General features: G+C 38.6%; 2 protein-coding genes across 7 annotated transcripts; one reads left to right on the top strand and one right to left on the bottom strand.

Moving 5' to 3' along the window:
* Positions 1 to 18,705: 18,705 nt before the first annotated feature.
* RCHY1 (ring finger and CHY zinc finger domain containing 1) lies at positions 18,706 to 46,528 on the bottom strand. 2 transcript variants are annotated; one of them, XM_003414150.4, is made up of 9 exons: positions 46,323 to 46,528; positions 37,431 to 37,550; positions 37,070 to 37,185; positions 25,808 to 25,886; positions 23,367 to 23,411; positions 23,156 to 23,214; positions 23,041 to 23,067; positions 22,008 to 22,128; positions 18,706 to 19,375 (listed from the first exon to the last, which is right to left on the bottom strand). In XM_003414150.4, exons 1-9 carry the CDS (start codon positions 46,410 to 46,412, stop codon positions 19,247 to 19,249), a joined length of 786 nt encoding a protein of 261 aa, XP_003414198.2. In that variant the 5' UTR covers positions 46,413 to 46,528; the 3' UTR covers positions 18,706 to 19,246. The 2 variants fall into 2 exon arrangements, with proteins under 2 accessions (XP_003414198.2, XP_064141767.1); XM_064285697.1 differs by lacking the exons at positions 37,070 to 37,185; positions 37,431 to 37,550; positions 46,323 to 46,528 and adding an exon at positions 30,710 to 30,953.
* Positions 46,529 to 46,541: 13 nt separating this feature from the next.
* Positions 46,542 to 67,452, top strand: THAP6 (THAP domain containing 6). 5 transcript variants are annotated; one of them, XM_064285693.1, is made up of 7 exons: positions 46,542 to 46,651; positions 47,615 to 47,717; positions 49,030 to 49,237; positions 50,171 to 50,280; positions 50,709 to 50,781; positions 53,092 to 53,217; positions 62,575 to 67,452. In XM_064285693.1, the coding sequence occupies exons 2-7, from the start codon at positions 47,638 to 47,640 to the stop codon at positions 62,827 to 62,829; spliced, it is 852 nt and encodes a 283-aa protein (XP_064141763.1). In that variant the 5' UTR covers positions 46,542 to 46,651; positions 47,615 to 47,637; the 3' UTR covers positions 62,830 to 67,452. The 5 variants fall into 5 exon arrangements, with proteins under 5 accessions (XP_064141763.1, XP_064141765.1, XP_064141764.1 ...); XM_064285695.1 differs by lacking the exon at positions 46,542 to 46,651 and adding an exon at positions 46,658 to 47,054; XM_064285694.1 differs by lacking the exon at positions 46,542 to 46,651 and adding an exon at positions 46,658 to 47,188.
* Positions 67,453 to 72,089: the final 4,637 nt, after the last annotated feature.

Below are 72,089 nucleotides of genomic sequence, written 5' to 3'. Positions count from 1 at the left end.
GGAACAACTAGTGCAGAGGCTGTCTGGCACGTTCTAGGACCCATGAGGAGGCCAACGTGGTTATATGAACTGCCTTGTAAGCAAGGGGGAGAGACATGGGTAAGAGAGGTAATGGGCCAGTTCATATACGGCCTTGTGCGGGGGTACTAAGGTCTTTGGCTTTTACTCTCAGGCCTGACCCAGTCCACAGAGTTTCCCAGTTGTGTTAGCTTCTTGGAGAAGTTTCTTAGAGTCCCTCTCTTTTGACTTGAGTTGAAGAGGCAAGTGTCGTAATCACCCACCTTTGGGAGAAGTTGGGCCTCAAAACACAGCTCTCTCGAAACAAATCCTCTTCTCAAAAAATCCTCCACTCTGGGCCCTTTCAACTCTCACTGTGGGTGAGGGATTTATAAGTCACCTAATCTGTAAATCCTGGCCTAACGACTCACTTTGAAGTTTAGTATCTATATTGTTTCCTCCTAAACGGCACTGGGTGTTTTTTAAACTACCGTTTTAATACACTATTACAAAAGCAAGCAAGCTGTAGTCTGAAAAATGCCATTGAACACAAGCTACTTTGTACCTGAATTAATCTACATAAATAACAAGTTGCAATGCCTTATTATCGTAATAATAATATCTTCAAATAAATGAGTGCTTACTACGTACTCTGTAAGTGCTTCATATAAGTTATTTTACTTGATTCCTAGAGCAACCTCGGCAAAAAAGTAGTATAATTCTCTTACTGGGTGGCACAAATGGTTAAGCACTCGACTACTAGCCAAAAGGCCGGTGGTTCTAACCCATCCATAGGTGCCTCTGAAGACAGGCCTGGTGATCTGCTTCCAAAATGTCACAACCTTGAAAACTCTATAGAGCAGTTCTACTCTGCACCCATGGAGTCTCCATGACTCAGAATCTACTCGACAATAATTACTCACAACAATGGTTGTGGAAAATAAGACTTGAAAGAGGCATAGTTTTCTCATCATCTCTGAGCTAGTAAGTGGCAGAACAAGTGCTCTCAACTGTTACATTCTACTATTAAGATGAAAAAGATTACTGCCAACTTGGCTAGTAAGCCACCATGGCCACAGTGATTTGTTTATACATAGCTGGCTTTGTTATAAAAGCAATTCCCTTTCCAGGATACCCTAAATCAAAGTATTGCTGGTCTGATAAACCTAAAAAGTGTAATCCTGGGTATCCTTTCCCCAAACAAAATGCCAGGAAGGAATGGAGGACAGAAGGAAGGGAAAGAGGAAGGAAGGAAGGAAGAAAGGCCAACACTTTCTGGGAATAGGTTTATGCTAGAAACAGAATATTGGCCATTTTCTCTGCTTATTGACATATCCAATAACACTTCCAAAGAGTCTGATATTTTCATTTGATATCTCAGAAAAGATTTACAGCGAAGCGCTTACCAAAATCTCCTATTACTCAAGCTTTGTTCCTTCCATCACAAGGGCTAGAATGAGATGCAGAGCCCTGATTGATTGTGAATCTAAACAGAGAAATCAAAGAGAAGGCAGCCTGAGAGACTTGGAGGCTTCACTCTCAGTTGTTAAAGTTATTCTTCTTCAAGATCAGGTCTGCCATTCCTGCATGGCCATAGGTTGCAGCTCCAGGTTGGTCAGGGGAATGGATCAGACATAAGTGGATTTCTATCTACCACCTTACTGGCCGTGTGACCCTAGGCAAATTACTTAGCTTCTCTGAGACTCAATTTCCACATCTATAAAATAAGAAAGATAACACCTGCTTTACAGAGTTATTATAAGAATGGTGAATAACATATATATCCACTCCTCACTTACCCACTATCTTCCTATCTGATGTTTTGCTGTTACAACAGCAAAAATCTACTACCCAGCTATTTTGTGCATTAATGATGTACTTCTGGCAATAACAAACACCAAGGTGTGAGGCAAGAGTAATGCTAGCTGAGACGGTTAAGGTTATATATCAACTTGGCTAGGCCATGATTCTCGGTGGTTTGGCAGTTATGTAATAATTGGCAGTTATGTAGTGATGTAGTCTTCCTCCATTTTGTGATCTAATGCAGCCATCCTCCATTTTTGCATAATGTTGATTTTCACATAATGACCTGCTCTTTGGAACCTTACTATGCCAATAAGTGAGGAGTGGGTGTATGCAGTATTTGACACAACATAAGCCCTCTATATATGATGACTATTATTATTATTAGATTATTTTTATCCCCCTTCATTGAACCCAGGAGACTTAAGTTGAAGGGACAACAAAAGATCATCTGCTCCCTTATCTAAAGTTTAAGAGGACTGAAAGCCAACACTGAGCCAAGCGCTGTATGTATATTATTTCATTACCTATATTATAATTTAATTTAGGAAAAATGTACTTTTTGTGCCTCAATTCCAAATTTCCTTATATTCTCTTCTCCTATATTTTTGTCTCCCCTTGGCTACTTTCTAACAATTTCTGGCTCTCTTTCCTCTCTCCCTTATCTAAAGTGCACTTTTTATATTCATTTTGTACTTTGGTTAAATACACAATTTCTCAGTAAAAAAAAAATACATATATACCATATTTTAATAGCACATCTGTCAGCTACAAAGCACGGCAAACATGATTTTCTCATGGTTCTGCTTTAGTATGGGTTACTATTAATTCCACCTTTTAGGGACCCAGACAAGGAACCAATTAAAGGAGTAACCCAATTCACATAAAAAGGCAGAAGCAGAGCTGAGCACTAATCCCAGACCTCTCTGGATTTTCATGAGAATTCTGTGGGTGAAGAGAAGGTAAAGTAAATCCTAGTCCTTCCCCAAATCACTTCAATTCCAAGGAGTATACAAATAAGCTACATACTGCTTCCTTCTTGCCAGCCAACTTGTTTCTCCTTGAACTGAATTTCTCTCACCATTAGAGCCTAAATTTGGGTCTACCCTGAGAGGGAAGGGATTTAGCTTTCTCCAGTTCTAAGCCCCAGGCTAGGCAAACAGGAGTCATGGGAGCCAGTCCAATCTTGTAACTGGGGTTCCTCATTGAAGAGCTAACATCCAAGCTATCCAAGTCCAGTAAATGTTATTTTGTATGACCTCGCCCTCTGTGCATATATTTCCCTTGGGGTTCTCATGGGAGAGGGGCTTCAAGGGAGAAGTTTGAGTGTTTGATATTCTGGTTTCTGACCGAGAGGTACATACATAGATGAAGTAGGTAGAAAGGTAGCTCTGCATACAAAGAGAGTTTAGCTGAAAGAAAGAATATATCCATTAGAATAACAATTTACCACCTTTTTTCCTCTAATAAATGACATGGATCATACTCAACACAGTTTCATGCACCCACCCCTTGTGGCAGATATAACCCCAACCCTTTCTCTTCAAGTTAAAAAATGCTAGTAAGTAGGAGAGAAATATAGGCTTACCAGTCCAGGTTCTTTAGAGAAAAAGAACCAGTAAGATATAATGTAACATAATATAATATGTTGTTGGGCATTGAGTCAATTCTGACTCATAGCAACCCCGTATAACAGAGTAGAACTGCCCCATAGAGTTTCCTAGGCAGAAATCTATATGGGAGCAGATAACCAGGTCTAGCTAGGTTCTTCTTCTGGAGAGCTGCTGGGTGGGCTTGAACCACCAAAGATTTTGTTAGCAGCTGAGCACTGAACTGTTGTGTCACCAGGGCTTCAAATAATAGAATAGGATAATATATTGTTGTTGTTGTTCATGTTAGGTGCCATTGAACAACAGAACAAAACACTGCCTGGTCCTACACTATCTTCACAACTGTTGCTATGTTTGAACCCATTGTTGCAGACATTATGTCAACCCATCTCATTGAGTGTCTTCTTCTTTTTTGCTGACCCTCTACCTTACCAAGGATGATGCTCCTCTGCAGGGACTGGACCCACCTGATAACATGTCTAAAGTATGTGAGACATGGTCTCACCATCCTTGTTCTAAGGAGCACGCTGGCTGTACTTCTAAGACAGATTTGTTTGCTCTTCTGGCAGTCCATGGTATATTCACTGTTCTCCACCAATACCATAATTCAAATGCATCAATTCTTCTTTGGTCTTGTTATTGACTGTCCAGCTTTTGCATGCATAAGAGGTGATGGGAAATATCATGGCTTGGGTCAGGCGCACCCTAGAAATATGTCATTTGATTTCTTGACTGCTGCTTCCGTGGGTATTGATTGTGGATTCAAGTTAAATGAAATCTTTAACAACTCCAATATTTTCTCCATTTGTCATGATGTTGCTTATTGGCCGACTTGTGAGGATCTTTGTTTTCTTTATGTTATATGAGATGTGTGTGTGTGTGTGTAGGTATATGTCCCCCATGGGTCCATCAGTTTGTCATACTCTGGGGGCTTGTGTGTTGCTGTGATGCTGGGAGCTATGCCACTGGTATTCAAATGCCAGCAGGATCAAATATAGTGGACAGGTATCAGCTGAGCTTCCAGGCTAAGAAAGGCTAGAAAGAAGGATCTAGTGGTCTACTTCTGAAGAGAATTAGCCAGTGAAAACCTTATGAATAGAAGTGGAACACTGTCTGATACAGTGTCGGAGGATGAGCCCCTCAGGATGGAAGGCACTCAAAATGCGACTGGGGAAGAGCTGCCTCCTTTGAGTCAGCCTTAATGACATGAATGGAGTCAAGTTTTCAGGACCTTCATTTGCTGATGTGGCACAACTCACAATGAGATGAAACAGCTGCATTCGTTAATAATCAGAACATGGAATGTACAAGTATGAATCTAGGAAAATAGAAAATCATCAAAAATGAAATGAAACACATACAGATCAGTATCCTAGGCATTAGTAAGCTGAAATGGACTGGTATTGGTCATTTTTAATCAGATGAGAATATGATCTACTACTCCAGGAATGACAACTTGAAGAGGAATGGTGTTGCTTTCATCATCAAAAAGAACATTTCAAGATCTATCCTGAAGTACTGAACTGTCAATGATAGGATAATATCCATATACCTACAAGGAATACCAGTTACTGTGTCTATTATTTAAATTTACACACCAACCACTGAGGTCAAAGATGAAGAAATTGAAGATTTTTACCAACATCTGCACTCTGAAATTGATTGAATATGAAATCAGGATGCACTAATTACTGGAGACTGGAATGCAAAAGCTGGAAACAAAGAAAAAGGATCAGTGGTTGGAAAATATAGCCTTGGTGATAGAAATAATGCCAGAGACGACATGATAGAATTTTGTAAGACCAACGATTTCTTCATTGCAAATACATTTTTTCGCCAACATAAATGGCGACTATACACATGGCCCTCACCAGATGAAATACACGGGAATCAAATTGACTACATCTGTGGGAAGACACAAGGGAAAAGTTCCTCATCAGTCAGAACAAGGCCAGGGGCCTACTGCAGATCAGACCATCACTTATATGCAAGGTCAAGTTGAAACTGAAGAAAATGAGAACAAGTCCACAAGAGCCAATGTGCGATCTTGAGTATATCCCACCTGAATTTAAAGACCATCTCAAGAATAAATTTGACATGTTGAACACTAATGACCAAAGACTAGATGAACTGTGGAATAAAATCAAGGACAGCATACATGAAGAAAGCAAGAGGTCATTAAAAAGACAGGAGAGAAAAAAAAAACCTAAATGTGTGTCAGAAGAGGCTCTGAAACTTGCTCTTGAACATCAAGTAGCTAAAGCAAAAGGAAAAAACGATGGAGTAAAAGAGCTGAACAGAAGATTTCAAAGGGCAGCTCGAGAATACAAAGTACAGTATTATGATGACATGTGCAGAGACCTGGAGATAGAAAACCAAAAGGGAAGAACACATTCAGCATTTCTCAAGCTGAAAGAACTGAAGAAAAAATTCAAGCCTCGGGTTGTAATACTGAAGGATTCTACTGGGAAAATATGAAACGACACAGGAAGCATCAAAATAAGATGGAAAAAATACACAGAGTCACTATACCAAAAAGAATTGGTGGTTGTTCAACCATTTCAAGAGGTAACATATAATCAAGAACTGATGGTACTGAAGGAAGAAGTCCAAGCTGCTCTGAAGGCATTGGCAAAAAACAAGGCTCTGGCAATTGATGGAATACCAATTGAGATGTTTCAACAAACGGATGCAGCTCTGGAAATGTTCACTCGTCTATGCCAAGAAATTTGGAAGACAGCTGCCTGCCCAACCAAGTGGAAGAGATCCATATTTATGCCTATTCCCAAGAAAGGTGATCCAACCAAATGCAGAAGTTATCAAACAATATCATTACTATCACACGCAAGCAAAATTTTGCTGAAGAGCATTCAAAAACAGCTGCAACAGTATATCTACAGGGAACTGCCAGAAATTCAAGCTGGATTTAGAAGAGGATGTGGAACCAGGGTTATCATTGCTGATGTCAGAGAGATCCTGGCTGAAAGCAGAAAGTACCATAAAGATGTTTACCTATGTTTTACTGACTATGTAAAGGCATTTGACTGTGTGGATCATACCAAGCTACGGATAACATTGTGGAGAACAGGAATTCCAGCACACTTGATTGTGCTCATGAGAAACCTGTACATGGATCAAGAACAAGGGGATACTGCATGGTTTAAAGCCAGGAAAGGAGTGCGTCAGGATTGTATCCTTTCATGATACCTATTCAACCAGTATGCTGAGCAAATAATCTAAGAAGCTGGACTATATGAAGAATGGGCCATCAGGATTGGAGGAAGACTCATTAACAACCTGCATTATGCACATGACACAGCCTTGCTTGCTGCAAGTGAAGAGGACTTGAAGCACTTACTGATGAAGATCAAAGACCACAGCCTTCAGTATGGATTACACCTCAACATAAAGAAAACAGAAGTCCTCACAACTGGACCAATAAGCAACATTATAATAAAGAGAGAAAAGATTGAGATTGTCAAGGATTTCATTTTACTTGGATCCACAATCAACACCCATGGAAGCAGCAATCAAGAAATCAAAAGATGAATTGCATTGGGTAAATCAGCTTCAAAAGACCTCTTTGAAGTGTTGAAAAGCAAAGATGTCACCTTACGGAATAAGGTGCACCTGACCCAAGCCATGGTGTTTTCAATCACCTCATATGCATGCAAAAGCTAGACAATGAAGAAGGAAGACCAAAGAAGAATTGACGCCTTTGAATTGTGGTATTGGAAAAGAATATTTAATATACCATGGACTGCCAAAAGAACCAACAAATCTGTCTTAGAAAAAGTGCAGCCAGAATGCTCCTTAGAAGCAAGGATGATGAGAATACCTCTCACATACTTTGGACCCATTATCAGGAGGGATTAGTCCCTGGAGAAGGACATCATACTTGGTAAAGCAAAGGTCAGCGAAAGAGAGGAAGACCCGCAACAAGATGGATTGACACAGTGGCTGAAGCATAGCAACAATTGTGAAGCCGGCACAGGACAGGGTAGTGTTTTGTTCTCTTGTGCATGGGTTCGCTATGAGTTGGAACCAATTCGGAGCCACCTAACAACATGTGTATGTACATGTATATATTTTATGTATATGTATATATTTACATAAAATAGAGAGCGAGCTTTATTTTAGGTAATTGGCTCATGCAATTGTGGAGTTTTGGGGGCTGACAGGTTTGAAATTTATAGGGCAGGCTGGCAGGCTAAAAATTCATGGCCAGTGGTCTTGGAATAGACTACTCTGCCTACCTCTCAGACTGCTCTTCACCCATGGTAAAAATGTCTTCCATAATTCTTCTGTTCACTCACTGAGGATTCATACATAATACAAAGACCCTCTAAGATTAGATTAAATGATCCTAGGTCTCACTCATACCCTGGATGTGCTTCACTGCTTATTATGTGTGGATTCTGTCCTCATGTCTTATTAATTGTAAGTACTCACTGGACTCTGTGCCAGTCAAACATTGAGTCACCGTTATGTAATCACTCCTTAGAATTCCTTGTGCTGTGGGAGTATGTATAGAAATGAGGTTAAGTTCCCTTCTGGGAAACCTGATGGACAGGGGTTGTCTCAGTGGCCCATTAATGTCATCAGGGACCCAGGGCCTTTGCGTTTTTTCACACCACCATCTTGACTTTGCTGCTTTTCATTCTCTACTTACTGTTTCCTGATTGCAAAATGGCTACTACAGTTTCAAGTATCACACCTCACATGGTAGCATTCAAAGCAGAAAAGAGGAGGCAACTAAGTTTTCTTCTCAACTTTCTCTCTCTTATCATGAAAGTCAGCCTTTGCTTTACAGTTCATTGGCTAAAACCAAGAGAAAACCAAACTCATTGCCATTAAGTCAGTTTCCACTCATAGCAACTCTAGCTCACTGACTAGAATGAAAGTAAAATGCTAAGGCCAGACCAATCATTTGCAAAGGGGTGAAAGGTTGTTATGATTGGTTTAGATAAATTATGGGGCTGGGTACACTGTAGCTTAAAAAAAATGGGGTTCCATTAGCAAAAAAGACGTATGGAATGGCTTCTGAGTAGGCAACCAACACTGTCTTCCAAGCCCAATCAGAATCTATTCTTCAACTTGTAAAGAAATGGAAAATTAAAAGCACAAAAATCTCCATTCCAAGCTAGTCAAGTAGAGCAAGTGGTGCCCTATTTCTTGACTGTTGGGTAAATATCACTGAGACCAACTCTACTCTCTGCCTTCCCTGAACAAGAAATTCTATTGCTCATAGAATCTGCCCTTGTTCCACTACCACGTTGTGTCTCTAACCCCTGAGTCTCAAATACTGTTCTAGCTACCACCCCATTTCCCAGTTCCTTTTTACAGCAAATCTGTTTGAATCTTACGACCTCCGTTTCTTCATTTCCCATTCTCTCCCCAAACCATTCAGGATTTTGCCCTCAGAATTAGCACTTAAGACAATGCATAATGTATCTTTTCAAAGCCAATAATCAATATTTCTTCCTGCTCTTCCTCAATCTCTCAGCAGCTTTTACATGGTTGGCCATTGCCTGCTCCACAAACATTTTCTTCTCTAACCTCCCATGACACTTTCTTCCCCTTTCTCCATGAGACCTGGTCTCTGTCCTTAGTCCTCTTCTCTGTGTGACTACACTCTTCCCCTAGGTTATTCAGTCCCAGCCCAAGTACAGTCTATAAGCAAGTAACATAAGTTTCATCCCCAACTGAGAACTCGAGACCTTTATAACCAACTTCCTAATTGATGTTTCTACTTAGAATAAAATGTTGCTGTCATTAGTTGCCACTGATTCAGCTTCAACTCATGGCAACCTTACATAAAGCAGAAAGAAACATTGCCCATTCCTGCATCACCTTCATAATTGTTGGTATGCTCATGTTCATTGTTGTGGTCACTGTGCATTTTGAGTGCCTTCCAACTGAGGGCACTCATCTTTCAGCACTATATTGAACAATATTCCTTTGTGATCCATTAGGTTTTCACTGGCTAATTTTCAGAAGTAGACTGCCAGGCTTTTTTTCTAGCCTGTCTTAGTCTGGAAGCTCCTCTGAAACCTGTTCACCCTGGGTGACCCTGCCGGTATTTGAAATACTGAGGGCATAGCTTCCAGCATCCTAGCAACATGCAAGTCCCCACAGTACAACAAACTGATAGATAGGTGGTGGAGATGTGTAATAGGCACCCCTTCGTTAATCTGGACGTTAATTCCAAACCCCCACCCCCAATTCCTCCTTATGCTGTTCAATTCCAATCTCAGTAATGGTATCACCAGCCATTTAGTTGCCCAAACCAAGGCCTAGAAACCATCTTTGATTGCTATTTTTCCATAAAACTCCATATCAAATCCCTCAGTAAGTCCTGTCACCTCTACTGCTTAAATAAATCTTGTATACAGCCTGAATAACCATCTCCACAGTTACTCTAATCTCTCCCCTGGACTGCAACATCCTCTTACTGATCCCCCTGTTTCTATTCTTGTGCCACGGTACTCTATCCTCCAGGCGACTATTGGAATATCCTTTGAAAATGTAAATTAGATTTGCTATCTTGCTTAAAATGTTCCAAAGTTTCCTACTAAATCAACAGAAATATCCACAATTCTTACCATGCCTTTCAAAGCCCTAAAAGAACTGGACACCATCTAAACTTTCCAAATGTATCTTCTCTACTTCTGTTCCCAGCCACCACGCTTCAACCCTCTGCCCTCTTTTTTCTCCCTGAAAAAGCCAAACTTGTTTCCATCTCAGGTTCTTTTGTATTTGCTGTTCCTTGTGCTTGGAATGCTCTGCATTGCCCCACCCTGCCCCCATCCCTCCCCACCCCTTATCAGTGCATGGCTTCTTTCTTCCAATTTGTTATTTCTCAACTCAAATGTCACCACCAGCTGTTATTGATTAAATTGTGTCCTTCAGAAAGATGTATTGTAAATCCTAACCTCTGCACCTGTGGTTATAATTCCATTTGTGAATGAGCTGTCTTTGTTAATTAGGCAAGATTAGTATAGGGGGTATCTTGAGTCAGTCTCTTTTGAGATATAAAAGAGATTAAACAAGCAAACAGAAGTGGAGGAAGACACAGGCCAAGCCACATAAAGATCGCCCAGGAGCAGAAAATCAGAAGACACAAAGATCTTCCTCAAGAGCCGACAGAGAGAGAAAATTTTCCCCTGGAGCCAGTGCCCTGATTTTGGACTTGTGGCCTCCTAAATTGTCAGAAAATAAATTTCTGTTTGTTAAAGCCACCCACTTGTGGTGTTTCTGTTGCAATAGCACTAGATAACTAAGACAGAAAGAGTGGGGTGCTGCTCTAACAAATACCTACAATGTGGAAGTGGTTTTAGAATTGGTTAAGGGTTAGAGGCTGGAAGAGTTTTAAGGTACCTAACAGTAAAAGCCTAGATTACCTTGAAGAGACTGTTGGTAGAATTATGATGTCAAAGGCAATTTGGATGAGGGCTAAGAAGGAAGTTAGGAGAGTTATAGAGAAAATCTCTGTCACCTTAGAGAATACATATGGCACCAGCAACAGAAGTTTCTAGAAATGTGGCCATTAAATGTGCTTCTGGTGAGGCTTTAAAAGGAAATGGTGAACATGTGATTCAACAGTGTAGGAAGGGTGATGCTTTTTTTTCAGGGGCAAAGAAGTTGTCTGAATTATGTTCAAATGTTTGGTGGAAGGTAGAACTTGTAAGTGATGAGGTTGAATATTTGGCTGAAGAGATTTCTAAGCAAGATCTTAAAAGAGCCACACAGTTTCTCCTCACTGCTCATGACAAAATGTGAGAGGAAAGAGATGGGCTTAAAAATGAGCTGTGCAAAATAAAAATAAAACTTGAAGATTTGGAAAATTCTGTTGTACAAACTAAAGACACATGTCCTAGAATTTTCAACAAGGATGTGGCTACACAACCTTGTTAAAGAAATTAAGCCTATAACTGGTGGATCTAACCAACTACCACAACAGAAAATCCATCAGCTTAGACTGAAGGGGACAGAAAAAAAAAGAAAGAACGCTGTCTGTTGCTTGGAATTCTACAGGCAGGAAACAGGACAAAGGAGCTACATCTGCTGTGCTCCAGGGAAAGAAAAAGACCATCCCTGGAGCAGCTCAGAGATCAGCAGAACTGTTAAAAGGAGCATGGGAAGCAGGGCTGCATCAGTTCCAAAGGGTGGAGTCACAGCCTCCTAGGTTTAAAAGAGTCTGATCACCAATTCAGTTCCAGAGTGTGGGGCCAATGCCCAAAGCTGTAGGGATGGGGCTACCATGACCAAGGGGCAGAAGACTGGGGCTTGCTGGGGCTGAGGGGATGGGGCCGTCCCTCGGATGGACTAGAAGAACGGGGCTTTCTAAAGCCAAGGTAGCAGAGTTGCCATCCTAGTGAGCCTGGAATGCAGAGCTGAAGCCCAAAGCGGAGGAGCCTCTACCCAGAATCCAGAGGATGTGGCCAACACCCATAGTCTGGAAGAAGGGACACAGGTGCTCAGGTGGGCCCAAAGAACAGAGGATTATTTTTAAGCCTTGAGAGCTAATATAAATTGTTCTGCTGGGTTTTGGACTTGCTTGGTGCCCATTATCCCTTCTTTCCCTCCGATTTCTCTCATTTGTTATGGATATGTCTACCATGTGCCTATTCCACCATTGTACTTTGGAAACAGATAACTTGTAGCCTTGATTTCACAGGTTCACAGATGAAGAGGAATTTTGTCCTAGGATGGAATGCAACTGAAGTCTCACCCATATTTGATTTAGATGGTTCAGAAGATGAGATTTTGGACATGAAGCAGATTTAAGACTTCCAGGGTGATGTGATAGGGTGAATGTATTTTGCATATGGGAAGAACATGAACTTTGGGGGCCAAAGGGTGGAATGTCCCCCCGCAATATGTCTTGTAAATCCTAACTTCCATGCCTGGGGTTATAATTCCATTTGGGGATTAGCTGTCATTGTTATGTTAGTGAAGCAAGATTATTGTAGGACATGTCTCGAGTCAATCTCTTTTGAGATATTAAACAGATTAAACAAGCAAGCAGGAAAAGGGAAGACACATGCCAAGCTACATGAAAATCACCCAGGAGTAGAAGCTCAAAGAGGCATGGACATTCCTCCAAAGCCAACAGAGAGAGAAAGCCTTCCCCTAGAGCAGCTGCCCTTATTTCAGACTTCTAGCCTCCTAAATTGTGAGAAATTAATTTCTGTTTGTTAAAGCCACCCTCTTGTGGTACTTTTTGTTATAGCAGCACTAGATAACTAAGACATCACCTCAGAAAGGCCTGATCTTACGACCCTAGCTAAAGCAACCATTTCCACCTAAGGTATTCTCCTTTAAAATACTCCCTTTTATATTCTTCATAATACATCATCGCCTGACTTCTATGTTTATTATCTGTCTTCCTCCACCGGAATATAAGCCCCTTAAAAGTAAGGACCCCATCTGACTTAATCGCTGCTGTATCCTCTGTGCCTAGAACAGGGACTGCCCATAGTAAGTATTCAGTAAATATGTGTGGCTAATTATCTGTTGCTTTCTGGATAAAATCTAAACTTCTTATCATGACAATCAAGTACTACATAATCTGGCCTTGGCTCATGTCTTCTGCTACTCTATCCCCTGCCAGGATGCAACTGGGAGACAGCGTGATTAAAAATACACCTGCCATGTGCTGAGCATAGATCAGGTTCTATTAGTGACACAACGGCTTCAAAATAAATAGCTTTCTTCTCATAGAGGAGAATTCGAATAAAGGGAAGAATTCAAACAAAGGAAATGGGGATTTTTCTATTGCACATAGAAAATTACAATGCAGGAACTGTTTACATATACATTTTAATTCTCCAACTAGAAATGGGTTTCCACCAAAGACAGACCCCACCTTCTCTTGCCTTCCTTCTTCCTTTTTTTCTTCCTTTCTTCCTTCTTCCTTCCCCTCTTTCCTTCCTTCATCTGTTTTTTTATTTTTGTGGAGTTTCCAAAGCCACAAGCAGTGCAAAATCAGTAAATTCTTACTGAGAAAAAAACGTGAATGGAGGTATGCTCAGTGTTTATGGATCTGTGAGGCAGTGAGAGATGAGTAGTGGGTGATAAGGAAAAATTGATGTCTCCTACAAAGTCAAGAATATCTCCATGGTGGTATCTGAAAGACCCATAGTAAGGCCACGGTCAGGACTAGGAATCGTGCTTCAGACACAGAGGAAAAAGTACTGGAAAATCTGACGACAGCAAATGTACCCATGATGTAGAGAAAAGGAAACCTGCATCCAAGCTTGCTAACTGGAGCTACTGTTTGCTTCAAAGCAGAGAGACAATTTTCAAGCACAAGAGCAGAAAATGCTTCACATAATGACGGGCTGAGCAGCACAATTATCTCCTCTACCCTCCCACACTCCACTGCAAGCCGGAAAATGGCCACCAGGGTCAGCTCTAAGTGGGAGGTTGAACTGAACATCAGTCGGAGGGAACATGCCTTTGTTAACATATTCTATGGAAATGCATTCCCTGGGCTTCTGACAAAGGATGCTAAGTGTCTGGGAATAGCAGGCCTACTAGGGCAGGCCTCCTAACAGCTCCTGTTCTGCCTTACTGTCTGAGCAGTGCTTTTCTTCGGGCATGTCAACAGCACTTGTCTCCCCGTAGATGAGCAGCAAGTGTGGATGTTTAAAATGCAATAGCATGTTTTCAATTTGAAAGTGAGGGGAGGAGTAAGAAGATAAAATTCCTTAAAAATTAGAGAAGGAATCATTTTCTTTGGGAGTAACTACATGTGTTAAACCAAAAGGGTTTCACTTGAATGAGATGGTCCTGGACACAAACTTCCAACATATTTCCCTGAGGTCGCCCAAACTTTGGGGAGTGAAGGGATAAGCATGGGGGACAGTACGTTGTTGTTGTTGTTAGGTGCCTTCAAGTGGGTTCCTACTCATAGTGACCCTAGGTACAACAGAACAAAATGCTGACCAGTTCTGTGCCATCCTCACAATCATTGCTGTGTTTGAGACCATTGTTGCGGATGGTATGATACTATGCTTAGAAAATCCAAAAGACTCCAACAGAAAACTACTGGAACTAATTAGAAAGATTCAGCAGAGTAGCGGGATACCAGATCAACATACAAAAATCAGTTGGATTCCTATACACCAATAAAAAGAACCAATAGACTGACTTGATTTGTAAACTTTCACTTAAACACAATAAAAATTATTTTAAAAAAAAAGGCTGTGAGCAGCCATCTGGGATACTCCATTGGTCTCGCCCTTTCAGGAGCAAGGAAGAATGAAGAAAACTAAAGACACAAGGGAAAGATTAGTCCAAAGGGCCAATGGACCGCATCTAACCACCGCCTCCACCAGACTGAGTCCAATACAACGAGATGGTGCCGGCTACCACCACTGACTGCTCTGACAGGTGATCACAATAGAGTCCCAGGCAGAGCTGGAGAAAAATGTAGAACAAAATTCTAACTCGAAAAGAAAAACCAGACTTGCTGGCCTGACGGAGACTAGAGAAACCCTGAAAGTATGGACCCTGGACACCCTTTCAGCTCAGTAATGAGGCCACTCCTGAGGTTCACCTTTCAGCCAAGGATTGAACAGTCCCATTAAACAAAACAAGACTAAAGGGGTGCACTAGCCCTGGGGTGGGGATTGGCAAGTCAGAAGGAACAGGAAAGCTGGTAATAGGGAACCCAGGGTTGAGAAGGGAGTGTTGACATGTCATGGGGTTGCTAGCCAACGTCATACAATGTGTGTACTATTTGATGAGAAACTAGATTGTTCTGTAATCCTTAATCTAAAGTTCAATAAAAAATATATATATATTTGAAAAAGACACTGGAAGCTGTAAGATATAAAATGAACAACTCAAAACAGTTCTTTATGATAAAAAGCACCAATAAGCTGCTATGCACCAAGAAATCTGTGAACATATTGAGTTGCTGGTTTTTAAAATTATACAAGTACACTATAAATATAAATTCTGTGGCAGGGTAACCTGACTTATTTTAGGGATGAACAATTCTACTGTACCTATGATCAGACTAAGTGTTTAACATTCCTATTTTTTTTTTTTGTCTCTATGAATAGAAGGAAAAAGTAATCCATTAAAATATTAACAGTAGATATCTTTCCAAGATGGGATCGTGAGTTTTTTTACCTTTTTTCCTTACCTCTTCTACAATAAATATATTTTGAAACCAAGAAAAGACAAAAAAAAAAAAAAATGGGGTTAAGATTATACATTTTAAGGATCACACACTGAGTACTAAGGAACTTATTAGACTTTATTCTGATTGTGAATGAGAATTATTGAAGGATTTTAAGCACTGGATTGACATGTCATGACAAATCTTTTAAGCAACCTGGGTACTATAGCTTGGACACTGCTTCAAGCACATGACTGGATAATATAAATATGCAAATATATACTTCCTCTACGTTATTTTGGACAGATTTGGATCCTGAGTTGAAGATATAAGTAATCACACTTTGAAGTAAAATAAAACATTCTAACAATAGAGCTATCTGAAATGGGAGATCTATAAAATCATGAGTTCCCCACTGCTAGATGACTATCAGGAGTATTGCTGTTGTTGGGTGCTGTGGAGTCAGTTCTGACTCATAGCGACCCTATGTATAGGAAGGAAACATTGCTCAGCCCTGTGCCAGCCTCACAATAGTAGGTATGTTTGAGCCCATAGTTGCTGCCGCTGTGTCAACCTATCTCACCAAAGGTCTTCCTCTTCTTCACTGAACCTCTATTTCACCAAGCAGGCTGTCCTTCTCCAGAGATTGGTCCCTCCTGACAACATGTTCCAAAGTGAGACAAAGTCTTACCATCCTTGCTTCTAAGAAGTATTCTGTCTCTACTTCTTCCAAGACAGATGTATTCATTCTTTTGCCAGTCCATAGTATATTCAATATTCTTTGCCAACATCATAATTCAAAGGTATCAGTTCTTCTTTTTTTTTTTTTTTTGGTATATGAAAAAAAGGCAACACAAAATACCATGGCTTGGGTCAGGTGTACCTTAGTCCTCAAAGCGATATTTTTGCTTTTAAGATTTTAAAGAGGTCTTTTGCAGATTTGCCCAATGTATCATTTAATTTCTCGACTGCTGCTTCCATGGGTGTTGATTGTTGACCCAAGTAAAATGTGAGTTTGAGTCAAAGGCAGTGTGGCATACTCGGTTTGGAGTCATAGACCTGGCTCTGATTCCCAGACGCAATATTTAGTAGCTCTCACTTACTCAAGCATGTCATTTAATCTCTGAAGGTTAGACAAATACCTACCTTGCAGAGTTAGCGTTATTAACACTAATACAAGAATCTGTATTAACACTAATACAAGAAGATGCTCAAACCTAAGAGTCTTGTTCTTATTTACTCACTCCTATTCTAAGGTCCAATGATTCTGTGACTAAAAGATAAATAACATAAAAATCATTACATCTAGAAAACTAGTCTTTCCTTATCTGTATAAAAAAACTGACTGGTAATACCTGGCAACATAGCCCATTCCTCCCCCAAATCAAGATCAGCACTGCTGCTCTGCCCAGGCCAGGCAAACAAAGAAAACACAAGAGCAGAACCAGGAAAACAGGTGGGCAATACAGAATGAAGAAGATCTGGGCCCAAAAAGAAATTAATACTGCTGCCTTTATTCAGGTAAGGAGATTTTAACAAAAGGAGAATATACCACAAATGTTAAGGTTTCTAGTTATAAGGCTATATTCCTCATTCACCGGCAATTAAACCTGCTCAAAATTGGAAATATAATTGGTGCTTAATACATGTTGATTGATATGTAAGCATTTACCTCCTAACCTAAAGCTTTTTATAAATAGGCTAAGCTGGAAATAAGGATACTACTGTAAAAGTTGGCCAGGTCATGTTTGTATACTTTGTTCCTGAATTAAGAAGTGTATATAACTCCACTAATTACGTGAGCCCAGAAAAGTATTATATAATCAGAGAACTTGCCAGGATTGTCCCATGCCTCTCCCATCCATTCATCCCTACTGTCATGAATTATGTCCCCACAAAAAATGTGTGTATCAATTTGGCTGGGCCATGATTCCCAGTATTGTCTGGTTGTCCTCCATTTTGTGATTGTAATTTTATGTTCAAGAGAATTAGTGTGGGATTTTAACACCCTTACTGAGGTCACCTCCCTGATCCAAAGTAAAGAGAGTTTCCCTGGGTTGTGGCCTGCACCACCTTTTATCTTGCCAAAGATAAAAGGAAAAGGAGGCAAGCAGAGAGTTGGGAACCTCAGACCACCAAGAAAGTAGTGCAGGGAGCAGAGCGTGTCCTTTGGACCTGAGGTGCCTGTGCAGAGAAGCTCCTAGACCAAGGGAAGATTGATGACATGGACCTGCTCCAGAGTCAACAGAGAAAGCCTTCCACTGGAGATGATGCCCTGATTTTGGACTTGTAGCCTACTAGACTGTGACAGAATAAATTCCTCTTTGTTAAAGCCACCCACTTGTGGTATTCCTATCACAGCAGCACTACATGACTAAGACACCTACTTTCATGCATTAGGGAAGAAAGAATCCATTCATTTACAAAAAAGACATTCATTGCTTACAAAGAGAAAAACAAGGTATAAGCTGGTCAGGCATAAGGAACACTAGAATATATATCCCCATAAAGGCAAAGACTTTTGTCTGTATTGTTCACTCTTGTCTCACAATACTGGGTACATAGTAGTTGCTCAATAAATACTTCCTGAATGAACGAATGCAGTACTCTTAGACAAAATAATTCTGGGCAACCTAAATCATTTTCAATGTTGCCGTTATTCTTAAGGAAGGCCTTGGGACAGTTGGACACAAACTGAAAGAATGGAAAAAAATAACCCATGCAAATAGTAACCAAAAGAGAGCAGGGGTGGTCATACTGGTATCAGACAAAATAGATTTTAAGTCAAAATCTTGTTATAAAAGACAAAGAAGGATAATGATAAGAGAGTCGATACATCAAAAACATACAGCAATATAAACGTATGCACCTAACATTAGCGCCCCAAAAACATGCGAAGCAAATGCTGACCGAACTTAAAGGAGTAATAGACAACTTCACAATAATATTTCAGAACTTCAATATACCACTTTAAATACCGAATTTGAACAACAGTATAAACCAGTTAAGGTCTTAGAAGAGTTCTATTATTTTATAAAACATTTTTCCCAACTACTCTTATGGAAGGATACCTCAAAAAGAAAAGATGATTTCTTTTACATTATAAAACTCATTATACTGCCCTAATGGAACGAAAATTAGACAACCGTAGAAAAAATGTTCTATGAAACATTGTTTCAATATAATTTTATTAGCAGTCATTACATTAAAATTCACATTTACAGGACTGTTTTAGGAAATTCTAAAGCATATGTAATTAGATTTTAACCGTAAGATAGAACCTGTTCTCATTATAGCACAGCCCTTAAAAAGTACAGAATACTGAGGATTAGGTGCAGTTCTCTCAAGAACTAAACTCTGCGTGCACAGTGTCACTTAAAGCAAAGTTCCACAGAAGTATGACATACTTCTATGGATGTGAATTTCAATGGCAAACATCATTGGCTTCCAAACAACTCATACTAAAGGGATCTCCAATCGAAACACAAGCGCAGTGGCTTGCATCCAATATAGAGCTATGATAATTCTATAAATAGACCCTGAATCCTTAAGTAATTGTAATATGATTTTATGCTGTGACACTAGTACAAAACACACCAACTCTACTGCATAGATTGTGACACATTATGACAACAGGACACTAAGGAAAGCCTTTTTCTATATCAGAAAATGCTGAGTTTTCCAGTGTAGTACGGGCTGGTCATTGCTGGTCTAGTGAGAGTCTACGTCCTCCAGCTTGAGCAGTATTGTAGGATTCACAAATCTTACATTTCATGCCTAATATATGGAACTGGACTGTGGATCGTCCATTGCAATCATTGCAGAGAATCTGAAAAGTGAAGAGATTAATTGAAATTAGATATATAGATCTTATATATACTAGGTGGCACTGTCTGCTCAAAACAATCCCTTGAAAATCACACTGAATGTGTCAAAACATACAAATACAAGCCTGAACATTTCCATAAGTAGAAACACCTTTTATTTTTTCACTGAAAATTCTAAGAGGCCATTAAGGTAGCTTTGAATTTAGAAAATGAAAACGTAGGTTTCGGCAAAGGAGACTTACTTTAAAATAGTTCCAAATAACGTAAACAGTACTAGCAAGAAAATTATCCTTAGGCATCATCAGATCAATACCTAATGCTTACAATTCAAAATAACATACATAATTTCTATTATTTTTCATTGACACTTTGAAATGTACCTTTCTCAACTTTTAAAACTGAGATTTGTATACAGTTATTACAATGTTTTTGCTTATTCTTTAGGTTTAATATACTAAATTACTAATCTATGACTCAGGAGTGAATTAAGGTCCAAAAATAATAGTTCCTAAAATTGAGTAAAGAGAGGCTATTGGCTCAGCCCTAAAATACAATACCATTTAGGAATTAATCTGTTCTAAGATCCTGAAAAATAAGAGGTTTTAACCTAAAAATAGATCAACACATTACTGTGAGAGAAAAGTATTAGCTTTAGAATAGTAAGGAAACCCTGGTGGCGTAGTGGCTAAGTGACATGGCTGCTAACCGAAGGGTCGGCGGTTCGAATCCGCCAGACGCTCTTTGGAAACTCTGGGGGACAGTTCTACTCTGTCTATAGGGTTGCTATGAGTTGGAATCGACTCAACGGCACTGGGTTTGGTGGTTTTTGGTTAGAATAGTAAAACCGTAATAAGCAGAAAATTTCTAAATGTGCTCCAAAGTATAATTTGGAAAAAAAAAGTCTTTTAAAATATGATCTACATGCAGAAACTAAATGAGTGGTTGCCTAGGGCTGGGGTGGTGTAGGGGAAATGGGGAGTGAATGCTCATGGATATGGGGTTTCTTTTTGGGCTGACAATGTTCTAAAATTGATTGTGGTAATGTTTGTACAAAACTATGAATGTACTTAAAAACCACAGAATTGCACACACTAAATACAGGAATTTCATGGTATGTAAATATATCTTAATAGAACTGTTATAAAAAAAATTATCTACATGAAACACAGCACACTTTAGCCTCTCGTAAAACATCACATGATTATCAGTATTCCAAAAGCGATCTTTCTTTGTCCTTACTTACAATTCAATTATCCCCATGAGTTATGAAATGTTCCAGTTTAGATAAAACAAAAAATAATTTTTATTTGGCTTTGATATATAGTTCTTAAGGAGTCCTGGTGGCATAACAGTAAGTGCTCAGCAGTTCAAACCCACCCAGCAGCTCCATGGGAGAAAGACCTGGTTATGCTCCCATTAAGATTCCAACCAAACCAAACCCACTGCCATCAAGTCGATTCTGACTCACAGCGACCCTATAGGATAGAATAGAACTTTACCTTGGGGTTTCCTACTAGGCTATAAATCTTTATGGAAACAGACTGCTACACCTTTCTTCCACAGAGCGAGCAGGTAGGTTCAAACTGCTGGCCTTTCAGTTAGCAGGAGAGTGCTTAACCACTGCACCACCAGGGCTCCTCCGTAAAGATTACAGCTTAGGAAACACTATGGGGCAGTTCTACTCCGTCACATGGGGTCACTATGAGTTGTAATCAACTCAATGGCACCTAACGACATCATGTGGCTTTTATCCTTGCATGCAGAAGTACTATGTGCAAAAATATTCAAATTACACTGAGGTTGTTCAGAAAATTCACAGTATGTCCAAAATTGTTAAAGCACCAGAAGGCTATCTAGCTTTCCAATTCTGATCTATAATGCAATGTTATGCTGAGAATAGACAGCAGCACCTCTTAAGTAATGGAAAAAAGAACAAAAGGCACAGAAATACTTTTTGTACTTTAGGTTGCAGGCTGTTGTTGTTTTTGTTGTTGCGTGCCATTGAGTTGATTCTGACTCATAGAGACCCTATAGGACAGAGTAGAACTGCCCCACAGTGTTCCCAGGGATGTAATCTTTACAAAAGCATATCGTCAGGTCTTTTCTCCCACAGAGCAACTGGTGAGTTCAAACCTTGGGCCTTTCAGTTAGCAGCTGAGTGCTTAACCACTGCACCAGCAGGGCTCCTTAGGTTACAGGCTAATAAAGACCAAATAAGGTCTAAGTTATAATAAAAAGGGTAATAAATACTAAAAACCAAAATGTAATCTTCTTTAAAAATCAATAAACATATTATTCCTGAAATAAAGTTTAAAATTAAAATAAGACATCAGACCAGTGATCCACCTCTATCAGTTACATTACTGACTCTGGCAAGTATGTGTAAACCGTTCAGGAGAAAGTTGTTGCCTGCCACCTAGTGTTGGGAAGAACTATACAAAACTACCAGGATTTTTTTTCCAGTCAGAGCTCAAAGCAACTGAACTTTAAAGATTATTTTGTCCTCCCCGTTAATCATCACACTGACATCTGTGTCAAAGCACTGGTTTTTAGACAAAATTTGGGCAAAAGGGCAAAAATGTACAAGAACATTGACAAGAAACCTGAGAACTTTTAAATATCGGTTCTACTCACATCCACAGTCATGTTCTGATACTCTGATGGCATAGGAGTCTGTGCTACCTCATCATCCAGCTGTCTCCAGTACCTCGTCATGTCTAAAGCCGAGTGCATACATAATGGGCATCTGTAGCCTCTAGAAGAGATTGAAAAGTTATTTTCCAAACATTAACTGCTATCAACTCAGGGATATAAGGAAATGCAAACTACCTGGCATATAAACCACCCAAGGCAGGGCATTATTGTATATTCCAAAACAGTCTATTAGGAACTTGGAAACCTTTACAATGTAAAGGTTTTAAATAAAATCCTGTATCTTATGGTATATTTTAAACCAATTCCTTTTTCCTTAGTTCTCTAAAATGGAGAGGAATTAATTCACTTTCTTTGTAGAATATAGTTACATGTATTTTTTTTTAAAAGCTGCTTCTTAGCTACACAACTTCAATTTCTTAATACATTCATGCAAAAGACTGCATTCCCTAAAAATTATTCAGGTGATAGTTCTCCTTTCTAAAAATTCTGAAAAAGTTCCTCTCTTTTCTGGCTCTTAAACTAAAATTTCTACTCATCAATTTGCAGAACCAATTTACATTTACAGAGTCTCCACTTTTCTAACTATTCGAATTTTAACATTCTTCTCCCACAGTAAATTACTAGCTTTAGACAATCTCTTTACTAGTTTTCTTTGCAGGTCATGATACTGGGCCAGTATGATGTCTTAAAAGAATTTTGAGCAACATTCCTCACCAGTATTACAATACTATGACTGTCTTTGAAAGTGGCTATACTCCCTGGTAAGTACAGCCAGAAAACAAGAGGTTCCTGTCTCAAACTGAGAGATGAAATAAGGCGTAACAGATGCATGGGGACACAGGTGTAGTTACGTCCCCCAAGACGCTTTGCCCAGTTTCATACTACCCATCTACCCTTCCCGTCTCAATATTAAGTATCTGTCATGCCCAACGCAGTATTAAGTAACATCTCCCCAACCCACAAAAAGGCATTTTAAAATTATAATTTTTTAAAAATCCCACCAAGCACTCACTCTTTCAACATTTCTTCATAGCATGTTCTGAAAGAAAATACAACATCATTTTAGTAGAGCAAAAACTATCTTCACCATCTTCAAACATCACTGAGGAAAAAAAAAAAGTATTTACCTGTGTAAAAGATGTCCACATGGCAAGACATGAGCAACAACACGAGATGTGTGAATATCCTATAAAGGAAATACATGTTAGTGCTCATATAAAAGCTATATAAATATCCAAATATTTTAAATTCAAGAGGGAAGACTTTCAAAGCAAAAACCAACGAAGTTTCAAAGCAAAAACCAACAAACTTAAAAACAAAGTTGGTTTTTAAGCTTACCTCCAGACATATTGGACAATTCTGCCGGGAGACATTTTCAATACACTGTTTAAAAGAGAAATTCACATAACCAAAAGCTTAATAAGCAAGTGAAGATGTCAGATGTAACAACAGTATTAACAATAAAAGCTAACAATAAAGGAAACACTAATACCAGCTCACTAAAAATAGTAACATTAACACATGCTTCCAACATGTCAGACAGATAAGAAAATTTTAATAATTACTCTTTTAATTCTCATAACAACCATTTCAAGCTTGGCACATTATCTGAAACAATGAAAATGCTCAATAAATTTTAAGTATTGAAATTAATTATTTCCATTTTACAGATGAGGAAACTGACTCAAGACACTTACTCAAGATCCAGAGGTAATAAGGTTTGGAATCTTTCAATCTTACATGTGTTTTACTCCAAAGCCACTGCCCAAAATTAGTAGGCCAAACTACTTAATAATACAATAATAAAGACAGTAAATATAGATTAAGATTTACTACATACCATATGATAGCCCATTAACCTGAATTTAGCTCAATTCTCAGAACCCTAAATGAAATAGGTACAATTACTATCCTATTTTATAAATGAGGTATTTTGGGGCCAAGAGAAGCTAAATAACTTATAAAATTATACACTAATAAGAGATGGAGCTAAATTTGAGCTCCAAGAGATAGACTCAAGTCCAAGTTCTGAATGAGACCTGGTGTCTGATTAGCTATGGGGAGGTAAGGGGCAGCAAAGTGTCATGAATGACTTCCAGGTTTTTAATGTAAGCACATGAGTAGATGGCAGGACCATTCATAAAAAAAATTAAAAGATAAACAACTGGGAAAAGAAAAAAGAGAAAAATATATATAGTTTTTTAAAGACAACAGAACACAATGGAGGAAAAACCTTCAAAGTAATAAGTTTAAAAATCTGGATTGTAACCCCATCTGTGCCACTTACTAACCCTTAACATCTTGGGCAAGCTGTTATTTCTTCAACCTTGTTTTCCTTATTTATAAAACAAAATTAATGCATACTTTGTTGATTCTAAGGGACACTTTCCACGCACACATTTTAACATCTCTGGAATCACAATGCATCTGATAATCAATGGCATATTCAAGATGATAAAAGGCAATGTTGTGGTAAGGTCAAAATGCGTTGGTTTTGTGTGTGCGTGCGTGCACGTGCTTTGGTAACCATAAAGAACCACAGAAACGTAATCTCTAAGAAGCTATTGGCTCAGGGCTATTTCCATTAGCGTATCTTGCTATCATCCCAAACTCAAGTTTATAAAACCAAACTCAATCTTTTATCTCCAACAAATTCACAATCTATTAATCAAATACCTTAAGTCAGGGCTAAAAACCTTGGGAGTCATTGTTAGTCAGCCAATTCTTCTTCCATAATACCTTGCTACCATATCCTTTATATTCATTACTCATATCAATCAATTTCCCTCACAACTACCATATTTTCATACAAACCTTCCATGTTTATTTGCCACCCGCTCCCTCCCCATGCAAGGTATTTTAGTAAGCATGCTTTTGTAATTTCTTTATACAGCAATATATTAAAAAAAAAAAATTGGCATAGCAGCACCTAAAAAAATACCTCATGGGGGGAGGAAGCAGTTAGCAAACATCTAAAGCATACATTATTTGTGTAAAAATATTGTATACTACTTAGGCCAGTTACTACCTAATATCTATATTTCTGCAATAGCTTATCTCCTATTGAGCCTGCTTTAGTGCTAAGCAAATGATTTCAAATGCTTCTCTTTCCAATCAACATTTGTGTTTCTACGTCTCTCTCTCAACACCCACACTCAATACTACTACTTATACTATTCTCTCTTCCCAAATATTTTCACTTCAGTCTGACTAACCCCCACTGGTCTCTCCGTTCTCTAAATTTCTATAGTAGGTAAAATCAGTACTACATAGTTGATATTTTATTCTTTTTTTTTTTTTAATGAAAAAGGATTGTAAAGGACCTGGGATATTCATACAGTTCCTACACTTAGGTTTAAAATGTGTCTTAATTATAAAAGGAAATATAAAGTACTTTAAATCTTCTTAGAATGTTGTGCTAACTGGCTACACTGCTCAGTACTTCTTCTGTACTATGTATTTTTAAAGTTATTCTTAAAAGCAGTACCAACAATAAGAATCCATAAACCAACTTAGAAGTTGCCAACATTATGCTAGTAACTGATGTAAGTATTCTTCCATGATAGTGAAGGAATAGTCATAGATCAGACATTCTGAGGCATAAATTTTAGAATATCTGATGGCAGTAGGTTTTTTTTTTAATACTACCTTTAAAAAAGGTGACATAGTTGTACTTGTTAATATTTGAAAATTAGCATGCTTCCAAAACATTTTAAGATTTAAGCTGGTTTTCAAAAACACTGTAATACTTTAAAAATAATACAAACTGAATTAAATACCTTGTGTTTTCCTTGGAGATTCATAGCTAGGCATAAGTTACATTTCAAACAGTGGAAAAAATCTTCCTTTGGACCAATCCTAACAAAACATATGAAAGCCAAAAGATTAATTATTTTTTGCTACAGTGGTAATTTGTTCATTACATAATACATAAATTTAGTCTCACTGCAAAAAAAATTCAAAACACACATAAGAATATGGGGTAAATTCCCATCTCCTCAACATTCCTCTCCAAATATAACCACTGTAAACAGAATGGTATCTACCCAAGTCCTTTTTCCTAAAAAATTGCCTATATGTGTTGTGTGCTGTGTGCACACACAAACACACACAAATTTTGGGTTTTGTTTTGTTTTTGACATAAATCAATTCCTTCTACTTATGTAACTTATTTTATACTTAACAGTGTATTCTGAAGATTATTCTGTCTGTCCATATAGAACCACTTCACTCTTCTTAACAGTTGCATAGAATAACTTGTTATGGATGTATCATAATTTTATACCACATGCTGATTACTTTTTAGAAGACTATCAAGAAGGTGCAACTACAAAAATACTAATCTTTTAATAAAAATATAAGAATTCATACAAATGACAATTTCCTTAAATATTATTATGGAAGGGTGAAGAGTTTACAACAATGCTGCCCTTAAACATTTCCCAACTTGGCTTCTGATATTTTTACTGTTTAAAAACAAGAATCATTATTTGATGGTCATATGACACTTCTGACTAAATATGGTATCTGATCTTCATTTGCCATTACAAGAAAGTCATTCCCCTACTTTATCCAGTTCTATGGAATGCCTTTCCTCTATACCTGAAAGTTTATGGGACACCATGCCTACCCTCCAAGGAAAAATTAGTTAGCTCAACTTCTTGTTAAATACTTAAGACATACTGTTTCAGCAGAAGGGGTCACTATAGACCCCAAAAGAAACTATCTTGGCTTATCCTGTCCCTACTACCAAGAAACAGTTAAAAGGATTTCTGGGACTCTACTGCTATTGCAAACTTAAATACCTAATTTTTCTTTGCTGGCTCAACCTCTTTACCATTATCTAGGGTTCAAAGCCTGACCCCTTCTAGCTTTCCAAAGATGGCCAAAAAACCATCGCTCAACTAAAAGAAGCATTAATTAACACTCCTGCCCTAGAGTTTCCTTATTACAACTTGGACTTTTTGCTTTTTTGTCCACAAGACTTCTGGAAATGCTCTAGGAGTCCTCAATCGAACATACAGAGAACAACAGTCTTAGTTATTATAGCATTCAGTTAGACCCTTTTGGTAAGGGCCACTCCCTTGCCTTAGAGCGGTCACTGACTAGTTGAGACCACAGCAGGTATAGTTTCAGGGAATTTTCTCAACGTTTTTGTTCCTCATGCAAGTCAGCCATTCTAAACTCAACATTAACTCAACACCTTTCAGCCAGTAGACTGACTTCTTATGAAGTTCTCCTTTTGGCTGCTTCTAATATTCGATGACATACTGTAATCTCTCTGAATTCAGCTACGTTGTTACCTCTACCTACTGATAACAACCAGCTACCCCATCATTGCTTAAACCTTACTGAACAGCTTTTGTCTCCTAGGCAAGATTTACAAGAAACGTCGTTATCAAATCCTGATTTAGGTCTATTTGTGGATGGGTCATGTTTAAAGCCTGAATCTACCACCTCTGATTACCAGGGGGGATATGCCTTGACCATCTCCACCGAGGTCCTTAAAAGTGGTGCCTTTTGAGTCACTTTAGCTTAACAAGCTGAACAATCACACTTGCAAGGGATGGCAAATTGGCTTCTGAATGGTCAGTAAGCATTTTTACAGACTGAAGGTATGGATTTGGAGTAGTTCATGATTTGTGTGTATTATGGAAACAGAGAGGGCGCTTGATCTTGTCTGGAACTCAAATTAAAAATGGCCCCTTAGTAGCAGAACTCTTAGAAGCCCTTTGGCTCCTCTCTGAGATCACTGTAATTAAAATTCAGGCCTACCAACCCAAAGGGTTGAAACTTATTGGTGGGAAAATTTTTCCACTGCTGTAGATCATGTTCTTTCTCATAGTTTTAAGGATCACACTCCTTCTTTCATCATGTCAACAGTCCTCACAAACTTTTAACAGTCGGGCATGGTCCCTCACATTGGGGTACTATTTTAGATGATGAAAGCACCATTCAATTTGCTTGCAGAAAACTTCTCTAGACTTATTTGAACATCAAAAATCAGCCCCACCAAATGAGATTGAAAAAATGGAAAAAGGATAGATGTTCCCAGTACTCCACCTCTGGGATATGGATGGGTCCTAATGAAAACTTAGTTCTCCCTAAATCTTTACAAATCCCTGTGCTGGAAACATTACATGTGAGTACCCATTTGGGAAGAGATAAAATGACAGGAATTAAATTAAAAAATGCTGGTGAAGGTACTTTTATGAAACTGCCAAACAAGTGGCTTCCCAATGTCCAACTTGCTCTCAATGTAATTCAGGCAAAAGCTCCTCCCAGGAGAGTCCCTCAGTCTTCAGAACAAATGCTTGAATGGCAGATCGATGCTATCCAACTTCTACCCTCAAATGGTTACAAATTTGTATTAGTAATTATTTGTAGATTTCCTCACCTGGTAGCTTTCCTGGGTCATCAAGCCAATGCCACCATTTGTGCACAAGAAACTCTTAGAAATTATCACCCCCCACTTGGGGAGTCCCAAGGATCCTCTGTAGTAACCGAGGCACCCATTTTACTGGTCAAATAATTAAGGATGTATGCACAATTTTCTCTATTTTTCAAAGACTTTGTTGTCCTTACAATCCCCAATCTTCTGGTCTAGTTGAAAGAATTAATTGTATAACAAAAACTCAACTAGAAAAACTTTCTAAATTATTACAGTTGCCCTGGACTAAAATGTTACCATTGGTCCTTTTAAATTTAAAAACTACTCCACTTGGACTTCACAAAGTGATTCCTCAGGAGATTATTACTGAATGGACCATGATCTTCCCTTGCTGGACAACTTGCCCTGAATCAAATCTAATTCAGATCTGTTTCAATATTGTAAATCTTTGATCCAATATTTTAAAGAATACTTTACACAAGTTAAAGAACCAAGTATCTACATTGCCTAATGTTCGATCTGGAGGTTGTTTTTACTGGAAAAGACACCAATTAAAAGATTCTCTCTAACCTCGACAGAAGGGACCTTACCTGATCCTTCTTACTAATTCTTGCGCCATTAAATTACAGGGAGTTAAGACTTAGATCCATCTCTCCCAAATAAAGAAGACCACAGCTTCTGTCTGGACTGTCCAACCAGCTGAGGAACTCAAAATGAAATTCAACTGCCACAGTGGCCAGAAGCAGATGACTGCACCGGAAGTAGATGGCTGAATACAAGATTGCAGAAAAAGATCTATGCAAGATACTACAAAATTTGGACCTTCTGGACTTTCTTAATTTTTAGTATTTTCCTTCTCCCACATGTACTGCACAATTGTGCAGTACAAATTTCTTGGTGGTCTCAGTAATCTCCATGCCAGTTCTTGAAATTGTTACACTTTGGCTAATACTTATAGCCTTTGACGTAACTTTACTCTGTAAGTTAGCTTTTATTGACCAGTAAAAGGTTATTAATCTCTCAGTCCCTATGCCCTGTGCAACACAGAAATCTTTATACCTATTTGCTATTAGAATTGTAACTATTTTTCTGTTACTCCTTCTGACAGTTCTTGTACCATCTTACATGCCAATCACTGAAGAAGCCTATTTCATTATTGCCATAATTTGTATGCTTTATGCCCTTATAAACAATTTTTGGGTAGATTTTCTGCACTATAAAGGTTATCTTAAGGTTTCTCTCTCTCATGCTTGCAATTTCCATTGAAGCATGGCATGAGAATGCTTTTGTGAGGCTATCCCAAGCAGTACCCAACACCAGAAACTTGACTAAATGTCAGATCTGTCACCCCTCTCCATGATCTGGGCATCAAAATCCAGATCCATTAGCATCCCTTAATAAGCCATACGTGTTAAGACTATGGCACCCTCCTGGATTTCAAGCTCAACCTCGGGTACCATGCTTTAATTTAACCCAACCCATAACACTCAACCAGGTCATGAAACACTTGAGAGCTTCCTCTACAAAACACAAAGGTCTTCACGTTTGCAAAATTAGCTATTCACTCCAACAGAGAATACCGTAGATACTTTGGGATTTTATCAAGCAAAGAAATTACCTGACTGCATAAAAAAAATGATTCATCCCCTACACCCTTTGTACTAGATTCTAGGACCCTTCAAAAATGGGATGATTATCAACTTGCAACAATTCCTTAACAGAACATTTGCTTCAACAAGCGAATCAAAACATTCCCTTCCTGTACAATTATACTGGAAATAATATGATTTGTACTCTGTATAGATACGTATTTTTTTAAAAGAATCAGATTATCCCACTTAAAAAAAAAAAAACCCAAGTAATGAGCCCTACACATGAGTATTACCCTATCGAGGCGGATGGACATGATGAGCCTGGAGTACCTTTAGACCTCCATTCACAAAATGAAAGCTTACACTGGACTAGTTCCCTAAAGTTGCTTACCAAAATTAAAAAACAGACACCTATGGGTACTGAAATCCTATTTGATTAAATCCTAGAACAGGATATAGATCCGTTTTTCTTTTTTTTCCTATGGGATAGCTGAACTAGAAAGGTCACTCAGAAATGTTTCTGCCACCATGGAGAATATAACCAGTGACATTGCCAATGGACTGACCAACCTGCAACGATCTTTAGATTCTCTAGCTAAAGTAGTTATACACAACAGACTACCTCTAGTTTTCATTCTAGCACAACAAGGTAGGGTTTGTGCAATCACTAACACCTCCTGTTGTATATGGATTAATACCTCAGGCCAAGTAGAACAAGATATTGAAGCAGTATATCAAACAGCTACTTGGTTATACATAGAAGATTCTGGTTCCCGGTCTCACTGATTTGGTATCTTCAGCTGGTTGCCAAAAGACATTGGCTCATGGATCAGATCAATGCTGTTAACTGGTTTAATGATACTTTTTGTTGTTGTAATTATTAGTAGAACAATGAAACGTTGTCTGAAATTACATCCGATGTTGTAACTCAAAACACCAATTTAACGTCTATGAAAAGAAAAATGTACATTAAAAGTAATCATATTTCAGTCAAACTCGAGCTTACTCCTTAAGCAGGTCTTCATCAGAAGCCAGACTATTCCTCTGATGTGGCCTTGCCCTACACCAGCCCTCACGTAAGGAAACCACAGAAGCATGAAGCTAAAGCTGTGGCATAATAAAGATGTCAGATGGTGCTGGCTACCTCTTTACATTTGTAGCATCTGGGGCCTTAAAGGCTTGATAAACAAGCAGTCATCCAAAATCGTCACATGCCTGAAGTCCATGCAGAAAAAGCCTTTCAGAGTGGTGGTCAATAAATGGATCAAAGAATTTCTCTTGGTATCCTTGATCAAAAGGAGGGAATGTTTAAGGAAATTTAAAAATTAGATGAATCTGAAATGACTGGCTTGAGGTTTGGGCTTGTTAAGTTCTGCTTTTGCCCTAGCAACAGCTGACCTTTGTACAGACTTAACCATGCTAAGGAAATGTTTTCCTGTGATTAAGCCAAAGAAATATTGGCACAATGCTCTCTGGGGCCACTGTTCAAACAGCTATTAAAACCCTTTGTGTAAACTATTCTGAGAAAATGATTTTGCCTTTAGCCTGTTATTTTAACAATCTGCCTTCAGAAAATCTGTTCTGTAAACACCTAGGCTCTAACTCACTCCCCCCTAACCAGATGGCCGATCTTTGCATTTTGAAGGACTTCAAGCTGAAGCTGATCTCGTCTAAAATCAACCATTAACCATTCCCGCCCCCGTCTCTACGTACCTCTACAATTAAGCAGTGCCCAATCCCCTTTGCCCACATATGCTCTGTAAAACAATCCTAGTGAAAGCCCTACTTTGAGATGTCCCACCTCCCACTTCCTTAACTGCTTAGCAACCAATCAGAGTACTGTAACCTAAACTCCAGGTTTAGGCCTAAAACTATCCCCATGAATTGTGCATCCCCAAAGCGCTGGTTTTTACTTTTTAAGATCTAGTGTGCCCTACCTTGGGTGGTTTTTCTTTCAATAAATCTCTTTATTTTTACTTTAAACAAGGTTTGGGTTGTTACTCTATGACATCAGTAAACAACTTAGAAAATATCAAGCATGCGAAAAGGCAGAACCAAAGGGAGAAAAAACCAATAACAGAACAGACCCACCGAGTAATCAAGATGCTGGAGTTATCAGACACAGCCTTTAAAATATTTGTGATTAATATGTTCAAGAAAATAGAAAGATAAAGAATTTCCTCTGAGAATAGGAAGCTATTGAGAGAATGAGAGATTAAGTGAAAATTCTGTAACCAAAGAAAAAATGAAATAAAATACTCTATAGGTTTAATAGTAAATTATTTCAGATGCTTTTTTTTTTCTCTATAAAGCTTGTTAGTTATACATTCTTTAATTATTTTAGTTCCATTGTTCAGCACAACAGAGGATAAGTGACCTGGAAGATGTACCAGTAGGAACTATCCAAATTTAAGCATGAAGAAAAATAAAGACGAGAAACACTGAAAAAAACACAAAAAATATGAGAGATACCCAGAAAAATGGGACACAGTAAAAGGGTCTATAACAGGAACCCCAGAAAGAAAGGAGAGAGAATGGTATAGAAACATTATTTGAGGAGATACTGACCAAGAAATTTTCAAAACTGAGAAAATACATGAAGCCACAAATTCGAGAAACTCTACAAACTCCAAACCAGATAAATATCACACATATACCTGGACACATCTCGGGAAAACTGCTAAAACCTCACAAAAAAAAAGAAAAATTCAAAGGCAGAGAGAGCAAGGGGGGAAAAAGACATAGTACCTTCAAAGAGCAATAATATTTCCGACAGGTGGCTTTTAAATAGAAACCATGTAACCAAAATGATATCTTTAAAGTGCTGAAAGAAAATAACTGTCAACTTGGAATTCTATACACAGCAAAGACAGCATTGAAAAAGGAAGGCAAAACAAAGGCATTTTCAAAGAGACAAAAAAAACCTGAACTTGTCACTAAAAGTAAAGAGATTTCTTCAAAAAGAAAATCCCAAAGATAAAGATGAAGATGCAAAAAGGAATGAAGAGCAATAAAAGTGATAAATATGTGGGTAAATCCAAAAGAATATTGACTGTACAAAACAATGTCTTAAAAATCTTAAAATATACATAGATAAAAGTACATGGTAACAATAGCATAAAGGCATCTTAGTGTTTAAGGATCTTGTGTTGTCCAAAAAGCTGTAAACATATTTCTCACTAAGCCAAGGATGTATGCTTAATTTCTAAAATAACCACTAAGAGAATAATGAAAGAATGTACAACTAACAAGCTAATAGAGAAGAAACTGTAAAAAAAAAACAAAAAACAAAAAACAAAAAACGGCTGATTAATCCAAAAGGGAGTGGGGAGAGAAACAAATATTAAGGCAATAGAAAATACTAAAATTGTAGATTTAAACACAAATATATCATAATTACGTTAATAACAAATGGACTAAATACTCCAACTAAAAGCTATAGTCTTTGCCAAACTGGAATAAAAAATACAATGTAACAATATGCTGTTCTATAAGATACACGCCTTAAAATAAGTATATAAAACATTTAGAGACAAAAGAATAAATAAAGAGTATATATGCTAAAAGTAATCAAAAGAAAGTTGATTAAAGATACAGCAGATTTCAGAGTACGAAGCATTACTAAAGATAAAAACGAACATCATATAACAATAAATGGGTCAATTATAGAAGAAAAAAATAACAAATCTAAATGAATACATAGGATCTAAGGACAGTGCCTTAAAATATATAAAACAAAACACAAAAGAGCATGTACCATATGGTTCCATTTATAAAAAGTTCAAAAAGACTAGTGGTTAGCTTTGGGGAAGTGTATTGACTTGGAGGTGGTATAACAGAGGGTATGAGGTGTTATGAATGTTCTATTTCTTGATCTGGGTGGTGGTTTCAAAGGTGTATTCACTCGCTAAAGTTCATAAAGTTGTTTGCTTATGATTTCTGCACCTTTTGGTACGTTTTTTTACTGTTTCTTAAAAACAAACTATATATCATTCTGATCCAAATACCAATGACATCTTTTAATGAGATGGAGAAACAAATCACCAACTTCATATGGAACGGGAAGGGGCCCCAGATAAATAAAGCATTACTGAAGAAGAACAAAGTGGGAAGCACCACACTACCTGATTTTAGAACCTATTATACCACCACAGTAGTCAAAACAGCCTGGTACGGGTACAACAACAGATAAATAGACCAATAGGACAGAACCGAGAACCCAGATGTAAATCCATCCACCTATGAGCAACTGATATTTGACAAAGGCCCAAAGTCAGTTAAATGGGGAAAAGACAGTCTCTTTAACAAATGGCACTGGCATAAGTGGATATTCATCCCTACAAAAAAAATTAAACAAGAACCATACCTTGCACTATGGACAAAAAACTAACTCAAAATGGATCAAAGACCTAAATACAAAATCTAAAATGATAAAGATCAAGGAAGAAAAGATAGGGACAATGCTAGGAGCCTTAATACATGGCATAAACAGAATACACACAACTAACAATGCACAAACACCACAAGAGAAACTAGATAACTGGGAGCTCCTAAAAATGAAATACTTATGCTCATCCAAAGACTTCACCAAAAGAGTAAAAAGATAACCTACAGTCTGGGAAAAAAAACTTCGGCTATGACATATCCCATCAGGCTCTAATTTCTAAAATCTACAAGATACTGCAAAACTGCAACAACAAAAAGACAAATAACCCAATTAAAAGATGGGCAAAGGATATGAACAGGCACTTCACCATAGACGACATTCAGGTGGCTAACAGATACATGAGGAAATGTTCATGATCATTAGCCATTAGAGAAATGCAAATCAAAACTACAATGAGATCTCCTCTCACCCCAACAAGGCTAGCATTAATCCAAAAAACACAAAATAATAAATGTTGGAGAGGTTGTGGAACACTTATACACTGCTGGTGGGAATGTAAAATGGTACAATAACTTCAGAAATCTATTTAGCACTTCCTTAAAAAGCTAGAAACAGAAGTACCATACGATCCACCAATCCCACTCCTTGGAATATATCCTAGAGAATTAAGAGCCATCACAGGAAGAGATATGTGCACACTCGTGTTCACTGCAGCACTGTTCACAATAGCAAAAAGATGGAAACAACTCAGGTGCCCATCAACTGATGAATGGATAAACAAATTATGGAATATACACACAATAAAATGCTACTCAACGGTAAAGAGCAATGATGAATCCTGAAACATCTCACAATACGTATGAATCTGGAAGCCGTTGTGCTGAGTGAAATTAATCAGTTGCAAAAAAGACAAATATTGTATGAGACCATTATCATAAGAACTCAAGAAAAGGTTTAAACACAGAAGAAAACATTCTTTGATGGTTAGGAGGGTGGGGAGGAGAGGAGAGGGAAGTTCACTAACTAACTAGATAATAGACAAGAATTATCTTAGGTGAAGGGAAGGACAACACACAATACAGGGGAAGTCAGCACAACTGGACTAAACCAAAAGTTAAGCAGTTTCCTGAACATGACCAAATACTTCAAGGGACAGAACACCAGGGCAGGGTCTGGGGACTATGGTTTCGGACGACATCTAGGTCAACTGCCATAACAAAGTTTATTAAGAAAATGTTCTGCATCCCACTTTGGTGAGTGGCGTCTGGAGTCTTAAAAGCCAGCAAGCGGCCATCCAAGATGCATCGATTGGTCCCAACCCACCTGGAACAAAGGAGAATGAAGAACACCAAAGACACAAGGAAAATATTAGCCCAAGAGACAAAAGGGCCACATAAACCAGAGACTCCATCAGCCTGAAACCAGAAGAACTAGACGATGCCTGGCTACCCTGACCGCCCTAACAGGGAACACAACAAAGAGTTCCTGACGGAGCAGGAGAAATGTGTGGTGCAGAACTCAAATTCACATAAAAAGACCAGACTTAATGGTCTGACTGAGACTAGAGGAACCGCAGAAGACATGGCCTCCAGTTTCTCTGTTAACCCAGAACTACAACCATCCCCAAAGCCAACTGGACTATAAACATAAAATGATACTTGTGTAGAGTATGCTTCTTAGTTCAAGTAGATACACAAAACTAAATGGGCAGTTCAAATAGATACACAAGACTAAATGGGCAGCTTCTGTCTGGAGGCGGGATAAGAAGGCAGAAAGGGATAGGAGCCGGCTGAACGGACGTGGGAAACCTGGAGTGGAAAGGGGGAGTGTGCTGTCACACTATAAGGATCGCAACTATGGTCACATAACAATACGTGTATAAATTTTTGTATGAGAAATTACTGGAGCTGTAAACTTTCACCTAAAGCACAAAAAAAATAAAGAAAACTATGTAAAGGAAAAGCAACACACCGATTTTAACAAATTCAAGACAGTGGTCATCTCCAGAGGGGGGGACAAGGAGAAAGGACTGATATGGAACACCAGAAGCATGAGCAACATCAGTAACATTTTATTTGCTAAACTGGGTGACTTGTTCCTTGTATTATTACACTTTATAACACACATGTTACGTATATGCTTTTGTATATACCAAATACGTGTGAATTTTTAGAAAGAAAAATATTCCTTACACACTAACATGTCAACAGTAGCTTGACAATGAGTGGCTGGACTGTGTTTTATTTTTATTCTGTCTACTTTTCTGTATTTTCCAATTTTATAAAATCAGTCTATTTTCTGGTAATTAAAAAAAAATCTAATTGTTCAAAAGGAAAACTCTATCCCAATTTTCCACCTCAGTTGTCTACAAAATGCTTTGTGAAAGTGTACGTCATATTTCAAAGTTAAAATAAAAAACAGGCACACAACATGTGCAAATTAAATGATTACTGCAAAAAAGGACATGAAGAAACTTTTTAGGATGACGGAAATGTTCTATATCTTGATTATGATGGTAGTAACATGGCTGTTTATAGTCATCAAAATTCACTGAACTGGACACACAAAATGAATGGATTTTACTAAATGTAAATTGAATCCCAATAAATTTGATTCTGTAATTATTCTTGCACAAATACGTTAGAATTAGAAAACAGTTTATATACAGTACCTACAAATTCCACAGCTTTCGCAATGATACTGCTTCTTGTCTTTGTCAAATAGATGGCATATACTACAATAATATTCTCCAAACAATGTGCTACATTCTTCGCAAGTCTGCTGGGCCTGCAAAAAGACACATGTAATTAAAAACTGGAAAAAAATTCACCCAAATATTTTGCACTAACATTTGAATATCCAGAATTTATTTTAAAGTACATGCCATTTTATTTTTAGAAGTTTTAGCATCTAAATCAAAGACATTGCTTACTCTAAGAATTAAAGACGTCTTCTTTGCAACAGACTAAATTCTTTTTCTAACCACTTTAGTAGAGAAACAGGAATTAAATAGAAATGTCAGAGAATCTTACATGCTGAATTTTTTCACAGTTTATGCACTGCACTTCCTTTACTTTAAAGCGGTCTAGCTGATGATCTTCATTGTTATCATGACACAGCCGGCAAGTATAAAGTTTGTCACAGCAAGGTGCCTAATCCACAGGAGAAAAAAAAGGTTATGAGAGAGAAGACAAGCTTGTAATACCACAAGAAAAATTTTTCCTTCTCCTCCTGGAATAATGTCAAAGATTACAACCCATGGTTCAGTAATGAAACTGATCCAAAACATAACATTTCAATGTTTCATGGCATATTTTATACAGTGACTACTTCAACATCTACACATCAGTATGAAGTTGAACACAACCTTACCCTTAAAGACAAAAGGATTATGAAGAATGGAAATCCCTAGCCTGAAAACTAATCCCACGACACCATAGTCTCATTCTCAGTCCTAAATGCCAGATAGAAGCACTCTTCTTAGACATTTCCAGATAAATTCCTTTACATACTTAAACCCCTAAACATAAAAATTATGAAGCTTTTTTTTTAGTTCACTAATATTTATTAATCATCAACTATATGTCTGATACTATACAAAATACAATAAATGTATGTCTGATACTACACAAAATACAATAGATGTAAGAGATAATCCTTACTTTCGAGAGTGGCAAAGGCTGCCACTTGTCCACTGTAATCTAGTCTCTCCTTCCTGGGTACCTGAATGCCCAGCTACATTACAGTTCCCAGACACACTTGCCGCGAGCTGTGGCAAAATGACCAAGTTCTTACCAACAGAACATAAGCAGATGAAATCAGTGCCACTTCTGAGCCTGAGTATTAAGAAATTGGGCATGCCTCCTCCTCCATGTTCCTTTCCATCAGATAAAACTGGGACATGGCAGCAACCTACCTTGGATGGACCATATACCCTATGTAGGTGCAGATACCCACATACCCTAAAACACAGCAAAATAATACAATAGAAAAAACTTAACCCTGGAGTGGCTGTGTGGAACAAAGCCTCATCATCATTATGGATAGCTCATTTTAGAATTAAGTGTGAATAAATAAACTACTTTTTTTAAGCCACATTGTTGGTTCTTTTTATTAAAGCAACTGTTGTATGCTGTCAGGTCGGTATGGACTATACAGGATAAAGTAGAACTGCCCCCACAGTGGCTCCTAGGCTGTAATCTTTATAGGACCAGATCACCAGGTTTCTTCTCCCGTGCAGCCGCTGGAAGGTTCGATCTGCCGATCCTTCAGTTAGCCACAGAGCGCTTAACCATTGAGCTATCAGGGCTCCTTACAGCAACTTAGCCTTACCCTAACTAGCATCAAGGGGTTACTTGCCCAGTACTTTCTAGTACACTGTGAGCTTGCATATCCACCCATTTTTGAAGCCTTGCTAAGCTGTTGACTTACCATAACATACATAGTTCATTCCTTAAAGATTTTAACATTTAACTGGCTCCCGGTCCCCTAACACTATTCCTACCCTAATTCTTAGTGACCTGCACATCCACATTGATAATTCTCCCAATATCCTGAACTCTCAGTTCCTTGAATTTCTCCCTTCCAATGGCCTTGTCGTCCAAAGCTCCTCAACCACATACTCTCACAGACATATAAAGAACAGTGGTTCTCAAACGTTTTGGTCTCAGGACCCATTTACATTCTTAAAAAATATTAAGGACCCCACAGAGCTTTTGTTTATGTGGATTATATCTATTGATATTTACCATATAATCAATTAAAACTGACAAAAAAAATTTAAAGATTACTTCCGTTTAAAATAGAAATAACAAACCCATAAATAACACATTTTAATGAAAAATAACTACTTAAAAAAAACAGCTAGATTTTCATATCTTCTTCTACATTCAATCAGTTATTTGTCGTTTCTATTGAAGTGTGTGAAGAAACTCTGGCCTCCCACAAACACGGCTGCAAAGGGAGGAGTATTTTTAAAAACCTTTTCAGATAGCTATGGATATTCTTCGCTGGTACTAGGCCAAAGCTCGACAAGTTTTGCAACAATTTGAAATACTATCAATGAACTTTCTTCCTATTTTACATTAAAATTTCCTGGTGTATCTGTACTTTGCATGACTCTTTTACCCAGGCATTGCTGTCATTGTTGTTAGGTGCTGTCAGCTCAGTTCCAACTCATAGTGACCCAATGCACAAAACAACGAAACACTGCCCAGTCCTGTGCCATCCTCACAATTGTTGCTATGCTTGAACCCATTATTACAGCCACTGTGTCAATCCATCTTGTTGAGGAAGACCCTTTTTCACTGACCTTCTGCTTTACCAAACATGATGTCCTTCTCCAGAGACTGATTCCTCCTGATAACATGTCCAAAGTATGTGAGACAAAGTCTCGCCATCCTTGCTTGCTTCTTAGGAGCATTCTGGCTGTACTTCTTCCAAGACAGATTTGTTCATTGAGAGTCCATGGCATACTCAACATTCTTCTCCAACACAATTCAAAGACATCAATTCTTCTTCCATCTTCCTTATTCACTGTCCAGCTTTCACGAGCATATGAGGCGACTGAAAACACCATGGCTTGAATCAGGCACACCTTAGTCCTCAAGGTGACATCCTTGCTTTTCAACACTCTAAAGAGATCTTTTGCAGTCGATCTGCCCAATGCAATGCGTCTTCTGATTTCTCAACGGCTGTTTCCATGGGTGTTGTTGTAGATCCAAGTAAAATGAAATCCTTGACAACCTCAATATCCTCTCCATTTATCATGTTGTTTACTGGCCCACTCGTAAGGACTTTTGTTTTCTTTATGTTGAGGTGCAATCCATACTGAAGGCTGTGGTCTCTGATCTTCATCAGTAAGTGCTTCAAGTCCTCTTCACTTTCAGCAAGGAAGGTTGTGTCATCTGCATAACACAGGTCGTTAATGAGTCTTCCTCCAATCCTAATGCCCCTGTTGGTGAAAAAACGTATTTGCAATGAAGAAGCTGTTAGTCTTGCAAAATTCTGTCATTTGATCTCTGGCATCATTTCTATCACCAAAGCCGTATTTTCTAACTACCAATCCTCCTTTGTTTTCAACTTTCGCATTCCAATTTCCAGTAATTATCAATGCATCTTGATTGCATGTTTGATAAATTTCAAACTGCAGAAGTTGGTAAAAGTCTTCAATTTCTTCATCTTTGGCCTTAGTGGTTAGTTCATAAATTTGAACAACAGTCGCGTTAACTGGTCTTCCTTGTAGGTATGTGGACATTATCCTATCACTGACAGTGTCATACTTCAAGATAGATTTTGAAATGTCCTTTCTGACGATGAATGATGAATGCAATGCCATTCCTCTTCAAGTTGTCGTTCCCCGAATAGTAGACCATCGTTGTCCAATTCAAAATGACCAATACCAGTCCATTTCAGTTCATTAATGCCGAGGATATTGATTGTTATGCATTCCATTTCAGTTTTGACGATTTCCAATTTTCTTAAATTCAAACTTCATACATTCCAGGTTCTGATTATTAATGGATGTTTGCAGCTGTTCCTTCTCATTTTGAGTCACGCCATATCAGCAAATGAAGGTTCTGAAAGCTTGACTCCATCCATGTCATTAAGGTCAACTCTACTTTGAGGAGGCAGCTCTTCCCCAGTCGTACTTTGACTGCCTTCCAACCTGAGGGGCTCATCATCCGACACTATATCAGACAATGTTCCACTGCTATTCATAAGGTTTTCACTGGCTAATTCTTTTCAGAAGTAGACTGCTGGGTCCTTCTTCCTTGTCTGTCTTAGTCTGGAAGCTCAGCTGAAACCTGTCCGCCATGGGTGAACCTGCTGGTATTTGAATACTGGTGGCATAGCTCCCAGCATCACAGCAACACACCTGGCATTAGTCATTTGGAAAATACCAGTTCACTGAGTTATATGAATCTTTTAAATGTTCACATATTTTAACAAATTATATCAAAAAATAACATTCATTAATATCACTACCCATCTCATCAGAAAAGCTTTTAGGTATTGGGAAGTTTTCAAGCTCAAAGTGACTAGGGTAAGTTTTCCAAAATCCTAAATTTGAGGCAAAAGCTCAAATTTTATCACTGGCAACAAATACTGTCAACTGTTTCCCTTGAAGTGACAGTCTCATTTCTTTCCTTTTCAAGAAAATGTTGCTAACTACCTAATTCTGAATAATCACAGTTCTTTCACGTAAAAAAAAAAATGTTGTTCACTGGAGAAAGTAACTAGCTTAGCTTGCAACTCAATTCCATAAGCAGTTTCTTTAAAACAATCATATTTCAGTTTGCATAAGTATTTGATGAAAACTTCCCAGTTCATCAAATAATTTTAAAAAGACATATTCAGACAATGAAATTTGATAAAATTAGTAATTTTATTGCTTCATCAATGATATTAAGTAAAACTCACATTTAACTACAGGTATAAATAGTTTAGTGCTATTGCCTTGATTTGCAAAGTGCAGTTTTACTCATCATTGCTTTTGCACCATCAGTGCAAATGTCAACACACTGAAAAAGACAAATAATATCTTAGTACAAAAATACTTTGATCTTGTGGTGCCCCTGAAAGGGTCTTAGAAACCCCAGGGGTCCATTCACCATACTTTAGCTGCTCTAAAACAAGAACAGCACTCTCCTTGTATCTCAATTTCAAATATGAAATTCTCTAACCACTACCTCCTATCTTCCTAACTCCAATTCTTCGTTGGCATGCACCCTAACTCCCTTATTCCTTTTCCCTATACATACTTACCTAGCACAACACCCGTTTTGGTTAAATTCATCTCTCTCATATTAACCCATACAGGAACAGCTGAATATGGTTTTAGAGAAAAAGTTCCATACTAACTGGTCTCACTTTGAAGTCATGTTGTTGTTGGGGGCTGTGGAGTTGGTTCCAATTCATAGCGATCCTATGTACAAAAGAACGAAACACTGCCCAGTCCTAAGTCATCCTCACAGTTCTCACTATGTTTGAGCCCCTATGGCAGCCACTGTGCCAACCCATTTTGTTGAGGGTCTTCCTCTTTTTCGTTGACCCTCTACTTTACCAAGCATGATGTCCTTCTCCAGGGACTGGTCCCTCCTGATAACATGTCCGAAGTATGTGAGACAAACTCTTGCCATCCTTACTTCTAAGGAGCATTCTGGCTGTACTTCTTCCAAGACAGCTTTGTTGTTCTTCTGGCAGTTCATGGTATATTCAATATTCATCACCATCATAATTCAAATGCATTAATATTTTCTTCAATCTTCCTTAAAATACCATGACTTGTGTTAAGCACGCCTTAGTCCTCAGAGTGACATTTCTGCTTCTTAACAGATTGTTAATGAGTCTTCTCCAATCCTGATGTCGCATTTTTCTTCATATAGTCCAGCTTGTCGGATTATTTGCTCAGCATATGGACTGAATAAGTATGGTGAAAGGACACAATCCTAATGCATACCTTTCCTTATTTTAAACCATGCAGTATCCCCTTCTCTGTTCAAACAACTGCCTCTGGGTCTATGTACAGATTTCTCACGAGTATAATTAAGTGTTCTGAAATTCCCATATTTGCCTAGTGAATACACTTATTCTTCTAGAGCTCAGGACCTAGGAACCACATGATTATATCACAGCTTTTCCTCTCTTTTCAAACTTCTAACACTTCTTCCCTCCTCCTTGCACTCTACTGATGACCTTTCTTCTTACTTTACTAAGAAAATAGAAGTAATCAAAACAGAACATCTACCTACCCTCCTAACAAACTCTATAAACCTGCTTGCAAATGTACTTCATTCTCTGCCTCCCCATTTGTTACAAAGAGTCTACAGTCCATGCTTCACTCTAAGGTCAGCTCCTCCACTTGTGCACTGGATTTCATCCCCACTCCAGCTACTCAAGGACAGTGCTGTTACAGTTTTCCCCTTCCCCTCCTCCATTATAAAATGTTCCCACTTTACAGGATCATCCCCAAAAGTATACACCCATGGTGCAACATTTCCCATCTTAAAAAAAAAAAAAAAAAAACCACGATCCCATACCTCCCAGCAACCAAACCTCATTTTATTGCTCTCCTTTACTGCAAAACACCAAGAATTGTCTGAAAGCACTATCACCAGTTCCATTCCTCCCATTTGCTCTTGAACCACTCCAATTAGGCCCTGTCTCTTCACCGAAACACCTCTTGTCAATATCACCAGTGACCTCCTCCTTGCCAAATTCAAAGTTAACTTTTCATTCTCCTTTACTCAAACAGCTGCATTTGATGTAGTTGATCACTCCTCCTTGAAGCTCTTCACTTGGCCTCTGATATTTAAGCAAAAAGCAGACGAGGGCAAAAAAGCGTTTGACACTGAGTCAGTCAAGTATTTTAGTGCTATGCAATACAGATCTAATTGTGTAATTTCTAATGGAAGGCTTAGGTGGGAGGGAGTGTAAGGTCAGGCTGCTGAATTCAGTTTTTAACTTCAAGTCTGAAATAATAACAGAACATCTTAGTAAAAGTGGAATCATAAAGACAGCATCCAAATCTCCCCACACAACACTTGCTGAATGACCAACTCTGAAAGAGCTTCGTCCAGTACAGTGGAGCAAATCATGGCCTTCAAAAAAGGCTTCAGGTTCTCCTTACAGGCCTGAGACTCTACTTCCTTCCAGTGACTTTGGTCTGTGACCAAAATGGATGATTGGTGAAGTGAGGTGCTAAAAAAAAAGAAACATGGTGGCGATGACGATGATTGTAGTCCACGTTTACTACTCACTTACTACAGGGAAAAAGCTTGTTGGTATGATGGTTAAGCACTTGGCTGCTAAGCGTAAGGTCAGTAGTTCGAACCCACCAGCAATGGGGGAGAAAGATGCGACAATCTGCTTCTGTGAAGATTACGGCCTTGGAAACCCTATGGGGCAGTTCTACTCTGTTCTAGAGGGTCGCTATGAGTTGGAATCAGCTGGACAGTAATAGGTTTGGTTTTGGTTTTTACTCCAGGGAATGCATTCTGCTAAACACTATACAAGCAGCCCTGGTGGTACAGCGATTAAGTACTTGGCTGCAAACTGAAAGGTCGGTGATTTGAACTCCCCAGCCACTCCGAAGGAGAAAGATGTGGTGGTCAGTTTCTATAAAGATTACAGCTTTGGAAACCCTATTAAGACACGGAACAAAGGCCCTGAGATCAGAGGATACCTGTTTAAGAAACAGCGAAGAGACTGGTGTGGTTAGAGGAAAAGCAAGTAAAAGAGAAATAGGCTATACTATCAGGGAGGTAATAGGGGGTTGAGTGTGGAACCCAGAGACTTAGTAAGACAGAGAACAGAAAACCCGTTGTTGTCGATTCTGACTCATAGCAACGCTACAGCTCAGAGTAGAACTGCCCCATAGAGTTTCCAAAAAGCACCTGGTGGATTGAACTGCTGACCTTTTGGTTAGCAGCTGTAGCACTTAACCACTATGCCACCAGGGAACAGAGGGGCCCCCAAATCTGCAAACAAAATAACAAGAAATGGGCCAAGGTGCAGGAACAAAACCATTCCCCAGGACAATGGCGCAGGGTATCTAAAAATAGCCTGCAAACTTCTTTTAAGTTGCCTTTCAGAAGCAGCTGGAGAAAACTAGGCCCAGGGACATGCGCAGAACATCCATCTGTGACCGCTGTGTGACCTTCCACCAGGGGCAGTGAGGGGCTACAGCCCCAGTGCGGGAATTAAACCCAAGAAAGCGAGAGACTGCACAGGCATGACACCCCATAAGAACTCCTGCTATGAATCCCAGAGGTCTCCAGGACAGGAGCCATCTTGGAAAGCTGCTGTGCACACACCTTAGGTAACATATCCCTGCCTGTGTCTACGAGTAAACAGGAATCTTCTCCCGCCCAAGAACCTTTAAAAACTCAGGCCTGTCTTTTGTTCTGTGAGAGGAGGGTAATAAGTGTTGCCCTAGGCCCTCCTCGTCTCCGCTTGCAAGCCTCTTCAATAAAGCTCTGCTCCTGTGGAAAACTACGTGCCTTACCTGCTCATTCTTGACCAGTGAGAGGCATGAACCTTACTTACTCCGGTAACACTATGGGCCAGTTCTATTCACCCTAGAGGGTCGCTATGAGTAGGAATCAACAGCACACAACAACAAACACTATATATGCAAGTTCGCATTTAAACCTCATACCTTTATCACGAAGCACGAACTTCTATCATCCCTACTTTACATACAGGCAGTAGCCTGCTCAAAACCACAGGGCTACTGAGGAGCAGAACTAAGCCCTGGGGTAGGGCTGACACTCCAAATCTAAAGCTTTCAAGCAAAATCTTTATACTGGTTCTCGCAAGAAAAATCAGGAAACTTCAATTGAGTGGATGCCAATTTTAAAAATTCTAGATTGACTATGAAGTTTTCTCAAGGTAAAATGGCAAAAATAATAGTAAATGCACCTCCTTATGCATACAAGGCGCTCTCCCATACTTAACTTCCTAGTTAATGCCACATACATGCTTGTGTTCCTATTTTATCCTTGGCAGGTTCAGGCATCCGCACGGAGCCTGAAATGAGGCTAGCAGCTTGCAAAACTTATTTTCTACAAGAGTTGAAATCGTATGATTCTCCATTTGTTTACCCCCTTTCCAGTATTTCATCATACACCTGGAGATGACTGCGGATTCGAAAAAGCCCAACTGAGGTCTCGGGTTCCCTCAGGCTCTTTCCAAGCAAAAAAGGACTTTGCTTGCAAAATATAAAGCAGGGAGGCAAAGTGGGGCCTATAGTCGCCTTGCCAAAGACGTTTTCTACAGCAAAAACCCTGTTCCAGGTGGAGGAAGCGTCCTGACAAACAGCCCACCCTCAAACTTAAACCCAAGCGCAACCACCTGGCCCACCCCGCCCCCAGCCCAGCTCGGCGGAAGCTCTTCATGAAAGAGCCCACTGAAGCTGTCACCTTCAAGAGACATCCTCTGTCATAATGTTCGCAGCCCCGCCGCACTTGCTCTTGGCCGCAGGCGCCATCTTCCCGCGCCGTAGTCGCCATCTCCTCCGCCTCCCCTCACACTCCACGGACCCTTTCCCCAGAGTGAAAGCCACGCCCAGAGAGCCGCCGCCGCTCTAGCACACCCCCTCCCGCGGCAACAGCCACCGGAGCTAATATGGCACGTGGGCATGTGACCCGGGGGGGGGCAGCCGGATTTCCGGTTCGCGGGGCGGCGGGGCGGAAGCGAGAGGAGACGCAATCTCTGTCGTCGCCGTTATTTGCTGTCTCCTCTGCTAACGGTAATAATTATCAGGTTACTTCTTCTTTTTTCCCCATCGCTACCGGCCCAAGTCCCGGGGCCTGGTTCGGAGCGAGGAGGACCGCAGCGGCGCGGAGACACCTGGCGGCCCCTGAGGAAGGGACCCTCTTCGGTCGCATCTGCACCTGTGACATGGCGGCCCCTCCCTCCGTCACCCTTCGGGCGTACGGGGGCCTGGAGAAAGGGCGGAGCTGGACTTGGCGGCTGGGCTCTGAGCGAGTCCGGGAGCGCGCGCTGTTGATCAAGGCCGCGGCGTTCGCCGGCTCCTGGAATACCTATTCTCTCAGGGAACAGTGAACCTCGTCCCTTTACTTGCTCTTCATTCGGAATATGTATTTACATTTACTAGATGTCAATCACCAGCTAAGCCTTGGGGATAAAAAGTGAGAAAAAAAAAAAAAACACGCCCCACCATGCCCTCAAGGAACTCAGACTGATGGGGGAGGAAAGTCATTAATCAGAGACTCAGATGAAAGAAATGTAAGATTACAATTTTGAGAAGTGCTAGGAAGAAGAGGTATGTGTTTTACGAGAGCGTATTCGAGAGGGTCAATTGAATTTGGGTAGGGGAAGGTTTCCCTGGGAAAGCGACGTGAGCTGAGAGCTGAAGGAAAGGTAGGAGTTAGGTGGCATGCCAGGTGTGCGCCAAGTTCTTAGAGCAGGAGGGAACGTGATGCCTTTAAGAACCGGTGAAAGGGAAGTGTACAACCCAACAAAATTGAATCAGGCCCCTCAGTGAACATAGCTAAATGTTACTCTGCTTATTAATGAGTTAAGCTCCTGAAAATTTTTATGAGCAAAGCTACCCGGTGTTGAAAGAAAATATTTGCCTTTGACTTTCTAACGTGATGAGTTCACGTTTCCTGAAACATACTGGGAAAAGTAGATATATGTTCCCCCTTAGCTTTGAAGTTACTAACTTGCCATTTTAATTTTCTTTCAGTTCTGTTATGAGTTGCTAAAATCATGGTGAAATGTTGCTCTGCCATTGGGTGTGCTTCTCGCTGTTTGCCAAATTCCAAGTTAAAAGGATTGACATTTCACGTGTAAGATTTTGCTGTTGTTAAGCCAAGTACTTTTGACTGTTATAAAAACTGCATCTACTTAAATCTTGAATTTTGAACTTTAGTTTTCAAGTTCTTTTTAAATAACCTTTTCTAGTTAAATTTGAAGTGACAGTGATACCTTTACATTTTTATAATTAGTTAAGAAGCTTAAGATAACCTGCTGAGGAGTCAGACTTACAAAAAACATCAGACTCACTTTTTCTCTTGTACTTAGTTTATATTTTAAATCCCTTCAAAAAGATTCAGTGTTGTTTACATGTAGTTTAAAATCTGAATGATCTTTGCCCAAATACACTGTCTTTTCTATTTAGAAATAGATCAAGCTTAGGGAAAAAATACAAATTATGAGTTCAGACCAAGGATTCTTCAGAAGATATTGCAAATAAATCAAGGTGATCCTAATTTAGCATTTGGCCATTCTCCTGACAACCATAGGAGAGCAGTAAGATTTAATAATTATTTAAGGAATCCTGGTGGCACAATGGTTAAGGTGCTTGGCTGCTAACCAAAAGGTCAGCGGTTCCAACCCACCAGCCGCTCTGCAGTAGAAAGATGCGGCAGTCTGCTTCTGTAAAGATTACAGCCTCGGAAACCTTATGGGGCAGTTGATAAAGCTTTATTTCACTGCCTTTGTACCAGACATTGTGCCATGGGCTGAAGAAAGATCTGATGGCTACTTTACTAGGAAATTTAGAAGAAGTTCCTTACCTTATTCCAAAAAAGATTTGAACTAGCTTGTAAAATTAGAAAAGATATGAGCATTGGCCTCTGGATCTTTCAAAATAGTTCTGATCTCCAGAACTCCAAATTCTGCAAACGTGTTCTTAATTCACTAAGTGTTTATAGACCTTCTGTGTAATAAATGCTGTACTAAGCAATTTTCTATTGCTAGCAGAAGAGTGAAAGTACAAAGGACCCTATTCATCAGGGATAAAGTCTAGATATCTCTTCAGATAGGAATAGGGCCAAGTGATACTCTCCATCATCGGTAGATGAATAAAAATCTTCAGTGTGGGTCTTACTGTAAAGTATTAAATATTCTTGTCCTCCTAATATGAGGAATATTGAAATGAGGGTTATGTCTGCAGCATGATTGGCACAATGCCTTGAATAGTAAAACTGAGAGATATAAAAGCATGAATCATGATGGTTTCCTGAATATTGCAGTTCCAAGAGTAGTAACAAATTAGTTAAATTATCAGTTTAGTCACAATTGAATAAGACAGCCTTAGGTCAAATATATATTGTAGTATTTAATTTTTAAATATTTTTTTGTATTTTTTTTTTCTAGATTCCCCACAGACGAAAACATGAAGAGAAAATGGGTATTAGCAATGAAAAGACTTGATGTGAATGCTGCAGGAATTTGGGAGCCTAAAAAAGGAGATGTGTTGTGTTCAAGGCACTTTAAAAAAACAGATTTTGACAGAAGTGCTCCAAACATTAAACTCAAACCTGGAGTCATACCTTCTATCTTTGATTCCCCATCTCATTTACAGGTTTGTTCGTAAGATACTGCTTACCATCACTACTCAGTTGTAGTCTGGGTCGTGGTTTGTGTTAGGTGGTCTCAATCGGGTACCTTTGAAAAACGTTCACCACTCTTTCTAACATTTTTGTTGTTTATTTATTTGAAGTCCATTTTTTGGGTTTTGAAGTTTGTAAACTGCTGCTTTAGCTCTTGTAATATGTAGTAGGATTAGTCTCCCAGTAGCCACTCATAAGCATTTGTACATTTCTAAGGTTTGGTGAAGTTGACTGACTTTAAAAACCACCAGTTGTGGTCCAGTCAGCACTGACTCATGGCAACCCCATGTGTGTCAAAGTAGGACTGTGCTTTATAGGTTTTCAGTGGGTGATTTTTCAGAAGTAGATTGCCAGGCCTTTCTTGCAGTGTACCTCTGAGTAGACTCAGACCTCCAACTTTCTAGTTAACAGCTGACACATTATCTGTTTGTACTACCCAGGAGCTTTTGGAGTTAGCATAACTCTTGATTTGAGTCTAAAAAAATAAAGAGGTTAACGTAAGAGAGTTGAACTGAAGTTGAACTTGCAGTTCTCACACTGGAGCAGAGATCAAGAGTCGAACCATGAACAGGAGCAAAGTATACTTCTAAGAGCCACATACTTGCAAGCTTAGTGCCTGAATAGAGCTAAAAGGAAGAAAGCCAAAAGAGACTAGAACGATAGAAAAGAAGCGGTCAGAAAAAGGAGAATAAAAAGGTTGTATAAATTGAAACTAGAGTCTAGTTGAATATATCAATCTAGTTAAATTCTGTAGGTATTTCTCTTGACTTTGTGTACCTGAAAATGTATTTGTTTCTAGAAAACTATTGACTGTTTGATTCTAGTGTAGAAAATTCAGAGAGAGTTTGTGGGTTCTTACAGTGATGGTAATGAGCCTCCACTGAAAGGTATCTCCTTCCTGACAGCTAAACAGTCCAGAAGTGTACCTGCTCCCATGTGGTTTTTGTGACTTTCTGCGGTTGATAACATTGCAGTGCCTGAGTGACCAACTAGAGACTGCCTCACTTTCTTCCATGTAAATTAATCTACAGTATTTTGTGCAATTTGCTATAACATTTTGTTTGTTTGATTTTTTGTTTTTTCCCTATCTCAAGATGTCATCTAGCTATAATGTTAAAAGGACCTTAAGAAATCTGGGTGTAATAAAGCATCAGCTACTAACTTTCAAAGAATGATTTATTTATAATAGAAATATATTCATTATAGAAGATTAGATGTTACCAATAAGCAAAAAGAAAATAAAAATTAATAATCACATAATCCATACATAATGCTGTTAAGATTTTAATGTATATCTTCCCAGCCATTGTGCATGTGTGTGCATAAATTCATTTATATTTGTGTATGGATATTTTTATAAAAATAGAATTACATTATATATCCTTTTTTTTATTTGCTTCTTTCACTGTCTTTTTTGCTTAACAATAGCTAATGTTTATGTAGGGCTTATTATGTGCCAGACGCTATCTTAAACACTTTGCATATCTTAACTCAATCCTGGCAACAACTATGTGAGGTAAGTACTATTATTATTGTCATTTTACCACATGAAGAAACTGAGGCCCAGAGAGGAGAAATGCCTTTACCAGGGTCACAAAGCTATTAAATGGCAGAGGCAGGATTTGAACCTATGCATTTTGGCTCCAGAATCCACTCTTAACTACTACTTTCTACATCATTAAATGTTTTTCTGCAACACTGGCTCTCCAAGTTTAGTCTACAAAAGAATTGCCTGGGAGCTTATTTAAAATTCAGGCTCCTAATCCCTACTCCCAGAGAATTTGATTCAGTAAGTTTGGGTTGGGATCTAGGAACGTATACTTTTTAATAAGCACTCTCTATGAATTTGATGCAGATCTGTGGATAGCATTTTTAAGAGAAACAGAGAGAACACCAATCTTTTTAAGTAAACATTGTATTGAGTATAACATGTGGAAAAGTACATCGTAAGTGTACAAATCAGTGAGCTCTCACTGAGTGAATGCCTCATACTCCTTCTTAGTCACTACACCCCAAAGGTAACTATTATCTTGACTTCTTTCACAATCAGTTACATAAATGAAGTCACACAATTTGTGCTCTGGCTTCTTTCCCTCATCAGTGTTGTAGTATATAGTAATGGCCCTTTTTTTTTTTTTTTAACTATATGCAAAAAAAAAAAAAAAAAGCCATTGCCATCAAGTTGATTCCAACTCATAGCATCCCCGTTGGACAGAGTAGAACTGCCTCAGGGTTTCCAGGGAACAATTGGTGGATTCAAACTCTAAACCTTTTGGTTAGGAGCTGAACGCTGAACCACTGTGCCCCCAACACTCCTTGCAATATAGTGTTTCGTTATATAAATAAACTATACTTTTTTCATTCTACTGTTGATCAACATTCAGGTTGTTTTCGTTGAGACTGTTGTGAATAGTACATCTAAACATTTTTGTCCACTTTTTTTGTGCACTTCTGTACACATTTCTGTTAGAAGTAGAATTGCTGTGGCCTAGGAATGTGTATGTTCAGCTCAAGTAGATATTGCCATAGTTTTCCAGCGAACTTTTACCAATTTATAGTCCCACCTTCAGCATATGGAGGTTCCCCTGGTTCCAAATCCTTGCCAGCAGTTGGTGGTGTCAATTTTATAGAGCATTTTTAATGACCATTTAGCAGTCGATTCTATGTATGAACAAGTTTTTACATAAACAATCCTTACTACATTCAAGTTAACACCTTTCACTATTTTAAATAATCTAATGAACATCGTTGTAGCTTAATCTTTGTGGTTATCATTAATCTCTGGAAATAAGATTGCTGGATCAAAGATGAAATGTGTTTTTAAGGCTTTTACTTTTTATACAGATCTCGGAGTCTCCACTGAAAGCTTACCAATCTACTCCCTTCCTAGCCGTACCTAAGAGTGTCTATTTATGCACCCTAGCACTCAGTACAAGTTTTGTTTTTAACCTTTGCTAAAATTGATAGGTGAATGTGGCATCTTATTGCCTGAATTAATATTTGGATACTAATGTGTGTCTACATTTTTTCATGTTTTTGGTTGGACATTTGTATTGCTTTTGTGAGTTAATTGTTCAGGTCCTCTTCTGTTTTCGTCTATTGCTGTTTTGTAAAAACACTGTATGTTGAGGCTATGAGTCATTTAACTGCCCTCTGTGTTACAGATAGTTTTGCCTGTCTTTAGTTCTTAATGTAGGTTTAGGTGTTCTTGATTTTGAAATTCAGAATTTTTTTTTGTAGTCAATTCTGTTTTTTTGTCATTGTTGTTGGACTTTAGCCACCTTAAGAGTATATAACTATCCCGTGTATTTTTTCTAGTTCCTTATGGTTTTCATTTTTATATCAATTTTACATACCGTTTCATATTAATTTTACATGTGGTTTTGATTTTGGCTTTTTATAGTAAAAGATACCATAGTTTTTCTTAATTAGTAGAATTTTACATGATTTGTAGCCTTTCTCCACTTCTTTAAAATCGTCTTTTAATCTTATCCTGGGGACTTGTATCTATTGGTCTATTCCATCTAGTCCTCAGAAATTAGCACTCTTTTTTTTCTGTTATTACTATGTAGTATGTTTTTAATATCTGATCAGGCATATCCTCCATCTTTTTAGGAAAATTTGTGTTTCCAAATAAACTTTAGAATTATTTTTAGAAAGTTCTTTTAAAATAATCTCAGTGGGATTTAAAATGTACTGACTTTTAGAAGCAATTTCCATGTAAAGAAATGCTGTGTTAATTTCACTACTGCAAGTTAAAAAAGAATAAAAATTTAAGGAAGGGCAGAAGGATCTACAATGATTTTTATTAACTATTTCTTAACAGGGGAAAAGAGAGAAACTTCACTGTAGAAAAAGCATCACCCTCAAAACTCTCCCGGTCACAAACAACAATCGCCAGCTTGTTGGTGCTTCCTCGTGTATTGAAGAGTTCCAATCCCAGTTCATTTTTGTAAGTAAAATTACTTGCTGAGCTAATGTTGATTCTTTTAAGACAAGAGTGCCTTCTCCATTAGGGTCTACTTTCATAACCTGACCTAAAAACTAGGGGTTTGGACATTTTTAATTTTTTTAAATATGTAATGCCAAGACATTATACTTTCCAGAGTCATTATAATAGTTTTTTTATATATATATATATATATATATATATATGAAATGACAATGTTGTTGTTGGTCTTACGTGCTGTGGAGTCAATTCTGACTCATAGCAACTGTATGTGCAACTGAACAAAATACTGTCTAGTCCTGCACCATCTTCATAATCATTGTTATGCTTGAGTCCATTGTTGTAGCCACCGTGTCAGTCCATCTCATTGAGGGTCTTCATCTTTTTTGTTGACCCTTTATTATACCAGTCATGATGTCCTTCTCCAGGGACTGGTCCTTCCTGATAACTTACCAAAAAATATTTGAGACAGGATCTTTCCACCCTTGGTTCTAAGGGGCATTCTCATACTTCTTCCAAGACAGATTTGTTCTTTGGGCAGTCCGTGCTATATTCAATATTCCTCTCTAACACCATAATTGAAAAGCATCAATTCTTCTTCAGTCTTCCTTATTCTTTGTCCAGCTTTAGCATTTTGAAAACACTATGGCTTGGGTCAGGTGCATGTTACGCCTTAAAGTGACATATTTGCATTGTAACATTTTGACACTTCAAAGAGATCTTTTGCAGCACGTTTGCAACGCAATACGTTGTTTGATTTCTTGACTGCTGTTTCTATGAGCATTGATTGTGGGTCCGAGTAAAATGAAACCCTCGACAAATTAAATCTTTTTTCTGTTTATTGTGATGTTGCTTCTTTGTCCAGGTATGAGAATTTTTGTTTTCTTTATGCTGAGGTGTAATTCATACTGAAGGCTGTGGTCTGTCATCTTTATCGGTAAATGTTTCAAGTCCTCTTCACTTTCAACAAGCAAAGTTGTGTCATCTGCATATCACAGGTTGTTAATGAGTCTTCCTCCAATCCTGTTGCCCCATTCTTCTGCATATAGTCCAGCTTCTTGGATTACTCACTCAGCATACAGATTGAATAGGTATGGTGAAAGGATGCAGCCCTGGTGGCACACCTTTCCTGACTTTACGCTATGTACTGTTGCCTTGTTCTGTCTGATCAACCACCTCTTGATCTATGAATGGGTTTCTCTTGAGCACAATTAAGTGTTCTGGAATCCCCATTCTTTGCAGTGTTATCTATAATTTGTTATGATCCGCACAGTAGAATGCCTTTGTGTAGTCAGTAACACACAGGTAAACATCTTTTTGGTGTTCTGTGCTTTCAGCCATGATGCATCTGACATCAGCAATGATATCCCTGGTTCCACGTCCTCTTCTGAATCCAGCTTGAATTTCTGGCAGTTCCCTGTTGATGGATGGCTACAACGGCTTATTAATGATTTTGAGCAGAATCTTATATGCTTAGGATATTATGGTATTGTTCAATAATTTCCACATTCGTTGGATCATCTTTCTTTGAAATGTTTAGAAATATGGACCTCTTCCAGTTGGTTGGCCAGGTAGCTGCCTTCCAGGTTTCTTGGCATATGCAAACAAGTGTTTCTAGCACTGCATCCATTTGTTGAAACATCTCAGTCGGCATTCTCTCAATTCCTGGAGCCTTGTTTTTCACCAGTGCCTTCAGCGCAGCTTGGACCTCTTCCTTCAGTACCCTCAGTTCTTAATCATATGCTACATCCTGGAATGGTTGAGTATTGACCAGTTCTTTTTGGTACAGTGACTCTGTGTATGCCTTCCATCTTCTTCTGATGCTACCTGCGTCGTTTAATATTTTCCCAGTAGAATTCTTCAGCATTGGAACTCTAGGCTTGAATTTTTCCTTCAGTTCATTCAGCTCGAGAAATGCAGAGCATGTTATTCCCTTTTGGTTTTCTATCTCCAGGTCTTTGCATATTTCATTATAATACTTTATTTTGTCTTCTCAAGCAGCCCTTTGAAATCTTCTGTTCAGCTCTTCATTTCCTTCACTTTGGCTACTCTGCATTGAAGAGCAACTTTCAGAGACTTTTCCAACATCCATTTTGATCTTTTCCATCTTTCCTGTCTTTTTAAGACCTCTTGCTTTCTTCATGTATGATGTCCTTCCACAACTCGTCTGGTCTGCAGTCATTAGTGCTCAACGTGTCAAATTTATTCTTGAGTTGGTCTCTAAATTCAGGTGGGATATATTCAGGGTCTTACCTTGGCTCTCATGGACTTGTTTAATTTTCTTCAGCTTCAACATAACTTGCTTGTGAGCAATTAATGGCCTGTTCCACAGTCACCCCCTGGCCTTGTTCTGACTAATGATGCTGAGCTTTTCCATCATCTCTTTCCACAGATGGAGTCGATTTAATTCCTGCCTGTTCTGTCTGGTGAGGTCCACATGTATAGTTACCATTTATGTTGTTGGCAACAGGTGTTTGCAATGAAGAAGTCATTGGTCTTGCACAATTCTATCATGCAATCTCTGGCATCATTTCTATCACCAAGGCCGTGTTTTCCAACTACCAATCCTTCTTTGTTTCTGACTTTCACATTCCAGTCACCAATAATTATCAGTCCATCTTGACTGCACATTTAATCAATTTCAGACTGCAGAAGTTAGTAAAAAATCTTTAATTTCTTTATCTTTAGCCATAGTAGTTCATGTGTAAGTTTGAATAATAGTTGTATTAACTGGTTTTCCTTGTAGGTATATGGATATTATCCTATCACTGACAACTTTGTACTTCAGGATAAATCTTGAAATGTTCTTTTCAATGATGAATGTGATGTCATTCCTCTTCAAGTTGTCATTTCCGGCATAGTAGACCATACGATTGTCTGATTCATAATGCCTAATACCGGTCCGTTTCAGCTCACTATTGCTTAGGATATCGATCTTCAAGCATTCCATTTCATTTTTGACAACTTCCAATTTTCCTAGATTCATACTTCATATATTCCACATTCCAATTGTTAATGGATGTTTGCAGCTGTTCTCATTTTGCGTCATGCCACATCAGTGAATGAAGGCCCGGAAAACTTGACTCCATCTATGTCATTAAGTTCAACTCTACTTTGAAGAGACAGCTCTTCCCCAGTGGTATTTTGAGTGCCTTCCCACCTGAGGGGCTCATTTTTCAGTACTGTACCAGACAGTGTTCTGCTGCTATTCATGAGGTTTGCACTGGCCAGTTTTTCAGAAGTGGACTGCCAGGTCCTTCTCCCCAGTCTGCCTTCTTAGTCTGGACTCTTTGCTAAGACCTGTCCACCACTTTTGACCTTGCTGGTATTTGAAATTCCGATGGCAAAGCTTCCAGTATCACAGCAACACACAAGCCACCACAGTGTGACAAACTGACAGACATGTGGTAGCAATGACAGTATAGAATTAATCCCTTGTATAGTTTTTTTTTACATATTTAGTTTGAAGGATGCTTTTGCAAGGATATTTCTGCCAAGAAAATGTGATTATGAATTCCTCCCTTTAAATACTGTATTTTCTATATGGAAATATCTAAATTAAAAATAGATAAATCTTTAGGTTTTCTTGAATAATAGTCATACAGTACAGACAGCATTGCATTTTATTTATTCATCTAATTGCTTGGTAGTGTTAGAGCCAGGCCTGGAATCCAGTTCTATTTCACTGTCTTGATTATTATAGCATTATAATAATTATTAAAATCAGGTAATGTTAGTTGTCAGACTTTGTTTTTTTCCAAAGTTGTTTTGGCTATTCTAGGTCTTTGCATTTTTATATGAATTTTAGAATCAGTTTCCCAATATCTACAAAAGCGCCTGCTGGAATTTTGACTAGGATTGTGTTGAATCTCTCAAGCAATTTGGGAAGAATTGGCATCTTAACAGTAGTAAGTCTTTCAGTCCATAAACTCAGTGTATCTCTCCATTTATTTACATCTTCTTTAACTTCTCTCAGCAGTGTTTTGTAGTTTTCAATATACAGGTTTTTCACATTTTTTGTCAGATTTATCCCTTAAGTATTTCATATCTTTGGGTGCTATTGTAAATCGTATTGTTTTGTTTGCTACTAGCATACGGGAATACAATTGATTTTTGTATATTGACCTTGTCTCCAGAAAACTTGCTGAACTCCCATTTTAGTTGTAGCTTTTTTGTGGAGATTTTCAGATTTTCTACATAGATGATCATGTTGTCTGTGATTAAAGACAATTTTAATTAGGAAAGTAGAAAACAAACATTCCACTCTTGGCTGGAATGTTCTATAATCATCAATTAAGTCATCTGAAGATGTTCAAGTCTCTATCATTACTGAATTTCTATCTACATGTTTTATCAATTATCGAGAGAGGGATGTTTAAATCTTCTATTGTAATTGTGGATTTCTCTCATTCTTGCAGTTGTCAATTTTTGCTTAATGTATTTTGCAGATCTGTTACAAGGTACATAAACGTTTAGGACTGTTACGGCCTCTTGATATATTAACTTTATTATTAAGAAATGGCGGGGCCAAGATGGTGGAGTAGTCAAGACACTTCCTGTGGTCCCTCTTACAATAAAGACCCAGAAAAACAAGTAAACCACTTATATATGACAATTTAGGAGCTCTCATCATCAAAGACAAAGTTGAGGAGTCGAACTGAGCAGCGGGGGTGAGGAGGGGAGCGACAGTTTAGAAGCAGCAAGGATTTGCCAGACTTGACCTTGCCAGTACCCTGTAGGCTGGATCAGCTGGTGCATGTGGACTGAGGCAAGTAATAATGCTCAGGACACGTTTTCCACACCAGGAGAAACCGAGTGGCAGAGAGTCTTCTCAAGCCTCTGGAACCAGGGAAAAGTGATGCTGAATCTGTGAAAGTTAAGTGTAAGCGTCTAACCTACCACGCGGGACAAAAAAAAAACCCTTCCCTCCTCTGGAAAGTACCTCTTTCCCATTTATTCACCTCCTTCCCTCTCTGCTCTGGTCCCAGTCTGGCTTCAGCAATTGCCGTGTCCCCTGGGCTAGAAGTGGGACCTGTTTTCACCCCAAGCCATTCTCCCAGCTTTGGAGAGGGAACAAATTAACAAACAGGTAAAAATAATGTGCCAGCTCCCCTAAGCCGGGAATTCAGGGCAAGCACAGCCATTTTGCCTAGGGACAGGCATAAGGAGCTCATGGACTTAGAATGCCTGTCATCTCTCCCTAGACCTGTGTGAGCCCATTTCAACAGCATAGCCCCCCATTAGCCCAGTGTAACAGGGTATATTCCTGAAGCCTGTTTTCAACTGCAGCAGCTAAGGGGAAGTGGCAGATTCATGACATTTGACATCACCCTGCCCATTAAGCAGGGTTCTGACCCACATCAGGGGCCTGAGGACTGGTGGCTCCACCCACTCCACCTAGCCACCTACAACATGGGACCAAGAATAAGTGGTGCCTCCCAGTCCTTACAGCCAACCGCACTGGGTGCCCAAAGTCTGGCAGCAAAACCTACCCACCTGTGTGCTCTAGGGAACAGGGACATGCCTTCCACCCAGGCACTCAGGGGCAGCCATCAGCCCCCTACCTTGTTCAGCACATAACCCCCCTACTACAGCCAGATACCTGTATCTACTCCAGTCACACCTACGTAGCTCTGCCCATCTAGGACTGTAGGTGAGAGCCTCTCAGTGATCGACAACCTGGATACCTGAGCTGAACCAGGAACTCCTGGGCTCACATACCTAGTAGCAGCTCTAAACCCCTGGTGACAGGACGTGAGAGCTTTAAAGATGCCGGTAATCAAAGTAGCTCACATAACCAGCCTATTTGGGCATATCAAAACAAAACAATACACTAGGATGCAAAAACCAAACATAAAATAAATATAATAACTTACTCATGGCTCGGAGACAGCAGTCAATATAAGATCACATAAAGAGGCAGACCATGATGGCTTCAGCAGGTGACCAAAACAAAGAACCAAGAAACTTCCTGGAGGAAGAAAAGTTCTTGGAATTACTGGACATAGAATTGAAAAGATTAATATACAGAACTCTTTAAGAGATCAGGAAGGAGATCAGGCAAAATGCAGACCAAACCAAGGAACATACAGACAAAGCAACAGAGGAACTTAAGCAGGTTATAGAGGAACATAATGACAGATTTAACAGGCTACAGGAATCCATAGAGAGACAGCAAACAGAAATCCAAAAGATTAACAATAAAATTTCAAATTAGATAACTCAATAGAAAATCATAGGAGCAGAATTGAGGCAATGGACATCAGAATTAGTGAGACTGAAGATAAAGCACTTGACACCAATTTATTTGATGAAAAATCAGAATCCCCGATAATATTCTTTGTTTTGAAATCTACATTATGTGATAATTTTTTTTAGTGTTATCACTGTATACCTTTTTCCATTCTTTTATGTTCAAGCTATTTGTGTCTTTTTTATATTTGCGGTACATTTCTTGTATGCAGCATATTTTGGGTCTTGCTTTTTTTTCTTTTTAATCCAATCTGATAACTTCTGCATTTGTGTTATTTAGACCATTTATATTTAAAGTGATTATGAGGTGGTTAGGTTTAAATCTGACATCTTTTTTTTTCCAATTTGTTCCATTTGTTCTTTTTTCTGTCTTCTCTTGGATAAATGGAATCACTTTTTATGATCCCATTTTTTCTCCTTTGTGACTTATTAGTCTGTAACTCTGTTTTGTCATTTTAGTATCTGCTTTTTGGTTTATAGCATAAACCTTTAATTTATTACAGCTTATGTTCAAGTGATATTATACCACTTCAAGTATAGTATTAAGAATCTTACAGTAGTATACTTTTATATGTCCTCTCCCAACCTTTGTCCTTTTATTGTCATAGATTTCACTTTTACATGTTATAAACTCCATACCATGTTCTTATTTAAAAATTAGTTTTCCTAACAGATTAATTTTGAAGATGTTTTAATAAGAAGAAGAAAGTCTTACATAATTACCCATGTAGTTGTCATTTCCAGGACTTTTCATTCCTTTGTGTAAATCTATATATGTATTTCCATCTGGTGTCATTTTCCTTCTGCCTGAAGAACTTCCTTTAACATTTCTTATAGTGCAGGTATTTTGGAGGTGGATTCTTTCATCTTTTGCATGTCTGAAAAAGTCATTTTTGAGCCTTCATTTTTCAAAGATATTTTCACTAGATATTGAATTCTAGATTGACAGATCTGTTAAAAATATTGCTCCACTGTATTCTCATATGCATTGCTTCTGATGAGAAATCTATTGTCATTTTTATCCTCTGTACCTAACATGTCATTTTTTCTTTGACTGCTTTTAAGGTTTTCTCTTTTCCACTTGTTTTGACCAGTTTGATTATGATGTGCCTTCGTCTAGTTTTCTTCATGTTTCTGGTGCTTAGGACTTATTGAGCTTCTCGATCTGTGGGTTTATAGTTTTCATCAAATTTGGAAAAATTTGACCATTATTTCTTCAAATTTTTTTTCTATCCCAACTTCTCACCTCTTTTTCAAGGATTCTAATTACATGTACATGAGGCTGCCTGAAGTTGTGCCCATGGCTCACTGGTTCTCTGGGATTTTTCTATTTATTTTTTGTTTGCTTTCTTTTTTTTAATGTTCTTTTTTTTCTCTTTGATTCATTCTGGATAGTTCCTATTGCTGTATCTTCATGTTCACTAGTATTTTCTTCTGAAATGTCTGATCTACCATTAATTCCATCTGATGTATTTTTTATCTCACACATTGTAAATTTTATCTCTACATATTTTATGATTATGAATCTTTTTGTATATTTTCCATGTCTCTACCTAACTTTTTGAATGTATTGAACGTAAGGAATAACAATTTCAGTAACTTTTTAGTCTCTGGTCTGCTAATTCTAACATTTGTGTCAGTTCTAGGTTGGTTTCCATTAATCGATTTATGTCTTACTATGGGACATATTTTCCTGCTTTTTATGCCTAGTAAATTTTGGGTGCCACACATTATAGATTTTACCTTACCAGGTACAGAATATTTTTGTATCCTATATTCTTGAGCTTTGTCCTGGGATACAGTTAAGTTACCTGGCAGCAGATTGATCCTTTCTGACTTTGCTTTGTTAGGCAAGATGAGAGCAGTGCTCCCATATAGGGCTAATTATTCTCTACTACTAAGACAAGACCCTTTTGTACGCTCTATGTAATATCTCATGAATATGGGAATTTTCTAGTCTGGCTGCTAGGAATAGGCATTATTCCCAGTTCACTGTGAGTGCTGGTAACTCCTCATCTTTTCTGGTGGTTCTTCCCTCACCCTCAGGTAGTATCCTCACACACAGGCATGCATGATCTTACTCAGCAGGATACTTGAGGTGGAACCACTGAAGATCTCCAGAGCTTTCTCTCCATGCATCAGTCTCCTCTCTATTACTTTCTTCTGTGAACTCTAGCCACCTTGTTCTCTGTGGAGGCTCTGCACTATCTCCTCAAACTCTAATGGGTTTCCCCCGCTGCCACTGTAGCCTGGAAACTCTCTGAAAGCAGTAAACTGGGGCGATCATAGGGTTCACATTGTTTGTTGCGCATCTCTCACCTCCTTCCTTGCCTGATGGCCGTTATCTTGAAAACGATTTTTTATGTATTTTTTCTGTGTTTTGGTTCTTTTAGGTGGGAAGGTCAATCCAGTCTCTGTTACTTCATCTTGAAGCAAAAGTCCATTTTACTGATTTTAATATTAAATAATTTTCAGATTTATTTTATAGTACTTTTGTATGTCAGTATTATCTTTCCTGTTGTCAAATGAAGGGAAAAAAAGTAGTACCCAGCAAAGTTAAGCATAAGCATAATAATTACTGAGAGGGGTAAAATTATCTCTTCAAAATTCTGGGCAAGAGTCCTCTATAAATCTGTAATACCTGTCAGAAGACTTGCTTCTGTGCTTCATTCCTGTCATCTCTTATGAAGTGAAAAATTCCTCAAAATAAAGTAACTTGTTTAAAAATTTAACGGTCTAAGTTTGTTTGGTAGGTAAAAACTAACTTCCAGCCCCACACTTAGGGAACTAAAGCCTCTAGAGTCAATGAGAGTGTCATGATGTTCATAGCAGATACCTGCTCCCAGATGAGAAATGTTTCTCTTCCATAATATTCTACACTCCTCATGTATGCCAGGCCTTAGGAAAAGGATAAAGACCCTAGGCACCCTAAATACTGCTTCCATCCCCATCCTTTTCCTATGTTCTTTAAACCTCTGAATATCACCGGTAATTAACTTAAAGATCTTCTCCAAGCATAGCAAATGAAGAAACAGCTGAGGCCTAGTTATAAGATTTTATCTCACTAGTTGTCTGCAAGGTTTAATAACTTGGTCTTTATGTTTTTAGGAACATAGCTACAGTGTAATGGACAGTCCAAAGAAACTTAAGCTTAAATTAGATTATGTGATCCGCGAGCTAGAGGATGCCAAGGAAAGCCTGCGGAATGTTTTAGACCGAGAAAAACAATTCCAAAAATCACTGAGGAAGACAATCAGGGAATTAAAGGATGAATGTCTCATCAGTCAAGAAACAGCAAATAGACTGGAAGCTTTCTGTTGGGAGTGCTGTCAAGACAGCATAGAACAAGACTATATTTCCTGAAATAATTTCATGTTCTACCTAAAATTGACATTGGTACAATTTTTTAAAAAATAATCCTCATGTACCATCACTAAATAATATCTACCATTTAAATGTTTCTTTGAATCCTCTGGAGCATTATGCATTATAGTTGTTATGCCAAGATTTTTTTGAAGGAGTGCAGGAATTTTTGCTAGTTATCATGTTGTTGTGTGATTTGTGACAATTATGTTTTCATAGGACTAAAGTAATGCCATGTCACTATTGTAAGATACTAAAAGCTCAAGAGAACTCCACAGGATAAGGAAGTGATATCAGATCAGCCACATTAAGCTATAGCAGTAGGAGTTGGACACATCTTAAGCAGCACCAGATTTTTGGCTTCAAAAGAACTATCTTTACTTATATGTATTTATGTATGCTTTGGAAACCCTGGTGGCGTAGTGGTTAAGAGCTATGGCCGCTAACCAAAAGGTCAGCAGTTTGAATCCACCAGGTGCTCCTTGGAAACCCTGTGGGGCAGTTCTACTCTGTCCTATAGGGTAGCTATCGGTCGGAATCAACTCAACGGCAGTGGGTATATATACTTTATGGTAAGTACATTGAATTTTACCTGAAATGTATTTTACTATAAAGTAGAATTTAGTTATATTACATGTCTGTCTTGAATCTAAGCTAAGTTAGTTATCAGTAATACCATAGGATCTCTTGGTACCCATAGCACTGCCCCTGAGACTGGCATATGATGAAGACATGTTGGCTGTTAAAGTTTTCCAGAGCCAATCTAAGAAGGCCCCATCATGAGGTCTCAGTTTTTCAGTACATTATTCCTCCTCACTAGGAACACTTTGATGTGCTTTAAAACAAACACATCTTTACAAACAAAAAAAGTCATAATTCTGATTTTCAGACGGTTAGTTGTTCTGATAGTCTTTCTGAACATTTCGTTTCATGACTATTATATCATTCACAGAAATATGTCTTCACAATCTGAGTGCTGGTACTAGCTGAATACTTTGAATGCTGCTTTGTATTTTACAGAAAGTTGTTATTGCTAACATTAAAATATATATATAATAAAACCATGAAAACTTAATGATTGTGGTTCTTCCAGTTGAAATAGGAACTGGAGAAAGGGTTAGAATATTCTCCTCTAATTAAGAGAATAGATTACTAAACAAGGGCTTTTATTTGAAGAAATAGGTCAGTAAAAAAACAGCAGTTTTGGTTTTTTACCGAATATACAAAAGAATATCTCTTAACTGTTTTCTGATTGATCCAAGTGTCAGAAATTTACCTTTTCTCCTAATTGCTTACTAAAAGCAACTAAAATATACGGCCATAACTGTGGATTAGAATGAAAACCATTAGCACAAAGCCACATTCTACATATACAAAGCTTATACAGAGGTCCATGTTACAGTTGTTAGAATTTAAATATCAATTGTTATAATGTATTAACTAGAAATGAATTGCATTTTGTGCTAATATGTTTGTTGTAATATTATTTGTGATATATTAATATCAGTAGGGCTATGATCACTTGCTTTTTTTTTTTTACTTAAGAATTTTCTATGTTTTAATGCATGTTATATTTTTATGAAGGATCTCAAGTGTCTTAGTCTTCTGGTGGTACTATAACAGAAATACCACAAGTGGATGGCTTTAACAAAGAGAAATTTATTTCTTCACAGTAAAGTAGGCTAAAAGTCCAAATTCAGTACGTCAGCTCCAGGGGAGGGCTTTCTCTCTTTGCCGGCCATCTCGTCGGTCTCCCCCCAGACTAGGAGCTTCTCCACACAGGGACCCGGGATCTAAAGGACACGCTCTGTTCCTGGGACTGCTTTCTTGGTGATGTGAGGTCCCCAACTCTGCTTGCTTCCCTTTCCTTTTATCTCTTGTAAGATAAAAGGTGGTGTAGGCCACATCCCAGGGAAACTCCCTTTACATTGGATCAGGGATGTGACCTTAGGGTGTTACAGTTCCACCCGAATCCTCTTTAACATAAAATTACTATCACAGAATGAAGGACAGCCACACAATGCTGGGAATCATGACCCAGCCAAATTGATATCACACATTTTTGAGGGTTTTTTTTTAATTCAGTCCATGACACCAAGCCTTCCCTCTAAAAGGAGATCATGCTAAGAGGAAATCTCTGAGGTCGTATCTTTTTACTGTCTTAAAAGAAAAAACTCAAGCTAACTGTTACTGCTTTTAGTTATCATTTAACTTTGAGTTCATAATGAATATCCTAATGGGAAGTCTGGGTATGATCTTAGGTTTTATGGATACCATGACAGAGATGGAGACTTTTTCCCTCACCCTGTTTGTGAAGATAAAGTAAGCCAATTCGGGGATAAAAGTAAGGATAGATCCAAACACCAACCAAAAGAAAACCTGTTGCAGTCGAGTTTATTCCAACTCATAGCGATCCTGTAGGGCAGAGTAGAACTGCCCCCATAGGGTTTCCCCAGGAGCACCTGATAGATTCAAACTGCTGACCTTTTGGTTAGCAGCCAGCTCTTAACCACCGTACCACCAGGGCTCTAGATCCAAATACAATGTATCCAAAATGTAGTTCTCTAATGGCTGTTTAGTATAAATCAAGCGTACCTGACATTTCTAAGAGTAAAGTCTCGATTTCGTTCACTGTCACAGTTGCTACAGTCACTGCTACTGCTTGTGTTCACAGTGAACGCAGCCCTTGTCTTTTTCATTCAGCCTAGTATCAGTGAGAGATAGTTAACTGTGGGCAGAATATTGGTATTAGCAAGGACCTGGAGCTATCCATTTTCTCTTTATTCTCATGGAGAAATGGTTATCAATAGAAAGCGTGCATAAAAAATAGAGCCCCCCTCACCTGCTGCCCCAAACAAATGCCTGGACAGGGTATACACCTCAGTCCTCTGTTCTCAGAGATTGCAGACTAGCCTGGGGAAGAACTGTCCAGTGCTGAGCAAAACCAAACCATCCCTATCCACAGACTCCTCAGGCAGCCAAGGCTGACCTAAGGGTTTCACTTTGCTCTAAAGCTTAGAGTGGCCTCTAGTTCTTGGAATAAACCAAAACACCAGTTCAACCTCAACACGAAATCAGGTACGAATGATGTGATGTGGCATTTTTCTCCATATAAATAGACTTTGGTTGCTAAGGATAATTGTACCCTAGTCTTTAACTTGAAAAAAAAAAAAGGTGAAGTGTATTAAATACATATTTAGTTTTAAAAGGAAGATAAAAATTATTACAGAAATAATGGAGTGGTGAAGAATATATATACATATATATATGCAAAAATAAAATATTTTATTCAGTAATGGGATCTATGTGGTTTTTATACATTCTGTCATTCAATAAAATGAGCAACAAAAAGACAATATGTATACAGTGTTTTTGCTTTAATTTCTTCCACATCTTTTCCCTCCACCAGTAACTCTAATAGGGTCTGCTAGTTTAAATGGCTCGGGTAGCAGGTCTGCTTTCACCATGATATCAGTCTACCACAGAGCTCTTTCCTGCTTTGGGCCTCACTGAAAATTGGCAGCCTTTCATGTTACCTAGTATGTAGGCAAGAGCAGTGCCCAGGTATGAAGTATGCTGTCTTCCGAACACGGAGAGGCCTATCAGGTATCGTGCTACCTTCTTTGTGGGAGATACAAGGTATAATAATTGGTGTTTTACTTTAGAAGGGATATATATACTAGCATGTCCCAGATTACTGGACACCCCTCCCCAATTTTTACCTGTATGATGGCTCTCTGAATTTCGTAGGTTTTATCTCTCACATATGCTTTTTCAAGGCCTCAGATTTGCTATTCATTCTTGCTGATCCATTGGATTAAGATAATACATCAGTATAGTGAACTAAGTGGTAGCCTGTAGAATGTCTGTCTGATCTAGGTCTCTTTCCACTATATTCTGACAGAAGCAGGAGAGTTAACATAGACTTAAGACTGTACATGCATACCATTGTCCATTGCATGTGAATGCAAACTGTTCCTGATCCTGTTAATAAAGATGGAAAAGCATGTACCTGTCAGGTCAATGACTGCATACTAGGTTCCTATATCCATGTTAATGTACTCTAGCAAAAATATCACATCTGGCACAGCAGCTGCAGTCAGGGCTCTACTTGGTTGTATTTGCCCAAGTCCAGTACCATCCTGCAGAATCTGCCTAAATTTTACAGAGACCAGAGTGGTGGATTAATTGAAGATATGATGGGGATCACTGCTCTTGAATCCTTTAGGCCTGTAAAGGTGGCACCTTTGCCAACCATATATAGAAAATTCTTATGCTGGGATGATGTGCAAAAAAAATTAACATAGAAGGCCTATCCTTAGAAAGGCCTGCTTGTAAAGTTGGCTCTTGGCTCTTATCTGGGAACTTACGTTTTGGAAGGGTCTCTCCATTCCCTAACTGATAAGAGTGGTTCACTGTGCCTAAACTGTACAATGTGGTTTATACTAAGCACCTGCTTTCCTTCTGGAAGTCTGGCATTTGGGTACATGCTAGGCAAAGTGTGCCTCTGTGACCAACCTCCAATAAAACCTTGGACACTGAACCTTTACTGAGCTTCCCTGGTAGAAAACATTTTATGAGTGTTGTCACAATCTGATGCTAGAGGAATTAAGTGTGTCCAAAAAAAAAAAAAAAAAAAAATTTTTTTTTTTGTATGACTACACTGGGCGAGGACTCTTGGAAGCTTGTGCCTGATTTCCTCCAGAATTTTTTTTCCCCATGTGCCTTTTTCCTTTTCTGATTTTGCTTTTGCTTTGTATCCTTTTTCTGTAATAAATCTTAGCCATGAATACGACTATATGCTGAGTCCTTTGAGTCTTCCTAGCAAATCATCAATCCTGGGGGTGGTCTTGGGGGCTCACAACACAAGCAGCCTTCCAGAGTTGTGGTGAGTTGGAGCAAAGAAGCCAGGCCTTTATACCAAACATCAGTCTGTCATTAGATCCGGGCTGCTCAGGAGAGGGCATGCCCTTGGGCAAGACAGCTCACTTCAGCTGAGGCAATTTCTGAAGAGAGCTGATAGCTCAGGGCTGTCTGCTGGCAGCACTACCAGCAGCTGAAGGAGTAAGTCCTTTGTTCCTAAAGGGGGCTCTAGATAGTATATCAGAGTGTACATTGCGTCCTTGAGCTCTCCCTAGTTCTCACTCTTCTATCTTAACCCAGAGTTACTTTGTACATTAATTGCTGACATTATTGAAGAAATTATATGTCAACCATGTCTAGAGTAAAACTGCTCTAGCAGGTCCCTCTAATTATGAAAAGATGAATTTCTTATAGATGGTTATATTGTGTTAGGGACTTATTATGGCTTATGATATTTGGGTGCTTTTTGCATTTGATTCAATGTAGTCTGGGTAAAGATAAAAAACCGAAGATGTGTCAGTATACCAGATAATCTGCAAAAACTATCCAGACACTTGAAAAAAATGCCTTCCTGCCCTCCTGGCACTATTTTTATTGGGCTGATGTCTGATACTTTTCATCCCACACTTTTTTTTTTTAAAGTACTCTCCTGCCTAGAGGGTACCCTTCTGCCTAGAGGGTATCTGGGCTTTATGCAATGACCACCAGATCAGAAATGTAATCAGAAGTTTAGCTTCTAATATGCACATTACATCTTCTAGACAATGGAGTCCTTCTAGGTACCACACCGATGACACAAACCTCTCTCTGCAAACTCCATTTCTATTGATTGTACCCTGTTAACATCTGACAGATATAGACCCCTCCCCACACCTCCAGAACCATTGCCTTGGTTTAAGCTAAGCCCTTGTTTCTTACCTTGATTGGTGCCTCTGACTCCTTGGTTTCCCTGTCTCCAATCTACCTCCAGAGTGACCTTTCTAAAATGCATATATCAATAATCACATTAAGCATAAATAATCTAAAAAAAAAAAAAACCGTTAAAAGGAAGAAATTGTGAGACTCAATAAAAAAAGCAAGACCCAACTATAAGCCACTTTAAATAGAAAGATAGAAATAGGTTACAAATAAAAGAATAGAAAAAGAATATGCCATGTTAACACTAATCAAAAAGGGTTGGAGTGGCTACATTAATAATGGACAAAGATTTCAGAGCAAAGACTATAAACATGGAAAACAAGGGTTATTTCATAATGACAAAAGGGTCAATTAAAAGGACATCATTTTAAACATTTATGCACCTAATAATAAAGCTTCAAATGCATGAAGCAAAAACTGCAAGAAATATACACAGGAGTTGTCAAAAACAGGTGCACAGACAGAGCTGAAAACAGTCCTGTAGGAAGGGGACTACGAGAAGCCCAGGGGGTCACCAAAACCAATGGGGAGGGTGTAGTAGGTATAATAATGGCCCCCCGCAGAGGTCCACATCCTAATCCTTGAAACCTGAGAATATGTTACCTTACATAGCAAAAGGGAGTTGCAGATGTGATTAAGTATTTTGAGATGAGATTATTGTGGATTATCCAGGTGGGTGCAGTGTAATCACAAGGGTTTTTATAAAAGGGAAGCAAGTGGGTCAGAGTCAGAAAAAGAAATGAGACATTAACAAAGGTTGAAGTGATCCCAGACCATGAGCCAGGGAATGGGAAAAGCCTCTAGAAGTTGGAAAAGGCAAGGAAATGAATTCTTCTCTAGAGTCTCCAAAGGGAACACAGACCTGCTGACCCATTTTAGACGTCTGACCTCCAGAACAACTGTAAGACTATAAATTTGTATTATGTTAAGCCACTAAGTTTGTGGTAATTTGTTACAACAGTGATAAGAAACTAATACCTGAGCCAAGGTAATATCAGAGAACCAAGCCAGAAACCTGGGAGCACCTGCAAAAGCTGGTCAAACTTAATATGAGGCAAAGAAGGAATCTAAAACAAAGGCTGGCCTGGCTTGATTTAATGATCCAATTGGGGGCATGGTGCATAGGTAGATTGTCCCAATTTAGGGCACAGGGTGAAAAGAGATCTAGAATGCTCATAAATGTTTTCACATTTCTCAAGCAAGGGATTTGGGGCATGCATATAGAGTGCCATAAAGCAGGAAATTATGAACATGACCCAAATCTCTTTTGTGGGATACAGAGATACTCAGAAACAGATAAATGTTGTGAATTGAATTAGGAAGCTCTGCATTTCACTGACTCAGTATTTTGAAAGGAAACAAGCAACATATGAATGTGGCTGGAGAGGGCCAAGAAAGACTGACTTGTGCTCACAGAGTCCTTTACTCTAACCGGGTAAAGTTGCTTTCTAGGGGACTGATTCTTTGCCTGAAGGAAGAAATACTCTATCCCTAGGAAGATGAGAGGTACAATTGTTTCCTCCACTGGATTAACTGGGAGAACTTGATATACAATAGTCTACTGAGAGTGGAGCCAGGTTCTAACAACTTGGGCAAGTCTGTGTGGAGTGAACCAATGATACACCCATTGACTACCTTCTCCATAGGTCTCACAGTCTACTTTCACATTGCTTTCTCAAACTTCATTTCACCATAGTTATAACAACTATCATAGCTCCCTTTTGGAGAACCTGCTCAGGAGAAACAACAATTCTCCCTGCTTCCAATCCCTTACATTCCCCCCAACTGTGCCTCTGATCATAAAATTGTGCCTGATGAAAAGCAAGAACTGACAGAGATGGAAACAAAGGAAGAAGAAAATGTTGGATCAGGACCAGGAAATCTAAGAGCAGAAGAGAAATACCATTTGTAATCTAAGAACCACTTGGGAATTGATAGTGAGAACTAGTAGTAGCAGTTTAGGAGGAAATGCTGAGAATACAGCACATTCAAAGCTCCACACGTATTTTTTCTGTGCCAGGAACTATATGCCAAGGAATGTGCTAGGCAGTAGGGAAACAGCAAAGAAAAGACACTCTTCTGTTTTCAAAGAGGTTGAAAGCTATGCATCAGGGTCATATCCTTTCACGATACTTAAACAATGTGCATGCTGAGCATATAATCTGACGACCTGGACTATTTGAAGAAGAATGCAGCATCAGGATTGGAGGAAGACTAATTAGCAATATGCAATATGCAAATGACACAACCTTCCTTACTGAAAGTGAAGAGGATTTGAAGCACTTATTGATGAAGGTCGAAGACTACAGCCTTCAGTATGGATTACACCTCAACATAAAGAAAACAAAATGCCAGACTAAGCAGCAACATCATGATAAATGGAGAAAAAAAATTGAAGTTGTCAAGGATTTCATTTTACTTGGATCCACAATCAACACCCATGGAAGCAGCAGTCAAGAAATCAAACAATGTATTTCATTGGACAAATCTGCTGCAAAAGACTTCTTTAAAGTGTTCAAAAGCAAAAATGTTAACTTTGAGGACTAAGGTGTGCCTGACCCAAGCCATGGTATTTTCAGTCACCTCATATGCATGCTTAAGCTGGGCAATGAATGAGGAAGACCAAAGAAGAATTGATGCCTTTGAATTATGAGGTTGGCAAAGAATGTTGAATTATATCATGGGCTGCTAGAACTAACAAATCTGTCATGAAAGAAGTATATCCAGAATGCTCTTTAGAAGCCAGGATGGTGATACTTTGTCTCACGTAATTTGGTCACATTATCAAGAGGGACCCATCCCTGAAGAAGTACATCATGCTTGGTAGAGGATCATCATAAGAGAGGAAGACCCTCAATGAGATGGACTGATGCAGTGGCTGCAACAATGGGCTCAAGCACAACGATTATGAAGATGAAGCATGACGGGGTAGTGTTCCATTCTGTTGTGCATAGGGTCGCTTTGGGTTGGAACCAACTCAATGGCACCTAACAACAACAACAACATACATTAGTAAGAAGTTCCAAAAGCCATAATCCAAAGGATATCAAGGAGTGCAGCCATGTGTTTCAAAAAGATGGGTTCTTAAATTCTACCTTAATGCCTTTCTCCTCACTGTGCACTGTTTTACTGGAAAACACATATGTCAGTACATATGGTACATCTTAAAGTTTAAATGTTTCAGTCTCATTCAGGCATATACATTTGATATTTTTATTTGATTTTTATCTTCTCAGGTACACAAAGAAATTTATAGAATGACACATTTTCAGTGTAATAACCCACTTGAGTGTACTACTTTTGAAACCTCATACACTATTGTGAAGGATACTAAGATAAAGGCTTTCGCAACCCACAAAGACACACAAGCATAAAACACAAATACAGAGAAGAAGGCAGTGTGGAAGGAACTGAAAGAAGGTGCTGAGGCTATGACTCTAATGGAGCCTCAAAATTCCAAAATGGAACGTTAGTGTGTC

The sequence above is a fragment of the Loxodonta africana genome, chromosome 5, assembly GCF_030014295.1.
Source record: "Loxodonta africana isolate mLoxAfr1 chromosome 5, mLoxAfr1.hap2, whole genome shotgun sequence".
Lineage (NCBI taxonomy): Eukaryota > Metazoa > Chordata > Mammalia > Proboscidea > Elephantidae > Loxodonta > Loxodonta africana.
The sequence above is the reverse complement of the archived record's forward strand: the minus strand, read 5'-3'. Positions and strand labels throughout refer to the sequence as shown.

Bases quoted from the DNA above. Each gene is read 5' to 3' on its own strand.
- RCHY1 (XM_003414150.4), bottom strand. From the start codon at position 46,412: ATGGCGACTACGGCGCGGGAAGATGGCGCCTGCGGCCAAGAGCAAGTG. The intron at 25,887-37,069 runs GTACTGTATATA...ATGTTTTGTTAG, and splicing joins GAAAGCTGTGGAATTTGTAG to GATTGGTCCAAAGGAAGATT. The intron at 23,068-23,155 runs GTAAATACTTTT...ATTTTCTTTCAG, and splicing joins TGTGGACATCTTTTACACAG to AACATGCTATGAAGAAATGT.
- THAP6 (XM_064285693.1), top strand. From the start codon at position 47,638: ATGGTGAAATGTTGCTCTGCCATTGGGTGTGCTTCTCGCTGTTTGCCA. The intron at 49,238-50,170 runs GTTTGTTCGTAA...CCTTCCTGACAG, and splicing joins ATTCCCCATCTCATTTACAG to CTAAACAGTCCAGAAGTGTA. The intron at 50,281-50,708 runs GTAAATTAATCT...ATGTTTATGTAG, and splicing joins ACTGCCTCACTTTCTTCCAT to GGCTTATTATGTGCCAGACG.